We start from the raw sequence: 72,089 nt of genomic DNA, 5'->3' as shown, positions 1-72,089 counted from the left end.
TGCTTGGGATAGGCTGAGGTAGAGGGTATTGGGTCGGGATAGTGGAAGTTGGAGGGGAGAGGCTGGACACAGGGACAATGGCTGCCATCAGTGCTGAGGCCAGAGCCTGAAATACTCTCTATTGGGCCACCACGCCAGAATGAATGCCCTCCTGGTATGCATTTGTTTGCTGCAAATGCCTCTCGACACCCTGGATGGCATTCAGAATGGTTGACTGCCCAACAGTGAGGGATCTCAGGAGATCAATAGCCTCCTCATTGAGGGCAGCAGGTCTGACTGGGGCAGGGCCCGAGGAGCCTGGGGCGAAGGAGATGCCCACCCTCCTGGATGAGCGGGCACGGGAAACACGCTGAGGGGCTGCTGGGAGGGCGGTGCTGGTAGGGGGGGTAGCGGCTGTACCTGTTGTTGGGGTGGGCATTGAGGTGTCCACCACCACCAGGGAGCTTCCATCAGAGGAGGAGTCGCTGTCACTGGTATCCCCTCCTGTCCCCGTCGTGGAGCTCCCCTCGCCTTCCGTCCCACTGGTGCCTTCACCCTCTGTGGATTCACCCTCATGGGCCATGTGGGATGCAGCTCCCTCTGTCGCTGGTGCCTCAGCTCCTCCGCCAGATGATGCTAATGCACACATGGACAGGGTGACAAAACAAGAAGGGGGGGAAAGACAGAGGACACACATGGTCAATGTCAGGAACACCACTACCGTTGGCGGACACAACACACACTGAGCTGCCCTATGCACTAGGCCTTGCCCAACCAGACACTATGGTAGTCACCAGCCCATGGGGTACAAAGCCTAATGCCAGCACATGCACATCTGACTCCCACAGGACCCTGCACACTAGTAGCTGCCCAATTGTACCATTGGGGTAGGGGTGCTTCAGAGCCTGCAAACAAGGGACCTACCCTGGCATGATCGCCCTGGCCTAGGGGCACCCTCAGCCACCCCCCCCACCCAGCTAGTTCCTAAACCGCGCAGAGTCAGCTTTCTGAAACTGTACTCACCCCCTTGTGGCTGCTGTGATGGCCTCAGGCACCCATCCAACTTCGGATAGGCCACGGCCAGGATGCAGAACATCAGGGGGTTCATGGTGCGACGGGCAACCCTTTCACGTTGGGAGGCCAGCCCCAGCTAGGCCTCCGCCATCTTCTTGCTCCAGCGGCACAGGTCTTCCCATCTCTTACGGCAGTGGGTGCTTCGTCTGTGATAGACTCCCAGGGTCCGCACCTCCTTGGTGATGGCACGTCAAATACCCTTCTTCTGGTGGGCACTGACCTAGAGGGTAAACAGTGCGAACAAATTTAATTACTCACCCGTCCGGACCGTCATACTCATTGACCACCAGTTCCCACCCATGCCCTGACGCACATACACTGACCACCTCACATGCAGCACTCAGGCGACCCCCCAACATGTGGCTTACATCCACACCACTCCAAACAGTTGTTGCCCACGCATCATGCTCACAGTGTTCTCACCTGTTTGTCTGGAGGACCGTAGAGTAGCGTGTACTGGGGAAGGACCCCATCCACCAGTTTCTCCAACTCCTCCGCAGTGAAGGCAGGGGCCCTTTCCCCAGACACTGTAGCCATTGTCGCTTCCAGACTCAGGTCACAGCAGCACTTGCAGTGTAGGTCCGCTCCTGTTGATGGTCAGGTATTAAGTGAGTGAAGAGATAGAAAATGGCAGTCATGTCTGTGGCGGTGCATACCGTCACCGCCGGCGTACATCGGCATTGGCTCCTCGGACCCATAGGGCCCAATGATAACCAATGCGGAGTTGCCCGGCGGTCTTCGACCGCATACCGTGATGATGCACAGCACCAGCGCAGTTACCTCATTTCCCCTTGTCCCTCCTCACAAATCAGACAGCCGCCATTTCAGGGGAGCACATGGCATGGCACCTAACTGCATCACAACACATATTGGCACATATATGGACTCAGGAATTCACACACGGATTCTGTAACATTAGTTCAGACACAGTTGTGCTATCTATGTGGTAAATGACCTTCTGCTCACCACTCTCCTCCATAGGCTACAACCGCTAAGGCAGCATATGAGATGGCGGCATCCTCCGATGTACAGACCCCTGGTGGACCTGTCGACAATGGAAGAGAGACACATCATAATCGCATACAGACTTGATCGTATCACAATCCAAGAACTGTGTGCCCAATTGGACCCAGACCTGATGTCAGCTATCTGCCAGCCCACAGGTATACCCCCTCTTGTGCAGGTCCTGTCAGTGCTCCATTTCCTGGCAAATGGCTCCTTCCAAACTACATTGGCCATGGCATCTGGGATGCCTCAGCCAATGTTCTCAAACGTGTTGAGCAGGGTGTTGTCTGTCCTGCTGAAACACATGTGCAGCTACATCGTGTTCCCACAGGTGGAGGATTTGGCCACAGTGAAAGCTGACTTCTATGCCCTGGGACATATCCCCAACATCACTGGTGCCATGGATGGGACATATGTGGCATTTGTCCACCCCCGCAGAAATGAACAAGTGTACAGAAATAGAAAAAGCTACCATTCGATGAATGTGCAACTGGTGTGTTTGGCAGACCAGTACATCTTCCATGTGAGTGCCAAGTATCCTGGCTCTGTGCATGACGCCTATATCTTGAGGAATAGCAGCATCCCTTATGTGAAGGGCCAACTCCAGAGGCACCAGGTGTGGCTAATAGGTGAGCCCAACGTCCCCACCCAGTATAAGTAGGTGTCTGGGTATGGGGTAGTCCCTAAGGGTTAGTGTGTGTCTAACAGGTATCCCTCGAAATTTGCAGGTGACTCTGATTACCCCAACCTCTCATGGCTACTGACCCCAGTGAGGAATGCCAGGACAAGGGCAGAGGAACGCTACAATGAGGCACATGGGCGAACTAGGCGTATTATTGAGAGGGCATTGGGCCTCCTGGAGGCCAGATTCCGATGCCTCCATCTGACAGGTGGCTCCCTGCACTACTCACCCAAGAAGGTATGCCAGATCATCGTGGCATGCTGTATGTTGCACAACCTGGCATTGAGACGCCAGGTGCCGTTTCTGCTGGACGATGAGCCTGGTGATGGTCTTGTGGCAGCAGTGGAGTCTGTGGACAGTGAGGAAGAGGAGGCAGAGGAAGAAGATGTTGACAACAGAACAAACATCATCCTGCAGTACTTCCAGTGACACACAGGTAAGACACTGTAACTCCTCATCACATATCAGTTTACTTTAGGACATTGTACATGGCAGCCTCTTAACCTCTGTCTATGGACACTGACTGTTCCCTTTGGATTTCCTTTTTTTCAGATCTGTGTACCCCATTCTGCCTTCTGCTATGCGTACTGCTGCCCAACAACTGTCATACATTGGTATGAGTAAATGAACATATACCTTGCACTTTTTTGCTAATATTGTTGTCATATATTTGTGAATCATCAGACCGACTCCAGATTGGTATTTGATTAAAGTATGTTTATTTAGGTGCTAATGGGGATAGGGGTATGTGCAAGGGGCTGGGGTGAGGGTGGAGGAAGGTCCATGGTAGAGTCCAGTCTCTTGGTATCACAGGTGCATTGTCCAATGGGACATAGTAAGGGGTGCAATGGCAGTTCAAGGTGGACAGGCTAAAAGAGTGGGACAGAAGGGTGACAATCAGGAGGGTCCTATTTCCTGGCGGGGGTCTTGGCAATGTTCTCTGTCTTCTGCCTGGATCTCAGGGACCGTTCGCGGGGTGGTTCTCCTTCTGCAGGGGTGGGGTGCTGGTGGCCTGTTGTTCCTGTTGCGGTGCCTCCTGTCCACTTGTGCCGGCGAAGGTGGAAGACTGTTCCTCGGTTTGGCTAGTGTCAGGGGCCCTTTGTTGAGCCACTGCCTCCCTCATGGTCTTGCCCAAATCAGCCAGCACCCTTGCTATGGTGACCAGGATGGTGTAGATTTTGGTGAGGTACTCCCTGATCCCCAGGGACTGTCCCTCCTGCAGCCGCTGGGTCTCCTGAAACTTGGCCAGTACCGTGCCCATGGTCTCCTGGGAATGGTGGTATGCTCCCATGATGTTGAAGAGTGCCTCGTGGAGAGTGGGTTCCCTGGGCCTGTCCTCCCCCTGTCGCACAGCAGTCCTCCCAGCTTCCCTGTTGTCCTGTGCCTCTGTCCACTGAACCGTGTGCCGACTGCCACTGTCCCCAGGTCCCTGATCATCCTGGGTTAGTGGGGTTGCCTGGGGTCCCTGTAGTGGTGGACACACTGCTGATTGACGTGTCTTGGGGATAGTGGCATGGGCCCACTGGGTGGGTGCTGTGCTGGTGTTTCCTGAGGAGGGAGGCTCTGTAGTGGTTTAGGACTGTGGCAGGGGAACCGACTGTCCAGAGGTCCCAGATGGGCCAGGCTGGTCATCCTGATCTAGGCGTGCAGAGCTGCTGTCATCACTGTGGGCCTCTTCTGTGGGGGGACTGGATGTAGCTGGCACCTCCTGTCCGGTGACGTTGGGGAGGGGTCCTATTGGGATGCAAATGCATTGTTATTGTATTTGTGTGTGCCATCTTGTGCAATGGGTGTGTTTCCCTAATGGAATTGTGCTTTCCCTGTTGCCTTGGCCTTGTGTGACTGCTGATTGTGTGGGTTGGGTGAGTCTCTATAGTGTGCATGCTGTGATGATGGGTGTCCATGCAGGTCTGTGATGGGTGTCCATGAATTGGTGTTGCATGCAGGGCTTGGTATTGGGATAGGTGGGTTGTGCTAGTGGGGTATATGTGAGGTGGTGGAGTGATGGGGGTGAGGGTAGGAGTTAGTGAGGGCATGCAGGTAGGGTGGGGGGGATATAGTAGTAAAGATTTGACTTACCAGAGTCCAGTCCTGCTACTCCTGCGAGGCACTCAGGATGCATGATCGCCAAGACTTGCTCCTCCCATGTTGTTAGTTGTCAGGAAGGAGATGGGGGTCCACGGCCAGTCCTCTGTACTGCTATCTGGTGTCTTGATACCACGGAAGGCACCTTCCCTTGTAGGTTGTTCCACCTCTTCCTGATGTCATTCTTGGTTCTTGGATGCTGTCCCACGGCATTGACCCTGTCGACGATTCTCCGCCATAGCTCCATCTTCCTTGCAATGGAGGTCTGCTGCACCTGTGATCCGAATAGCTGTGGCTCTACCCGGATGATTTCCTCCACCATGACCCTTAGCTCCTCCTCAGAAAACCTGGCGTGTCTTTGAGGTGCCATGATGTGGTGTGAGTGATATGTGTGAGGTGATGTGTGGGGTGCTGTGTTGTGATGTGCGTGGATGGTGTATGAGTGATGGTGTTCTGTGCCTCTGGGTGAAGGTGTGCTCTTTGCTTTTCCCTCTCTGCTTGTTCTAATTTGTTCGTTGAAAGGGTTGTGGGTAATGTGGGTGGGTGTTTTATAGTGGTATGAATGTGAGGGTGTGGTGTGTGTATGTGTGTCAGGTGTGTGTAGTTTGAATTTTCCAATGTGGTGTAGTTTTGTAAGTGTGTGTGTATGTTGAGCGCAGTGGTGTGTACCGCCAATGGTTTACAGCAGTTGAAAGAACGCTGTGTTGTTTTGTGGGTCGTGGTACTGTGGGTGTATTCCTGTTGGCGTAACTGTGAGGGTTTTGCTATCGCCAGTTTATCACTGACCTCTGGTCTGGCGGACTTGTGTGGGTGTCTGTATTGTGGCGGTATTCCCTGTGTGGGTCATAATACCTGTAGCGGAATACCGCTGCGGTCACGGTATGTTGACGGCCGTCGGCACAGCAGTAAGTGGGATTTACCGCCAGGGTTATAATGAGGGCCTTATTGTCAAAGGTTCAACATTTGAAAGAAATAGATTTATTTTTTTAATTTTGATAAGACATCATAATATTTTAAGTGATGTTTGCAGGATGATTTACACATCACAGCAAACATTTTCAGGGCTTGGGTTGTGCACAGGCTTCAAGAGCAGGGTCAGACAGTTGGCTCAGCTCTCCATTTTAAATTGTTGCCCACCTGTACTTTTTACTTTTAAAATGACTTGCTTCCAAGTGTTCATAGCGGGTCACTGTTGTGAGGCCTGGAGTTCAGGCTGCAGACAGTGCAATTTTTTCATAGTGCCTGTCAGTGGGTCAAAAAGCTGTTTGACTGTATTGTCATCCATTCCTTGGCCTCTCAGTACAGCACACAGAGTAGTGATCACATTAGCAGGCAGAATTCTGCCAAACTGAGAAGCAACCAACTGATGCTTCTGATCCAGTGTGTATGTTCTGTGTCTAGAAAGTAGGTTGCCTAATTAAATGGGAAACTTGCTTTCTAGACATATAACATATGTCTGGGATAAATGTCATCTTAGAAAGTACTACGTTCTATGTCTAGAAAGCAAGGTGACTAATTTAATTTAATTAGGTGACTTGTTTTGTAGACACAGAACCTTCATCCTGGATGAGAGAATTTAAGAAGCATTCTTAGCCTGGCAGAATTTAGAAAGCTTACGCTGCAGAAGACTCACAACTGCTTAATTTATTTCCTATTGTGCTATTTGATCTCCCGCAAATAGAGGGGAAAGGAGAGCAACAGGACAAAGACAGTATCTAAAAGGAAGGAGATGGAAGAGAGGAAGGGGTTAAAGGGAGAGAAAGTGAAGAAGAATTAAGAGAAGATCACTTACCCTAATAGTCTTGTTCAGTTGGTGTTGCAGCATTCTGTAAAACTGCACACTAAGACCACGGTGCTTCTTTTCTACAAGGCCCAGCTGGAGCTCCTGACATCCCATCTCTGCTCGAATGCTCTAAACACATTGCAAGGCACAGAAGCATGCATAGTGTATCTGTTTAGAGCACCAGACCATCACAGAGCAATGTGAGGTCATCTTGCAAATGCTGCAACTCCTCCCTTTCCATGTTGTGACCCTGTGATGACTTGGGAAAGGGAGGAGTGGTGAGAGGCAGCTGATAATTGACAAGGATCCCCGGTAGTACAGGGCTGATTCTGTACATGCCCAGGGTTGCTTCAGAATGCAACGCTTTATCGCGTCATTTGTGGGAGGTCCCAGAGGACCCCATGTATTGCAGAACAGGACTGGCAGCATGTCAGCCCATACAAAGTTTAACATTCACTGCTGCCAACTGGCACGTGCCCACTAGCGCAAGTGCCTATTTAAAACTGCCTGTCGTCCGTTTTGGAGAATGGAATAGGCAGGCTAAGACAGTAAATGCTTTTTGCATAATTTAAATAGAATGGTAATTGCTTTTTGCAATTATCATATAGAATTGTAATTGCTTTTCGCAATTACCATCCATATCATATATAAATGGATGGGCTTAGCCCCTCCACTCACCCCTCAGAAATCAGCTGTATGTTGGAATAATGCTTAGCTTTGCCACGCATGCCGTTACATCACGGGCATTACAATGAATGCATCTTTACCAGGCATTCCTTTATCACACATATCATTAAAACGACATGCCTTAAGGAAAGGGTTTGATTTTGGAGAGGTATAACGTACTAATCGAACTTCAGCCTGCGCATCAGTAGCAAAAGCGTTGGACTTTGAAGTCCAACGCCACTTTCCCTAAGGCATGTCTTTCTGAAGATATGCGTGGTAAAGGAATGCGTGTTAAAGACACATTCGCTGTAACCCTTGCAATGTAACAGCATGCATGATTCGGGCCGTGTTGTGAATGCTGTCTCCCCTAGAAACCACCTCTGCAGAAAGTTATGTCCCAAGGAACAGGACACCAGTACGCCTTGGAGACCACAGGAATGGAGAAACACCTATTTGCCATGCATTCCATCTGTTTGGCTCAGACAGAATGGAGGAGAGAGTTGGATTTGTCCGAACTTGAGGAGGGAATGTCTGTTGTACCTGAGAATGTTGCATCTGCTGGACCTTGCACTTCAGCAGTGGCCACCAAAGTACTACGGCCATCTAGTACTTCTGCACCACCTGAGATTCTACAACCTGGCTTTCAGGTAGCTGTGAACCGCCTTAGGCAAGAGCGCAACATTGTTGAGCTCTATGCCAGGAGTGCGACCTACTGTATTGTCAAACAGTTGTATTTGCAGGGAAGAGTGATCTTAATATCCATCAAGCTTGTCATACCGCACCGTTGTCATCCCCAAAACTTTTTTATACTGTAGCATGTCTTTTGTGCCCTGTTGGGTGCATGGTTTGTTTTGTTTTTATAGCTGGTCCAGTTGACAAATTGTTTGAGAATTAAATAAAATTAGATAAAACAAAAAGAAGAAAATAAAGTTCTTTGTAGAACTGTTTTCAATTTCATTATAATAAAGAGCTGTTTATTATCACAACTTTTTCACTTACATGTACTGGTAGTGATATATACAAAAGAACATTAAAGGAGAAGGTAATTGAAAAGTAGGGGACATTATGTAGGTATGTATCATAAAGGAATAGTATTTTTAGTTTCTCATTTCGTACTTTTTTTTTAAACATATATACATAATAAAAGTAAATGTTTTTCTTTAGTGCTGTTCAGATCGTAGTGAGAGAAAAGTTACTAACATATGCTATCATTTATAACCCAGCAGGGTGCAGATAAACATTATGGGCCTCATTACGAGTTTGGAGGAGGGGATTATTCCATCCCAAATGTACTGGATATCCCGCCCGCCATATTACAAGTTCTATTACATGCTATGGAACCTATAAAACGGCGGACGGGATATCCATCATGTTTGGGACGGAGTAATCCCCTCCGCCAAAGTTGTAATCAGGCCGTATATTTTGTTCATCATCAAACACTGGGGAGAACTAAAAATCAAATGGATTGTGAAAAAAAATCAATATTGCACTTGTTCATCTTTGAGCTATACTTTAACTTCTAAAGCAATTCCTAATAACTAGCTACATTTCTTACCTAAAGCAGCAGATTTCTTCAAAAGTCATCAACCATTCTAGGCCACATAATGGCATGTCTACTGTTGGTACTATGTAGTATATTTAGTCCATATTTCACGTATGTAGACATTTGTGTCTACAAAAAAAAATTAGGAGTTATAATCAGACGGTAAGAGTTGGTTAACTTTTTTGGCAATCTGTGTTTAAGGGTTAGCTTAATGTCATCACATTCAGTATATCCTGTATTGTTTCTTAAATATATGGTGCAATGTACTGAAATAATATTTTGTCCCTGGTGGCAAATAATTGCAGGACAAGTAAAAGTGTGCTCAGAAAAGGAAATGTGTTTAGCTCTGAATTCAGTAATTAAAGAATTATTTGTTATATTATCTGGAGCACTTCTTTGTATCATTACACATAAATACTTATTCACCATAGTCAAACAAAGTGTTGAGACAGCCTTAGATCCACAGATTGTGAGTGTACATCTTTATATATATATTTTTTTAATTATATTGATTTTTAATCAGGAATAGTAAGTTATATAAATCTTTCAAATTCCATAGAAAGCGTTCAAGCAATGGAAACATTTCCAATAGTAGCTTAGAGCAAAACATCAGTATGTGGTAAACTCTCTTTAGCTACAATTTCAAGGGTAGCCATACAAAATTCTCTGGCACCCTGTGGCTCATTTATAGAGAAGCAAACAGTTCCTGTAGTAACATCCACAATATCTGTTATACCACTTGTAGATTGGCAGAATTGTTTGTCCAACTGAAGTAGGGAATACAAATGAGTTACAGTCTTACAAAAAGGCTTAGCTCTATTTCCAGAAGTAAATCTGTGAGTAAAAGTTAATATAAAATCAGATGAAATATCACATTACTATAGCAGTTAATGCGATTTCTATCAGTGAACAGAAAGCCTAAAATGTTAAGGTGGTGGTCTTTATTCTTACAGGGATCAACATTTTCAAAATGCTCATTAGTTCTGAAGCTTTCTTTCCTTTTCATAAATACTTTCAGTTTAGACACCACTGGATATCCACCAAGAGAAGGAGTATATAATTTTCTTAAACAATTACATTCACATAAACAGGATCATCTAGATCTATAATACATAGTCCTTGTACTGTTTTCAAATGGGATTAAGCAACGTATATAGGGGGTTGGAGTTCAAAGAGTTTCACTCCGCAGAATTCCACAGAGTTACATGATAAGTCCACGAGATTCAGCAAAGTTCTACAAATGGGTGGAAATAGCATGTCACGCTGCTCACACCAGGAGCTCGTTCTGTGCTGAAAAATCAGCACGAATTACAGCACGCGGACTGCCAAGGGTGCTGCAGCTTGAGTTGATTTTGGTGGTGTTCCTGTAGATTTTTTACTCAAGCAACAGCTTTTTCAACACAAACAGTTGCAATCGCTTGCACTGGGAAAATCTCCCTGGGTGCCCTCTTAGTGCCTGAAAATCACGTCCAAGGGATGGAAATGTTTGCTTGCACTCGTCAACTTACCATTGGCAAATTGCCTCAAGAAAAGACTCCTCCACACAAGAGTTGGTGGAATTTGACTGGATCTCTGCGTTACAAGCATAATGTCACGTGGCCAAATGTCAGCCAACTCCTTGGGCAGAGCAGAATTTATCACCCACCCCAAAACATGCCATACCCTCTCTAAAAAAAGTTTAGTCAATTTTAATTAATGCATAATCCAAGAGCCTTTAATTAAACTAAACCATGAGCTTTAATTATTGTTATGGCATAAACTAAATATTAAGGAAATTGTTATCTTCTAATATATTATTTCATTAGAAAAATAATGCTGTTGCTCTTGCAATGTGTTTTGGTGTTTCAATATTGTCAAATTTTACCTTAACAAATTCAATGTCAGCATTACTTTTGTATTTTACAAACTGTACTATATGTCCCACAATTCCATTCACAAGTCCATGTTCTGCATACAAATTGTGTTGTGAAATGACACTGCATTTTTTGCAAAGAAATAAGTGCCTGATTTAGTGTTTGGTGCACGGGTTACTCCGCCACAAACATGACGGATATCCCATTGGCTATATTATGATTCCCATATGATATAATGGTATTGTAATCTGGCAGACAGGAATTCCCTCACGTTTGTGATGCAGTAACCCCGTCCGCCAAACTCTAGATCAGGCCCCAAGTCTTTTTCTAATCTGGCAGTTCATGACACAAGTTTCTCCATATCTAATTGTGTAGATAAGGATTTTGTTCCATGAGTTTCAAAACAATCTTTACAAGATAAATGTATACTTTTTCACATTTTCCATTGATAACATTTCTTTCCTTTGCAGACAGTGCTCATTCCGAGGGTGCTGGACGGACCCCTCTGTTCTAAGATATAGGACTCGGCTCCCTTAAGGAAGCCGAGTCCTATATTGTAGCACAGTTCCTGCCGGACTGACCAGCGGGAATGCGTTCAATGTGCCCGCTGGTCAGCCTGGCGGGAACACTGTAATCTACACAGTGGGGACGTCACCACCAAGGTGGTGGCATCCTCTCTGCAAGTTCAGCAGTCCTGCGGAGATACCGCAAAACTTGTAAAGAGCCTACTAGTCTAATATCTTTAAATATTTTTTCCATAGTCTTCATCATTTGGTTGTCTCATATTTTGCATAAGTTAACTGTTTGAGGAATGTAGCCAAATATTAACATTTCCTATACTTCCTAATAGAATATCATGTGATGTCTTCAGTATTTCTGTCACACATAACTTAGAAAAAGCCATCTTTAGGTTGGAAACCATACTAACCGTTTCTATTGTCAAGCACTAACCTATTCGTCCAACGGAGACAAACTCTTTGCCAATTCCCACAAACTAGGTGTACCTGTCAGGGTCTCCTTTCCGCGGGACGCGCTGTTTTGGAGACCAGCAAGAGGCAGAAGCTAAACCCCCTCGAAACTGTGTGCGCGCCCGCTGCCGCGGGTCACGCTGAATGGTGTGGCGGTAGGGGCAGGAAGCGGCCCCCTTTGAAAAGTGAACGCACGCCTGCTTCCGCGGGACACACCCGGGCGAAGCCTGGGCCAAGGGCGGGCCCGTCCTGCGCCCGTCAGGGACCGGAGGAGGCCAGGCTGGGCCATACCTCTTTACTCTTCTCTCTGTGCCCAGCATCGCCAATTTAGCCCGACAGCAGCAGGGTCTGAGGAGCTCCAAGCTTATCCCAGGTGAAGGGTTCCTAGTAGGGTAATAGTTGGTGGGGCCAGAAGGGCCAATTGCATCCTCTACCAAGCGTTCAAGTGAGGAGCCCTGAAACAAGAGGAAAAGATGGGCAGACGGAGGGGGGGGGAGCTGAAGAAAAGCATGGGAACAATAAAACTTTAGATGGATTTCTTCAAAAGGCTGTTGGGGCACTTGAAAAAGAGATAGAACTGGTACAGCGCCGCCTATCTGCCCCCACATCTTCAGCCCATAGTCCAGCCTACAGCTGTCAAGTCCTACAGCCCCCTCTATCAGTAGACTCACAGCCCGCATTGACCACCCCTTCCACTACACCCTCTAGAAACCCTCAGGAGTACCCGGCTGAAACTCCGAATGAGCCTATTGCTCCTCCCGCAATAATCCCGCTAACCCGGGGCCCTTCTAAAGGAGGGTCCCTAATTACTGCTGACTCCAATAATAAAGGGAAAAGGAAACGAAGGGAGCCTATTATAAAAAACAAACGAACCCCCGAGTTCCCCCAACCTGGGCCCGGCCTCTAGTATTGACGCTATTTTAACTCCCTTAGAAAGTGTCAATGGACGACAGGTAACTGATCACATAATGGAACTTATAAAAGAAGAGTTCACCAAGCTGCTCCTCCATATAGCAGCCCGTCTTCAAGCTATTGAGAAGAATCTGGAAGGACTCACCAGCTGCCAATACCTCCTCCTCCTGCAGAAATCCATTCTTATCCTCACCCCTCCCACTTGAGCCAACTCTACGCTAATGGCAGTAGATCCTCTGCTCAAATGAGCAAGGGTCTCCTCCTTCCTGATAATCACGAGGGGGACATATCCGATAGAGCAGTTAACATCTTAAAGAACAAGTACTCTAAGGTCCCAGCCCCTCTTTCAAAACGAACTGGAGGCTCTGCTTCTTCTAACAATACAGCAACTAATATCAGTGCAGCTAATCCCACTTATGAGCATTCTCCAGTAGGCCCCCCGAAGATGGTACAGATCAATGGCAGGACTGGATCGAGAGCGCTGCATCTTCCACCGGAGTCATGCCCATACGTCCTTGTCATCACCAAAGTTTCTGCACTTAAGACCAAAACCTCTGAATCTTTTACCGAACTAAAAAATAAGGTTATACATTGGTTACATGCAAATGCTAGGTTTGCATTTCATATGATACCCTCGATACTGATGGTGAGAAGGGTGGGTGGGATAATTGGAGAAGATTGGTACAGGGGATTGTATTGTTATCAATTTCAATTCACCTGCTCTTGTCCAGCAGCTCTTTTTAAATGTTAAGAGACCCTATCCTTTAGCAGGGGAAGTCTTTCTGTGTAGACTGCAAGTGCTCTACCCTCCACCAGCGGCAGTTGCGAATAGTAAGCTGCTAACGGCGCACAGAGTCTCCCCTGGCATCCAGTTACAGTCTAACCCTTTATTAGGCCCTAGACGTTCCTCTGCTTCTCTCTCTGAGATAGATTGACTAAGTGATGGACCACGGGGAGTAGGCATGAGTTTCCATGAAACTGAGCACACCGTTTACCCTGCTCTTAGTGGTCTTATTCCATCCATATCATTTACCCTGACAGATTCCTGCAATCTGGGAACTACCGAGAATACCATATGTGCAGCCAGTGTGGAGAGGGGATTCCCCGCGACAAGCGCTCATCGCAATTTTGGGTTTATCCCTTCTGTCAACTTACCAGACATGAATAAGCCTGGTCCTGCACCCAGTGGGACGAACAAATTACAGGACAAGAAAGAAAAGGGTCAATGTATGATCGTGGGGGACAACAAGGCTTTTGGCTGCATTTCCTCTCTCAGTGAGCAATCCCCGAGAGAAGTTGGGCATGCTAAAACAAATGTTTTTGACACGGTTCTTAGTTGGAACATAGCAGGGCTGGAGAGTAAATTGCAAAGCCCAGGATGGGGTCAATTTATCGACGAACATCAGATCTGTCTATTCCAAGAAACATGGGCACTGGGACCCAAATATAGACCAGGTTTTAAAAGTTACTGGGTTGCAGCGCGCAAGGTGTCTTCTGGGATACCATCAGGAGGGCTACTTATATGGCTAAGCAGCTCTCTTAGGTGCAAGGTTGAAGTCATAGATATGGACTGCCCTGACTTAAAGGCCTTACTAGTATCGACCCTCAAGGAGAGACCTTTATTAATAATCAATATCTATAATAGGAGTGTGGGCAGTCACTATGATTCTGATGCCCTGACCATATTAGATAGCTTTCTCAATAACAACATCTCATTCCATTTCATCTTAATTGCAGGGGACCTTAATGTTACAGTCAAGCCTAACCCTCTGGCCCAAGAGCTATATAAAGAAGAGGATATCTATTGGGGTATCCCCCAGTTAGTGTCAAGTAAAAGACCTAGATTGAATAGATAGCGTACCAAGTTGCTGATATTACATTAACACATGGTCTCCGAGCTTGCAATGGTCGCTCCCGCTCAGATACTAACTTGCATTCTACTTTTTGGCGTGGAGCCTACACGAGCCAGATTGACTATATTCTACTTGACATCCGACTGTGGGCCACATGCCTGACATGAGGGTACAAGAGCACGATGAGAGTGACCATGATCCACTGATTTTATCGACTAGAGGCCTGCTGCCTTCGCTTGTAGCTCCCCACTCTAAGGCATATGCACAACAGCTCGCCCTGACAAATAACAGACGTAATGATAAATGAGAGTCTGTTATTACCTCCCCTGATTCCCTCTCATCAATATATAACTTATTAGCAGACCAAATGGGGCGTATGCTTTTACACTCAGAGGATGGTGATGGGCTATTAGCAGCCCACACTGAACTGTTTAACTCTTTAAAGCACCTTCTTACAAAAGAGATTACTAGTAAACCTAAGAAAAAGTGCCGTGCAAGGTGGTTTAGCAATGCATGTAGGGAAGCCCAGCATAACCTATTGAGAACATTGAAAGAAGGCCATGCAGAGCTTATAAGAAAAGCAAGGAAGGAGTATAAACAGGAATGCTCTAGGGCGCGCAGAAGCTGGGAGGAGGCCAGATGGGCAGCTATTCTGGAGACTGCTATAACAAACAACACTTCTAGGTTTTGGATACTGATAGCAGACGATAGTAGAGATTCCTCTTCTTTGCCCGGTACCTCAATCCTCTCTGCAGTGTGGGCTGAGCACTTTGGTTGATTATGTGAAGGGTCACCCGAAGTAGCTTTTAGGATCCCTGATGATAGCACAATCCATGGGGCCACCCCGATCAAATTCACTCTAGCTGAAACTAGAGCTGCAATCATTTCATTGAATTGGGGAAAGGCCCCGGGCCCTGATAAGATCCCGGGTGACCTATACAAGACATGACCCGACATATGGGCCCCTTATCTAAACCTAATCTGTAATGCAGTTGCATCAGGAGCTCCTGCCCCATCTTCCTGGAAAGGGGCTGAGATAGTTCCCATCTTCAAAAAAGGTAGTCCTAATGACCCTGCCAATTATCGACCGATATGTCTACTTGATAACTCTAAAAAAATCTATGCAAAGCAACTTCTGTTTCACCTTGATGAATGGATTTCAGCGTCTGAAGCCATATCTGATTTACAGGCAGGGTTTAGACCCGCAGTCAGTACCATAGATCAAGCCCTGAGATTCCTGCCAATTAAATGGAAGAATGTGGACCTGGGGGGGGAATCTGTATGCGGTTTTCATTGACCTTAGAGCCGCATTTGATTTGGTTCCCAGGAACATGCTATGGTTAACATTATCCAATATGGGTGTCCCAACAGGCCTTCTGAAAATCATTGTTTGTCTGCATGAGAATACCTATGCACAAATTAGATGCAGTAAGGATGGCGAGTTGACAGACCCTGTAGCCATCAAAAGAGGAGTCAGACAGGGTTGTGTCCTAGCCCCCACCCTTTTTCTGCTATATATAAAGAACTGTATCCAATATTTAGAGAATTGCATAAATGACTCGCCCAAATTGGCCGGTGAGAAAATACCGTGTCTGCTTTATGCGAACGACACAATCTTGCTAGCCAAATCACCGATGGGAATTCTTTCTTTCTTTAATTTACTTTATTCGGTACAAAAAGACCATAAAAGACATAAAATAAATAAATAACATACAGAATTTCATAGTCATAAAAAAGAATTCTAAAAAACATTGTTAATACATTTTCCGAGCACCAAAAGCATGTATAAAATTTAGCACAGCCTGGATTATGTCCATATTTCCCAAATCGTGTAAGTGGGAGTAAGCAAGTTGGCTAGTTCTAATACTGTTAGACTGGAATAGCGGACGTAAAAACCTTTTTCTTGGAAGAGTATATAAAGTGCAGAAAAGCATAAAGTGTAATGTGCTTTGAGATGTCTTTCCATTGCATCAACAGGGGGGGAGGGTCTTAAACCAGGTTCCAGCAACTGGGAATGCCACAAGATAATGTAGGGTGTTTAGACGTAGTCTTGTGAGTAGAAACCTTTGTCGCTCATGATTAATGATGGTCAAGTACAACTTCGGTTGAGGTTGTTGTGTCTCTAAGTTTGTCCGTTGGCTCATTAAACAGGAGGCTGGGTCCGTATCCTGATTTTTCTGCCAGAATATGTCTTTGGACTTCTTAATGTCCTGTCTTGTTAAGGTATCTGGTTTAAGGAAAAAATCTCCTAGTCCTAATGATAGGAGAGAGAGATAAACATATCTAAGCCAGGGTATATCTAGAAATCGTGACAGAAGAAGACAGTCCTGTATCACCTTTCTACATAGAAGCGTTTCAGGCTTGGTCCAGATTTTTATCCACAATATAAGAGGTTGAAGTTTTATATAGCTGGATATGTATCTTAGACCTACTTCTTTGTGACAGAACTTTGTTGGTGTAGATTGGGGGACTGATAGTAGCCTTCTTAGAATTTTTTTTTCTATAAACTGGAGCCCTGTACAATCTGCAAGCCCCCAGCTCCAAATGTCGCGACGGAAAGGCATTTAGAAGTGAAGACAGTCATCATTTACGTAACAGGTTTATGTCGTAGTCTTCTTGCAAATCTAAAAACAGCTTCAATGGTTTTTTGGAATTGAATTGAGCGTGTATTAACTAAAAACTTCCAGTTAAAATCTACATCAATAGGGACCCCCAGATACGTAAAATGTGGTACCTTTAGTATCTCATGCCCATTTAAAATAAATGTTTTCGTTTTTGCTAATTTAGGACCACAATTCATGACAAATGACTTGGTTCTATTAACTTTAAGACCGATGGGAATTCAAAATCTGGTCAATCAATTCTGTGTCTTTTGCAGTGACTATAGGCTGGACGTCAATGTCAAGAAAACAAAACTTATGATATACAGCGCCTCAAGGAAAAGATCTCGTGCAAGAATAGCAATGAATTCAATCCCGTTGGAAAGAGTGGCAGAGTTTGATTACTTAGGCATCAGGCTAACCGATACAGGTAAATGGGAGGCAGCTATTGATAAAGGGACACTTATCATAAGCCAAAGAAGTGGAGCTCTAGTACGCAAGGCTAGAATGGCAGTGAGTCCCCCCCTGAATCCAATCTCTGAGATCTACAAAGTCCAAATCCATGCGGCTGCCCTGTATGGAGCGCAACTTTGGGGTTCCCACAGAAAATTGGACATTTTACAAACTAAAGAAAACCATTTCCTCAGACATGTTTCCAGGTTAGGGAAGGGCACACCAATGACCCCTCTCAGACTCGACCTAGGACTAAACAGCATTAAAGCCACAGCGGGTCTGAGACCGCTCTCCTACTGGATCCGTCTATGGAAAACTGACGAACTCGAACCATTCAGGGTGGCGGTAAGAGAAACTTACAACATCTCCACAGGGTCTGGAAAAAATCCTTTGGCTGAAGGAGATGAAATCTGCCTGGGATAAGCTAGGTTTTCCCCACTATTGGAAGTACACTGAGCTGATCCCTGCTAATGCTAGGCAACTCGTCAAAGGGAGATATTGGGAGAAAACCAATGAAGATCTCTTCCACCGCAATAGGGTGGGCAGGCTAACAGTAGAATTCCTCCAAGTCAAACATGAACCCCGGCCCGAGAATCTCATGGACCTTCCTATGCCTGCACGTGCCCGCGCCCTACTTCTTCAGCTAAGATACAGCACCTTGCCCGTTAATAGCTACACGGCCCGTTGGTCATCAAGCAACCCCTTGACCGACAGATGATCACTCTGTCACCAATGTAAGGAAACAACTGAGCACGTGCTGTTCTTCTGCCCCCTATACAAGAGCCCTAGAGGGAGGTGGATCATTCCTCTGTGTAAAACTTTATTACTGCAGGAACAAGCTAATGCTATCAGAATATGCAAATATGATACATCTACATTGGTAGTTAGCTCAGTCACCAAATATCTGTCCGAAGCTTGGTCCATCCGTCGTAGGTTCATCTTAGCCACGGGGCCCGAGTTGGCTAAGTGCTCTTTTGCCTATAGATGGAGATTTTAATAAGAAATATTTATTCCTTTTTTTAATTATTAGATGTGTTATGTATTCTGATATTGATGCAAATTTTATTCAATCTTCCTGTGGTTTTTAGGAACTTTTTTAGGAACACTCGGTTCCTTATATGAGAAGTTGAGGACCTATTAGTTTATATAGATTAATTTTTAGCCCAATTGCCATGGCACTTTATAAACATAGACATGACAAGAAATACACCAGCTCATAAATTGGCCATGATACTGGTTATAGTTTCATGGAATGTATTAACTGTATTTATTCGAATGATGTATACAAGTTTTCTATTTATCTTTTCTTATTGCTTCGTATGATTCTTTTATCGTATTTTAAGTATGATCATGGTTTTAGCCTCAAGGAACGCACTAACGGTATTTATTCGAATGCCGGCTATAAGGTTTTATTATTGTTATGTATGATTGTTATTCTGAATTTAATAGTCTAAATTTTTAGATCGAATGAATAAATATTTTTTTTTTAAAAAGATCACTTTCACACTTAATTGTTGTCATCACTGTTAATACACAGTGACAATTAAATATGGGAATAACAGACCTTTGATTCATGTTTTGAAACTAGCATGTGCCAAGCACTGAGTGGTCTTTATCATAGGCAATGATTGGTATCACAAAAATGCTACATAAAACTCAACTATAAGAAACAAGTTCATAGTACATAGTTAAAATATTAATTGTCCAACACATGCTCAAATCTGTACTGTCGTTGCAAGCTAACAACAATGAGTTTTATTATTCGGCAGACAGCAAGTATTGAAGTAACCAAGGACACTAATAACATGCCCTTCTAGTGCGCGCTGCCCGTCTGAACATCCGGCAATCAACTATCAAAGGTAACCGGTAAGAAGCCTTTCAAGGTTGTGCAGCGCGTTACCCCCTTATATGATGCTATTCTTCTTCATCTCTTCTTTTCTAGGATCAGCATCCTCAATGCTAGAGTGTGAAATAGATGATCCATAAACAAGCGGGGAGGAGCAGAGAATCCCACTCTGCATCTGAAGACCTCTGACAGTAAGCAATCACCTCAAAACTGGTGTGGCTTTATATACCTGCTGCACTTGGCCACACCCAGTCTGAGTCACCTGGCCACACCCAGTCTGAGTCATGAGGATCTCACAAACTCAAGTAACAAGTTGACATGTGCCCTAGATTCCTACACAACTTCTAAAAGAAGCATTGGCTCAAGTCAACTTTTCTCAAAGGCAACAATAATCATTGGCCCATGCAAGGGCAGGTGATTTGCTTAGGGGCACACATTACTAAATTCCAGATGTGGGTTCTGGAACATATTTGGGTTTGCAAACCTGACATCTATAATCAACATGTGTAATTTTTTTAGAACTTTACAAAGTTCTTGAGAGGTAACATAATTTAATTTTAAGTGTTCCAGTATATTATTATGTTCCACTGTTAATAGTAATAGTCAGCTAAGTGTAATCCCTTCAATATTATGTACGGCTAATCCAGTTAAAGCTATAGCAAACACAAGATAAGTTTGAATTCGTCACTTGTTGAAGGTAAGCAGTTATAACTTGTAAAAAACACATTACTTGGTACCAGCGTGGCCTAATATATATTTATACATAGGCTGAAAATCTAAATATAAACCATGTTCATATTGAAGTGATCAGCAGTTGTTTTAATTTCCTTAATTATTTGATGTTGATTGCTATAATAGGTTGTCAAAGCTTTCACCATCCTTAGGCATTTTTCACATAGCAAGTGTTGCCTCCCCTGTAGCAATAGGCCCTTCATTAGCAATATTTGGTTCCCCGATTGGGTCTGTAGGTGTTATATTGGAAAAATTATTGGTACTTCAAGTATTACATAATATTTCCAAATGGATTTATTTTCATGTAATATTTCTTGGACCAGCATGCCAAGATAAATCTGGAACTCTGGTATTGTAACATCGGGTTTGCACTCATAAAAAGCTTCCTCTTATGATATTGATGTTCCAATCAATTCTTCCTCTTTTCACCACGGTTTAAAAAGGTGTAACAGGGCCAAGAAATAAAAATCTCCATTAGCAGGATTATTATATCTAAGGCCCTCATTACAACATTGGCGGTAAATGCCGCTTACCGCCATGCAGAAGACCGCCAACACACGGCCGTGGAATTCCACCACAGCTATTACAACCCACAGCCCAGAAACTGCCAAAATCTAGACACCCACACAAGTCTGCCACACCAAAGGTCAGTGATAAACTGGCGATAACAAAACCTCCACCATCACGCCAACAGGAATACGCCCACACTATCATGACCCACGAATCCACGCGGCGGTCTTTCAACTGCGGTATTCCATTGTCAGTACACACCGCTGCGCTCAAAATACAGACACATTTACAAAACACTACCACATTGGACAAATCGAAATACACACACCTGATACACATACACACACCACTCCCACATACCCAATACAATATAAAACACACACCCACATTACCCACAACTCCTTACTACTCAAAAATTTGAAGAAGGCCAGAGAGACAGCAAAACAAAGACAACACCAGCATACTGAGGCACACAACACCATCACACATACACATCCACGGACAAAACACCACACACTCAGGGTCATGGTGGAGGAAATCATCCGGGTAGAGCCACAGCTATTCGGATCACAGGTGCAGCACACCACCATAGCTAGGAAGATGGAGCTATGGCGCAGAATCGTGGACAGGGTTAACGCAGTGGGACAGCACCTAAGAACACGGGATGACATCAGGAAGAGGTGGAACGACCTATGGGGGAAGGTGCGTTCCGTGGTCTAAAGACACCACATTGCGGTTCAGAGGACTGGCGGCGGACCCCCACCTCCTCCCCCACAACTAACAACATGGGAGGAGCAGATCTTGGCTATACTGCATCCTGAGCGCCTTGCAGGAGTAGCTGGAGGAATGGACTCTGGTAAGTTAAAGCTTGAACTACTTCATCCCCCACCCTACCTGCATGCTATCACATACTCCCACCCTCGCCCTCACCCCCATCACTCCAACTCCTCACATATGTCCCACTATCACAAACCACACATCCCAACACCAAGCCCTGCAAGCAAAAACAAAGCATTGGCACCCATCACCAATGCATGTCCACTACACAGACCCACTCAGACCCCTAAACAATTAGCACACAAGGTCCTACACAGGAATGGAAGCACTGGGATACAGGGTCACCCACCCATTGCACACCATGGCACACACAGATGCAATAACCATGCCTTTACACCCCTGCAGGACCCCTACCCAACATCACCGGACAGGAGGTTCCAGACATGTCCACTCCCCCCACAGAAGAGGCCCACAGTGATGACAGCAGCTCTGTCCAACTGGATCTAGATGACCAGCCCGGCCCATCTGGGACCTCGGGACAGTCGGTTCCCCTCACACAGTCACAGGCCACCACAGAGCCTCCCCCCTCAGGAAACACCAGCACAGCACCCAACCAGCGGGCCCATACCTCTGTCCCCAGGATCCGTCAAGCAGCAGTGTGTCCACTACTACAGGGAGCCCAGGCTAACCCACCACCCAAAGAACAGCAGGGACCTGGGGGCAGTGGTAGTGGGCACACGGTTCAGGGGACAGAGGCCCAGGAAAACAGGGGAACTGAGAGGGCTGCTGTGCGATAGGGGGAGGACAGGCCCAGGGAACCCACTCTCCACGAGGCCCTCTCCAACATCATGGGAGCCTACCATCATTCCCAGGAGACAATGGCAACGGTACTGGCCAAGTTTCAGGAGACCCAGCGGCTGCAGGAGGAACAGTATTTGGGGTTCAGGGAGGAACTCAAATCTATCAATACCACCCTGGGCACCATTGTAGGAGTGCTGAAGGATCTCGTGAACACCAGGAGGGACACTGTGGCACAACAAGGGGCCCCTGACACTAGCCTGGATGATGAACTGCCCACCACCTCCCCCGGCACTAGTGGACAGGAGGCACCGCCACAGGACCACGACACCAGCACCCCACCCCCTGCAGATGGGGAGCCACCCCACAAGCGGTCCCTGAGATCCAGGACAAAGACAGAGAACAATGCCAAGACCCCCGCCAAGAAAGGAGACCACCCTGATTGTCATCAGGGTGGTCATCCTGTCCCACTTTGTCACCCTGTCCATCCTTAAACTTCCCTAGCTCTACTTCCTATGCCCCTTTGGACAATGCACCTGTGAGACAAATAGACTGGACTCTGCCATGGACATTCCTTCATCATCACCCCGGACCATTTTCCAACCCCCTCCACTAATTTGCACTTAAATAAACACCCTTGAATCACAAAACAATCTGTCTGTGCTTTCACAAATGTGTATTTGCTATAACTAAGGAAAATACCAATGTCCATTGTATTGTCAACATACCTATGTCACACAGCTCTAGTCCATGAGGTAACATAGCAGAGGACACACAGAGGGACCCACATCTGTGAAATTGAAAGGGAAAGTGACAAATCAGGGTCCATACACTGGGTGAAAGTGACAGACAGATGAGAGGTCAAACAATTTTATCAGATGTAGGAGGCAGTGAGGTCTTCTTACCTGTGTCTCACTGGAAGTATTGATGGATCACAGTGTTTCTGTTGCCTATGTCCTCTTCTTCTGCCTCCTCTTCTTCACTGTCCACAGGCTCCACAGCTGCCACAACACCTCCTTCAGGACCATCCTCCTGCAGAAAAGGCACCTGTAGTCACAAAGCCAAGTTGTGCAGCATACAACAGGCCACGATGATCTGGCACACCTTCTTTGGTGAGTAGTATAGGGAACCACCTGTCATATGGAGGCACCTGAGCCTGACCTTCAGGAGGCCGAAGGTCCTCTCTATAACCCTCCTAGTTCACCCATGTGCCTCATTGTAGCGTTCTTCTGCCCTTGTCCTGGGATTCCTCACTGGGATCAGTAGCCATGACAGGTTGGTGTAGCCAGAGTCACCTGCAAATGTCGAGGGACAACTGTTAGACACACACTAACCCTTAGGGACAACCCTAGACCCAGAAAACTATTCACACTGTATTGGGTCCTTGTCCTCACCTATTAGCCACACACGGTGTCTCTGGAGTTGCCCCACCACATAAGGGATGCTGCTATTCCTTAGAATGTAAGCTTCATACACTGAGCCAGGAAACTTGGCGTTCACATGGGAGATGTACTGGTTGGCCAAACACACCATCTGCACATTCATTGAATGGTAACTCTTCCAGTTTCTGTACACCTGTTCACTCCTGCGGGGGGGTACCAAGGCCACATGTGTCCCATCAATGGCACCTATGATGTTGGGGATATGTCCCAGGGCATAGAAGTCACCTTTCACTGTAGGCAAATCCTCCACCTGAGGGAAAACGATGTAGCTGCGCATGTGTTTCAGCAGGGCAGACAACACTCTGGACAATACTTTAGAGAACATTGGCTGGGACATGCCTGATGCAATGGCCACTGTTGTTTGAAAGGACCCACTTGCCAGGAAATGGAGTACTGACAGGACCTGCACTAGAGGGGGCATTCCTGTAGGATGGCGGATAGCTGTCATCAGGTCTGGCTCCAACTGGGCACACAGTTCATAGATTGTGGCATGATCAAGTCTGTAGGTGACTATTACATGTCGCTCTTCCATTGTCGACAGGTCCACCAGCGGTCTGTACACAGGAGGATGCGCCATCTCCTCACCTGCCCCAGCGGACGTGGCCTATGGAGGAGAACAGCGATCAAAGGGTCATCCAACACTGAGGTACGAAATAAACAACTTTATTGCACACATTTGTCAATCTGCTATGTGTCTGTCTTAGTGTGTATGCAAGGCCTAGATATGTGTGACGCATTTAAAATTAATGCCATGTGGCTCCCTGAAATGGCGGCTGCCTGGCCTGTAATGTGGGACAAGGGGATATGAGGTAACTGCGCTGGCGTTGTACACCGTCGCGGTAGGCGGTCAAAGACCGTGGCGCAATCCTGCATTGGTTAACATTGGATCCTATTGGTCCCAGGAGCCAATGACGATGTATGCCGGCGGTGACGGTACGCACCGCCGCGGACGTGACCGCCATTTTCTGTCTGTTCACTCACTTGATACCTGATCCTCGACAGGAGAGGACCTACACTGCAAGTGCTGCTGTGACCTCCGTCCGGAAGTGACAATGGCTCAAGTGTCTGGGGAAAGGGCCCCTGCCTTCACATCGGAGGATTTGGACAAACTAGTGAATGGGGTCCTCCCCCAGTACACGCTTCTCTACGGTCCTACAGACAAACAGGTGAGTACACTGTGAGCATGCTGTTGGGCAATGCCTGTTTGGTGTGGTGTGGATGGGATATGGGGGGGGGGGAATGAGGCATGCATGAAACAAAGGTGAGTGGATGTGCAAGGGTGGGAACGTGGGCCAATGACTGTGACGGTCCGGACGGTTATAGTTTTTCCTTTTCCCCTGTACTATTCCTGTAGGTCAGCGCCCACCAGAAGAAGGATATTTGACGTGCCATCGCCAAGGACGTCCGGCCCCTGGGGGTCCACCAAAGACAGAGCACCCACTGCCGTAAAAGATGGGAGGACATTCGCCGCTGGAGCAAGAAAGACGGTGGAGGCCCAACTGGGGATGGCCCCCCAACCTGGGAGGGGTGTCCGTTGCACCATGACCCCCTGATGTTCCGGATCCTGGCGGTGGCGTATCCGGAGTTGGATGGGCGCTTGAGGGCATCACAGCAGTCACAAGGGGGTGAGTACCTTCACATCCATCTGATTCAGGGCGCATTGGAGGTGTCTGGGTGGCGGAGGTGGGCTGTGGGTTCCCCTAGGCGAGTTTTGTAGGCAAGGTCCCTTCCTGAGGCAGGCTATGGGGCACCCCACCCCACCAGTGTTAAGAGCCATCTACCCCTAGTCAGGCTCCTGTGACTTCCATGTGTGCAGCAATCGGGCATAGGCCTTGTACCCCATGTCCCTGTTATTAATTAGGGAACTCTAAGTGCATAGCGTAGTGCAGAGGGCTGCTGTGTCTGTAGTGTCCGCCAACCGTAGCGGTATTGCATGCAGTGAACATGTCTTTCTACCTTCTTTCCCCCATTTTTTGTGGTGTCCCTGTTCTTGTGTGCATTAGCATCATCAGGCGGAGGGGCTGTGCCACTGGAGCAGGAGGGAGCTGCATCCCACATGGCCCTGGAGGGCGAGACTACGGACTCACCAGTGGGACGGAGGGCGAGGGGAGCTCCACCGCGGGGACAGGAGCTGAGACCAGCGACACCAACTCCTCCTCTGATGGGAGCTCCCTTGCGGTGGCGGGCCTCTCTGTGCCCACCGCATCTACAGGTACAGCCGCCCCCCCAACAGCACCGCCCTCCCAGCAGCCCCTCATTCAGTTGCCCGTGCATGCTCACCCAGGAGGGTGGGCATCGCCTTCGCTGCAGGTACCTCAGGCCCTGCCCCAGTTAGCCCTGCTGCCCTGAGTGAGGAGGCTATTGACCTCCTGCGATCCATCTCTGTAGGGCAGTCAACCATTGTGAATGCCATGCAGGGGCTGGCAGCCCAAATGCAACAAACTAATGCATTCTTGGAGTGCATTCACACTGGCTTGGCAGCCCAACAGAGATCATCCCAGGCTCTGGCCTCCTCTCTGATGGCAGCCATTGTCCCTGTTTCCACCCTCCCCCCTCCAACTTCCTCTTCCCAAACCCATTCCCCTCAACCCCATCCATGGCTGCAGGGGATGGGCTGGAGCCTCCCCCCACCACCACCAGCAGCAGCAGCACCGCCACCACCACCAGCAGCAGCACTACTACCAGTGAGCAGCAATCTGAGGATGCAGGGGATGGGCTGGAGCCTCCCCCCAACACCACCACCACCAGCAGCAGCACCACCAGTGGGCAGCCGTCCGAGGCTGCAGGGGATGGGCTGGAGCCTCCCCCCACCAGCGGCTGCAGCAGCACCACCACCACTGAGCAGCCGTCACCGCCGGATGGTGGTCTGTAGTCCTGCATCCATGGGCTGCTGTGTGGCCTCCTTCCCCCTGCAAATCCTATGGGAATGACACCCAGCCAAGAGACTGTGACCATGCACTCCCCAGGATCAGAAGCGCAGGGCACGATGCCCCCTCCAGAACCAGTGTGTAAGCCACCCACTCACCCCATCCTCCCCAGGATCAGAAGCACAGGACACCATGCCCCCTCCAGAACCAGTGGGTAAGCCACCCACTCACCCCATCCTCCCCAGGATCAGAAGCACAGGGCACGATGCCCCCTCCAGAGCATGTGGGCAAGTCACCCACTTGAGAGACTGTGGCCTTGCACTCCCCAGGACAGAGCAATGGGCATGTTGCCCCCTCCGGAGCATGTGGCAAGTCACCCACTTGAGAGGCTGTGGCCTTGCACTCCCCAGGACCAAGCACAGGGCATGTTGCCCCCTCCAGGACCAGTGGTGTTGTTCCATCTGCCGGCTGAGGTGCCTCCCTGTTCCCTGTCCCCCTGAGGTGCCTGCCTATTTTCCATCTGATGCCCCTGCAGTGTTCTCTCCGTGTTGAGGCAGGTGACAAGTGGGGCCGTGGACTTTGGCCTGTGGCCCTGTGGCCCACCCACAATATGGACTGGGCAATGTCCCTTGAACTGTACATATGTATATACCATTAGATTTATTTTTTGTATTTCTACTGTATTTATATTATTACACACACTTTTCATCAGTTCCTGTAGTCCTTGTATTATTCCTGAGGGGTACGGGGTATATACATTTTATTACTGCATCTGATTGTGTGTATGGTGTTGGTAGTTTAAAACTTTTGGAACTACTTTTAATTCCAAAGTCGAATTTGCATGTAACTTAAATTTAAAAGCAGCCAGCAAGGCAGGCCTGTCTTTAAAATGACACTGTGCACCTCAGCAGTGCACCTATGGGAGCACCCCCTATGCTGTGGTCCAGACTTATGCAAACACTATTTCCATTAAGTGAATTGCTGTACTACAACTGAAGTTCAAGTAAAGCTTGGAGATACTCCTATTTATTTCATAATGTTCAATTATTATTAAGATAATAACATCAATTACTGATAAATACAAATAACGTTGCATAATTTTTTCATAACCAAACTTGTTATATGTTAATGTGTGAAATACTTTACTGTAATTATCTCGAACAGTGCGGTTGCTTTGTTTTCCTCTTTTGTATTCAGGTTCAGCTACTGTTAGCACAATGCATTTAAAATATTTACTAGAAAAAATGAAAATGTACTCTAAATATATTTTTGATAAAGTACCCAAAAGGACAAAGTGGACTTTAAAAAAGGAAAATGGTAAGGGTATCACTGCATGGTCACAAATTGAGAAAGGAGTTTCTTCTGATGATATGATCATACATGCCAAAATATCCTACAAACGCTAATATGTGTAGGGAAGACACCTACAAAAACATTTATTTTAAGTGTGGATCATATGAAAACACTCACACATTTAATTTTAACATATAAATTATATGTTAGGAAAACAAACCTTGAATCAGTTAAACCTACCTAATATTTTTGGAGACCCACATCCATTAGTGAACCATACTTTCAGGAAGAAGCTTACCATACATACAGTAATTGGGCCCTGTGAACAGTGTAGAACATTGCTATGAAGTTCTGCATGGCTCTATGATTGGTTAGAAAAAAAAGTAGAAATAGAACAGAACACTCAAATCAGGATATTGAGGAGAAAGCTACTAAACATCCCATTTACCAATGGAATTGCACTTCCATATGTAAGATTGAGAAAAAATCCATTGAAAACTATAAACGTTTATGACTTTAAAATAAACAAAAACATTTGCAAAGTAAAGTAAAATAAAACCTTTACAGACATTCAACAACTACCCAATACAACATTTTGCACAGCTACAAGGACATTGTTTCAGCTGCCTTCAAAATGATATGTATAATTAAACTTTTTATTTCATTAACATGCTTTTATCTAACCATTCAAGTATATGGAAAAATGTACGAATGTTATACTTTTAAAGGACCTGCCATAGAATAGGAGGACATAAATTATACTTTGTTACACTGTAATCCTGAGGAGGCCCTTTCAATTACAAAGTACATACAATCAAATAATTTGATGGCGAGTAAGAGGTGCCGGCGTGTCCAAATATTAGATGCCCACAAACTACAATGTGCAATCCAATTATGTACTTTAAACAATATGATTTGTATATTTTGCAACTTCATGAACCATTTCAGAAATTCCAAATTGTGAGAAAACAGGGCTGGTTGCAGAGGCTCGTGACTTTGTGGCCCATTTTTCACTTTTTGCTAGTGTTTTCCTGACTCTGATGGTGCCCTGGGTACTGCTAACCAGTCCCAGGGCCTGTGTTCTGTATAAAATGAGTATGCAAATTAGGATAATTATAATTGGCTAAGTCAACCTACCTTTAAGTCCCTAGTATATGGTAGGGCATGTAAGTTTAGGGACCACAGACAGTTATTGAGGGCTTTTATACTTGTGGGACATGCAAAGCATGCAAGTACAGTACCAATTGTAAGTCAATTCAACTGTCAAAGGATAGTCAGCCATACATAATAAAAAATAATCTCACATGCATACAGAATATTGTATTTATGCATTAGGCTTCCCATACCAGAAATACTGCATTGGGAGTACAATCCACAAAGCCAAGAAAAGAGTAATGGACAATATGAGAACGATAACTAATGAGGACAAACAATACCCTGTCGCTAGGCATTTTAAGTCAAAACATGAGAAAAATACTAACCTCCTAAAGTTCTGTGTATTGAATAGAATTCCCAGTTGGATGAGAGGGGGTAATAGAGTGCAGGAGTTGAGACGACTTGAGTCTAAATTCATCATCAAATACAAGACCTGATATCCAGAAGGATTAAATATGGATGAAGAGTATCAGTTCATTTAGGCTGCTGGGTGTTGCGGAAATCTGAGTTTAGATTTATGATTACATATAATTGAAAGCATTTTGCAATGTATTCTGTATTGTTGTCAGGGAGTTTTCCTTTCTTCGAGTAGTGTTTTAGGTTGATAGGTTGTATCGTTAGTGGTTTTAATAAGAATGTGATTAGTGATGCTGGGTTTTTATATTTTCATAAGAATGATTCGACTGATAAGAAAAAGATAAGGAAAGCGAAAGAACCATACATATCTAATTTGATTGGGCTTAATGAGCCTTAATAAATTGAAAGATAAGACATGAGCTGGTACTGTACAGTTTATAATTTTCTTACAGAGAGTTTGACTTTCTATTTAGCCACTTAGGCGGAATAGTGAGGTTATGCTTAGCACATTGATGAGATATCATTTTTTTAAATTTGCCCACTTGGGCAGAATTATTTCTGGTTATTATTAATAGTAGAATGGAATAGTGCTATTGGAAGATATAGATGAGAAAGTTAACAAATGAGGTGTAAGAGAATTAATTTTGTTGGTACCAAAATAGGCTTAAATAGGCATGAAATATTATTTTCTGTATATTTTTTAGGTAGGGTTAAAACAAAGAATAATGTTACAAAATGGCCACCCATTCCTAAGCACTGTAGTATAGTGTGTATAAGTCCTACTTTACTGTTTAGTTGCACATTGAGATCACAAGTGTCTTTTATATGTGGAAACAGACAGCAGAACTTGACCTGTGAACAAGGAGAGTGGGCTCTGAAACTTGTTGGGCTGTAATTTTCCTGCTTGCACCAAATTAATAGATATGCGATGGTGTATTCAAGCCGTGGCTTGTTTTTTCACTTTGCACATGGAAACGGACACGAACTGCGACACGTCTGATGTTGGATGTTCAGGTTTTTCTACCCTGCCACAGGCACGGCGTGAAAAGAGGAGAGGGAATAGTGATGATTTTTGTGCTATATATATTGTATATATATATATATGTCTATATACACACACACACACACACACACACACACATATATAGATATATACACACATATATACACATATATATACATATATATATACATCCATGTGTGTATATATATATATATCTATATATCTATATATAGATATATATATATATATATCTATATATATATATATATATATAGATATATATATATATATATATCTATAGATATATATATATCTATATATAGATATATAGATATATATATATATATATATATATATATATATATATATATATATATATATATATATATATATATATATATATATATATATATATATATATATATATATATATATATCATGCCACAAGACTACTGGACTTCACCTTGAACTTATGTAACATAAACTTCTAAAGAATTAATTACAAAAGGTTTTCTAGTATTGACTAAACATACAAAATGAAAGTGCACTGGTATATTAGTATATTCAAACATAGATTTCAGTCCCTGGGTAGACAGAGATATTAGTGAGTTTAGAACACTATCTATAGGTAACTCTGTAGTTATCTGCCCTTACAAGACTTAGGGCCTGATTACAACTTTGGAGGAGGTGTTAATCTGTCCCAAATGTGACGGATATACCACCAGTCGTATTACGAGTTCCATAGGATATAATGGACTTGTAATACGGCTGGTGGTATATCCGTCACTTTACCGTCACTTTTGGGACAGATTAACACCTCCTCCAAAGTTGTAATCAGGCCCTTATTCTCCACATAGCATGGAAACATTGGCTATAACATGTAGCAAAATAAATGGGTTTTCAAACAACTGTTATAAACTCAATGCGTAACCTTGACATGGAAATGTGTAATTTAGGGTAACTGGAGGTCAAAAGTTAGTATCCAATTTGGTAAGCCTTTTGTGTTTGCAGGTCTCACAGTTCACTAAGAAATGAGTCACTTCAAAACATCAGTGCTCTAACGGATTGGAAATGCAAAGTCTGTATCAGATAAGTATAGTCTAGTGCGTACGTGCAGTGTTACGGCCTTAAACTTTGCTAATTGGTTCTCTCTTCTCATTCTTAGGGTTTGGCATCAGGACACTGCATTAAGGAAACCGTTGAATGAGAGGAACGGGAGCCACGACCAAGACACTGTAACAATCTGGAAACAGGTGAGTCAGGACTGTAGAAGCTCAGGATCACCGAAAGACTGGAACAACAGGCACTCCTCACTAGTTGGGTGTGGCTTAAATAGCCAGTCACACCTGGCCACACTCAACATGTCTGCCCAATCTTGCGGATTGCTGCTGCAAGGGATTTCAGCTCATATGCTGAAATGGAAATGAGCTCCCTTTTACCTTTGGAATTCTGCGATTGCATGCAATGTGCCTCTGCAATAGTCAGGTCAGTGTTCTCAGTTGGACTCTTTATCAGCTTTTCAACTGCAAGGGCAAGACACGCCTGACAAACAGGATATGATTGGCCAGTGTTGTAGCCCGGTACATCCATGTTTGACTTTCCTACATTCAGTCAGTGTTTCTTAAATGTTTTTGGTAGTCTTCAAAGAAGATGGTTAGTGTGTGGATAAATGGAAACAGTTATATCCTTTGGGCTTGAGAATATGTGAAGATGTGTGGAATCCAGCTTAATTTAGGTTTGGCAAATGTTGACATCACATGGGTGGCTGACAAGAGTTTAAGGTGGAATAACATTCTACCTCTCATTTCATCTCTTAATGCCCCATTTTATAATTATTCATTGTGGAGGCAATGATACAGGTCACCTCACCTGTGTGCGAATTGAAATAGAAATGAAAGCTACTTCCACATCTTTAAATTTTCAAATGTTTGTCAAGGAGAAAATCTGGAAAGTATGAAAAAATGTGCTGACATATAAACAAACTGGTCCCAGGATGCTTGTTTCTGGTCCAGGGAGGACTTGGTCTGGCAGTTCAGGCCTGACTGTTCCCATCGGGAATACGGTCAAGACTAATTTGCATATGGCTGGGTCCAAACTGGGGTGACATGGTGAGCAAAAGAACGTTGGATTAAACCTAGATCTGTGACTGGGGATGAGAGTTTGAAAAGTTTCAGCGCTCCGTCCATCATCCTTTTGTGTTGCTAAAGTCGCCCTAAGTGGTCAGGGTATGCCCAGGCATGGGTCCCCTGCTCACTGTGCCACTGGGTTCAAGCTTGCCTGGCTGATGAGGGGTGATACCTCGAAACCGGTCCCAGGATGCTTGTTTCCAGTCCAGGGAGGACCTGGCCTAGCAGTTTGGGCTGGACTGTCCCCATGGGGAAGAGGGTCAAGACTGATTAGCCTACGGCTGGGTCCAAACTGGGGTGGCAAGGTGAGCAAAAGAACTCTGGGTTAAATCCAGATTCTGTGACTGGGGGTGAGTGTTTGAAATGTTTTGAGCACTCCACCCATCATCTTTTTGTGTATATAAACAAAACAGTGTCTGCCTACCTAAGTGATCACAGCATGTCTTCCATATATCACTTTAACTTTATGTTTTCCAAACCTCAGCTGGTAATAATGTGTTCATTATTAACATCCAGCTATTGCTGCTCAAGCATATCTAAATCCAAAGTACACATATCTAATAAAAGGCTCTTTTAAGAGCCAATGTAGCAGGATGTTCTGTGAAAGCCACTCACTTGAATTCCAGGCGTTCAGATGGGGTGATGACAATTCCCCAATCCCGGTGAGGACTAACATAACCGCAATGAAGACTACATTGCCCTTTCTCAAGTCCTCAAGGGGACGGGGATTTTTTTTTATTTAAAAAAAAGATAAAATACCGGCTTGTGCTCCGTGGACAGAAGAATCTGACCCTGGACCGCGTGTCGTGTTGTGCATAAGGACTTCTGATTTCTTAAAATACTGGCTTCTTGGTTTTTAGGGTTCTGGGCTACAAAAGAATTAATTCATTAATACATTGAACTTGCATAAGCTATTGTCAGGTAAACTATTGCCAGCGTTGTTAAGTTCTTCCCTCAGCAAAAACGATTCCCCTTTTCCTTGTACCCATGTTGGTTGCAGCGGCGTCCTCACTCCCGGTGGCTCTTGCGGAGGCTGTTCTTAGAACTAGCTTCTTCAGGTTTAACTGCCACTCAAGATGGTGGCCGCAAATCCTTGTGAGGTCAGCACTCTAGTGTTTCTACCTTAGTCTTGTGCTGAAGCTTCCCTCCAGCTGTTTCTCTCTGGGAGCTGTGCACTTCAACTGTCACCACGAGGAGAATGAGCAGTGTTCCTGAGGCACTTCATTCATGGAGAATTCTTCCAGTTTTGAGTAATTTATTATTTTCCTTGTTACGGTGTGCACACCAGCTACTTTTTCCCTTTCGAAGAAGCTGAATTTTTTTCTTCTTCCAACAGCTGGCTACCAGCTTTCTGAGGAGAATTTGTTTTGGCTTAATAGAACTTCAAGCAACTGCAGTAAGGAATCCTTTTGCATGATTTCCAGACTTGCTAATATATATATGTACATATATATAAGAATTATTTGCTTTGAAGTCTTGTCAGTCTTAGAGACAAACCTCAGTGCCCAAACTAATTCCTAGAGTTTGTGATTGAGAAAACTGAACCTTAAGAAGGAGTTCTCATTTCCTGTAAAAGACATAAGTAGTTTGTATATTTGTGAACTTTTGAATTGTTCTCAAGAGAACCTTGGAAACCTTTGACTCCTGGAGAAAAGAAGATATTAAGTTAACATTGTTCTCTTAGAGAGAGGCTAGTGTCTCAAAAGATCAAGGTTAGGAGAACGATAGAATTGGGTGAATGTGAATGGCTGAACAGTTGAATGCACTGTAGGAATGTACTTATCTATGCTCTTATCACCCGACTGCAGGTACTTCCTTTAAAAAAATCCTGATAAGAAGAAAGGTGCAGGTTTTCTGAGACACACACTGAATATTCTATCTTCAAGTGGGAAACACAGGCTGGAACTGGATCTCTTTTTCTATTTCCATTCCTCTTTACCCCTAGCGGATGCTGGATTCAGATAATCATTTAAAATCTCAGCACTCATCTGTTGGAGGGAGTTGGGTAAAAGGCATCTGCTCCTGTGGAAGTTTGATTTAATGGGTAATCTTTTGACAGCTATTGTACATAGCATAATATCAGTTATTGTTGACACTTTGTGCATACTTTCTATAAGGATAAAGAAGTCTCTTTCTCTTTTTACAATACTTTCAGAGTTTCTGAAGCAATGTCCAAACTCAAAAACAATCAACTTGACTAAAAGGCTTTTTTGTGTAATGGCATAATCTCTTGCCAATAGTAGTTTTGATAAACTTGCTCTATGTATAATTTATTAATTCTCAGGGGAGTGCTTGTAGGAGGCTGGCCTGGCTTATAGTGGGTACCCTGTGGTACTTACACCCTGTGCCAGGTCCAGTTATCCCTTATTGGTAGAATAGAGGTGTTTCTAGCAACTTAGGCTGATAGAAGGTAGCTATGGCAAAGTTTAGGCTGAACTAGGAGACATGCAAAGCTCCTACTATACCACTTATATCATATAGCACAATATCATAAGAAAACACAATACTCAGAGTTACTAAAAATAAAGGTACTTTATTTTTATGAAAATATGCCAAAAGTATCTCAGTGAGTACCCTCAGTTAGAAGGTAAGTAATATACACAAGTTATATGTACACAAACCCAAAACAGGTAAGTAAGAGTAAGAAAAGTAATGCAAACAGTGTAGAATTACAATAGGATGCAATGGATGAACATAGGTCTAGGGGCAACAAAAACCATATACTCCAAAAGTGGAATGCAAATCACGAATGGACCCCAGACCTATGGGAGCTTGTAGAGGGTCACTGGGACTGTAAGAAAACAGTCAGGGTGTCCAAGATACCCCTGAAAAGTAGGAGTAAAGTACACCTACTACCCCCAAAAGGACACAATAGTCGTGATAGGGGGATTCTGCAAGAACCACAAACACCAGCAAAGCACTGAAGATGGATTCCTGGGCCTGAGGACCTGCAAGGCAAGGGGACCAAGTCCAAGAGTCGCGATAGTGTCCAGGGGGGCAGGAGCCCAGGAAACCCTGGATGAAGGTGCAAGGAAGCTGCCTCTGGATGGAAGAAGCTTAGGATTCTGCAACAACAAAGAGAGCTAGGAACTTCTCCTTTGGATGGAAGATGTCCCACGGCGTGCTGAAGGTTACAGAAGTGTTTCCACACAGAAATACCGCAAACAAGCCTTGCTAGCTGCAAGGGTCACGGTAGAGGTTTTTGGGTGCTGCTGGGGACCAGGAAGGACCAGGATGTCGCCCATTGGAGGAGGAGACAGAGTAGGCGCTCAGCAACTCAGAGAGCCCCCACAGAAGCAGGCAGCACCTGCAGAAGTATTGGAGCAGGCACTTAGAAGATTTGTGAACCGGAGCTGGCTCAGAGTCACAAAGGAGGGTCCCACGACGTCGGAGTCCAACTCAGAGGGTTGAGCACTGCAGGATGGAGTGCTGGGGACCCAGGCTAGGCTGTGCAAGAAGGAATCCTTGGAGGAGTGCACAGAAGCCGGAGCAGCTGCAAATCACGCAGTACACAGGTTTGCAGTCTAGCGTAGGGAGGCAAGGACTTACCTCCACCAAACTTGGACTGAAGGATCACTGGACTGTGGGAGTCACTTGGATAGAGTTCTTGTGTTCCAGGGACCACGCTCGTCAGGATGAGTCTTTTGGTGCCTGCGTTAGCAGGGGGAAGATTCCGTCGACCCACAGGAGATTTCTTCTTGGCTTCCAGTGCAGGGTGAAGGCAGACAGCCCCCAGAGCATGCACCACCAGGAAACAGTCGAGAAAGCCGGCAGGATGAGGCGCTACAATGTTGCTGGTAATCGTCTTGCTACTTTGTTGTGGTTTTGCAGGCGTCCTAGAGCAGTCAGCTGTCGATCCTTGGCAGAAGTCGAAGAGGGAAGTGCAGAGGAACTCTGGTGAGCTCTTGCATTCATTATCTGAAAAATACCCCAGAGGAGAGACACTAAATAGCCAGAAAAGGAGGTTTGGCTACCAAGAAAGGAGGATTGGCTACCAAGAAAGGTAAGAGCCTATCAGCGGGGTCTCTGACGTCACCTGCTGGCACTGGCCACTCAGAGCAGTCCAGTGTGCCCCCAACACATCTGTTTCCAAGATGGCAGAGGTCTGGGACACACTGGAGGAGCTCTGGGCACCTCCCCTGGGAGGTACTGGTCAGGGGAGTGGTCACTCCCCTTTCCTTTGTCCACTTTCGCGCCAGAGCAGGGCTGGGAGATCCCTGAACCGGTGTAGACTGGCTTATGCAGAGATGGGCACCATCTGTGCCCATCAAAGCATTTTCAGAGGCTGGGGGAGGCTACTCCTCCCCAGCCCTTCACACCTATTTCCAAAGGGAGAGGGTGTAACACCCTCTCTCAGAGGAAATCCTTTGTTCTGCCTTCCTGGGCCAGGGCTGCCCAGACCCCAGGAGGGCAGAATCCTGTCTGAGGGGTTGGCAGCAGCAGCAGCTGCAGTGGAAACCCCGGAAAGGCAGTTTGGCAGTACCCGGGTTCTGTGCTAGAGACCCGGGGGATCATGGAATTGTCCCCCCAATACCAGAATGGTATTGGGGTGACAATTCCATGATCTTAGACATGTTACATGGCCATGTTCGGAGTTACCATTGTGAAGCTTCACATAGGTAGTGACCTATGTATAGTGCACGTGTGTAATGGTGTCCCCGCACTCACAAAATCCGGGGAATTTGCCCTGAACGATGTGAGGGCACCTTAGCTAGTGCCAGGGTGCCCACACACTAAGTAACTTGGCACCCAACCTTCACTAAGTGAGGGTTAGACATATAGGTGACTTATAAGTTACTAATGTGCAGTGAAAAATGGCTGTGAAATAACGTGGACGTTATTTCACTCAGGCTGCAGTGGCAGGCCTGTGTAAGAATTGTCTGAGCTCCCTATGGGTGGCAAAAGAAATGCTGCAGCCCGTAGGGATCTCCTGGAACTCCAATACCCTGAGTACCTAAGTACCATATACAAGGGAATTATATGGGTGTACCAGTGTGCCAATGAGAATTGGTAAATTTAGTCACTAGCCTGCAGTGACAAATTTAGAAAGCAGAGAGAGCATAAACACTGAGGTTCTGGTTAGCAGAGCCTCAGTCATACAGTTTGGCACCACGCAGGGAACACATAAAGGGCACATAGTATGAGCACTGGGGTCCTGCCTAGCACGATCCCAGTGACACAAGGGCTAAAACAACATACATACAGTGCGAAATGGGGGTAACATGCCAGGCAAGATGGTACTTTCCTACAGTGCTTGCTATAGGAAATATGTCTTTCCTTAATGTCTGTTTAGCAGTATCTTGAATTCCCTCTCAAACAATAAATCACACTATTTTTTACTGTCATAAATTATTTAAAAGACAGAGCCCTGTTTTGTGTAATTTAAGCGATTAATCTTTCTTTACCTTGAAATGAAGTTACTTGCTTGAAATTTTCAGAAGAACACAACCTGGGTTTTTTCACTTTTCTTATTTTCTCTCTTTTACAGGAAATATGGGATTGCCAGCAGAAAATGGAAATGGAGAGCCGGCACTCCGCAGGAAGCCGACCGGAGGGCGAGGATCACCAGAACTTGACTGGAGGCTGTCCGGAGGACAAGAAATGCTGGAACTCGACTGGAAGCTGGTCCGAGAGTGAGGAACACTGGAACTCAACTGGAGGGAGGCTGGAGAACAAGGAACTTGACTTGACTTGAAACAGGTGAGCAGAGCAATAGGTACGAAGCCAAGCAAGCCCTCAGACTCACAAGCAACCTTTAATAATCAAATGTGCACATGTGCATTTTGGCAGTTGATTATTTGTTAAGGAAATGAATAATTATCCTCCTGATTGTGGCACATGTTCAATACAGATCAATTTGTGAAGAGCACATGTTTTTGCAGTCACAGTTGGCACAAGTTTAGCGGATGGAATGCAATGTGCATAATCAACAAGCATTGGTTTGAGTGTTGTAAGCAACAGCAACTTACTCAATCACGCTCTTGAATGTGCCAGTGTACCCACAACACATGAGAATGAGTAAATATTGAAATATATGTTTTTTCGTTAAGTACTTTTATGGTACTGTGGTACTCTCTAGAGACATATGCATAAGTACTGCAGTACTCTGTATCTAAAAAAAAAACATGTAGCTGTTTTTCAAACAGTATTCCCTACATATCACCACTATACTGAAGTCATAATAACTATAAAGAAGAGAACTCATTTTTAAACTGATTGTTAAGGTGAATTACAAAAGTCAGTCAAACCTCTGTATAAAACATGTTGATGTTTTGGAAAAGAACAAAGTAGCCAGTCAGATAATCCCTTGTCACTCCTATGTACTGAGGTAGTGCCTCAGTACTGCTGTGGCCACAGATGTAACTAAAACTATTACCTTATAATTTAACATTTAGTTCCTCTACTTACTTGCACTACTCCACAGAATCATCTGCATCTCCTCCTGTGTAATGCTTCAAAATTTCTGAAAAATCCAGCTGAAAGTGTTCATGCTTCGCGAACTACTAAAGTGTATGGAAAATGCATTGGATTCAAAGTCCATTTTGGCCCCACTCCCTTTTTTCTTCACACCCCTTCACCAAAAGCCACACAAATTTCAGTCCTCCCAAAATTAATCAGGGACATGAAGTTTGCAAAGATTCATGCAAATTCGTCACATGGGTGAAAAGTTATCAAGGAACAAAAATCCAAAATCACTATCTCTGTTTACCCTAACTATAACTTCCACTGCTCTATTATACATGTGTGTGTGTATAAATATGTGTACATTTATATATATATATATATATATATATATATATATATATATATATATATATATATTCACTTAAAAAAACAAAGGGTACAGGTATTTTGTAGGGTCTGAATTTACTCACACAAAACCATAGAAATTCAGCAGTTTCAATAGAATTATTTCACGTAACTATAATGTGCGCCCTAGGGTACCTATGACTCACGCCCCTGCCATGCACAATTTTCCTTTCAATAACTTGACTGCTAATGTGTAATTGATATTTGTGATGCTAACAGTTGCCATGAGTGCTATACTATCTGTGATAATTAGCAGTTCATGGTGAGGTCACGAGTTATAATTACCTTAGGGTGCAAGTTATAGTTACTTGAAATAACTCTAACTATAACTGCTGAATTTCTATGGTTTGTGGGGGTAAATTCAGAACCTAACTTCAACGTTCCTGTAAACTTTCATTTTTTAGTGAATTTCTATGTTTTTTAAAATTCTATTTCCTAACTATAACGTCCCTGTAACCTTTGTTTCTTCAGTTAATTTTTTTAACATAAAGTAATTTTAATTACTCTACGTTAATCCAACCACTTCGGTCAGGCCTTGCAGCCAACCCCTAAAACTACCCAACCCCGTGACCAGCATTTGCCCATGCATAACCATCCAACACTACAACATGAATGCTTTTGGCCATGCAAAGTGGGGGTTGGCCAAATGGCCCTGGAGCCAACTCCCTATTACCACCCAACCCCACACCATGCACGGCCTTTGGCCATGCGTGTCAGGGTTTGGCTACAGGGCCCGGCCTATGGCCAGGCCTTGCGACCAACCCCATATAACCACCCAACTCTGTGCCACTTACAATGAGTGATGCTCTTACAAATAGAAAAAAAGAATGAATTTGACAAGTAAAAAGAGTGAGAGAGATCACTTTTTTGTATGTACATTAAATTTTTGAAGTTGAAAAAAATTGAAAGCTGAGAAATGATACCCATTGACTACAACCCTCAATTTTCTGTGTAAGGGTCTGAGATCTTACCTACTAGGCTGCAGGTGATTCCTTAGGGTGTAGTCTCCAGACATCCCTATGACATTCAAACCAAATATGGTGATGGTGAAAAAGACGTAAATGTTACATCACTAGGAATGTTGAACATTCTAAACATGAGTAAATAAACAGACACACTATCATAAGTTACCAGGACTTGAACCTTCAACCTACTGAATAAAAATCCATGAGCTTTACCAGTAGGCCAGTGGTGAGTCTGTTCTACTGTGCATCAAAACGTAACTATACCATTCGTAGCAAACATCTTGCTTTTGTGCTGCTTTGAAGCAATTCAATGGAGAACATTGCTATTGTTACTGCAATAGTCTCTCCATAGAATGACTTCAAACGGCACACAAGTAAGATGTTTGTTGACAAGACAAGGCCGTGGGGGAGCTGAAGGCCACCATGGTCCTAGCCGGCTCCCCTTGTCCTGCGGGAGCCGGCATTACTACGGCAAGCAGGGAGCTGCTTAAAATAGTAGCTCCCTGCTTGCGGGAGCACTGTTTTAATCTCTTTCCCTGCTCACATATTTGTGTGTATGGAAAGGGTTTAAAACTCTGCTTTCAGAAAACAGAAGCTGTTTGACAGCTCTCTCTTGCTGAAAGCGGAGATATGTTTGCTTTTGCTTAGTGGGAGCCGTCAGCAGTCCCCGGGGTATGGGAGGTGCATGCCCCCCCTGCAAACTTCACTACATAGCCCCGGGGAGGTGGTGCAGAACCCCTATTTTATTAATGACAGATAAGCCCCAGTGAGGTGGTGTCCCAGATGTACAGGGGGGCCTCTCTAATGCTTATTTTTAGCATATAGCCCTGGGGAGGTAGTGGCCCCCAGGGCATCTCTAAGGCCTGGGGGGGGGGGGGCCTGTGCACTCCTCTCCTGTTTTGCTGGCAATGCCCCAGGACCTAGCTAACCCAGGGGCACAATAAAAAGCAAGCGCAGAAGACCACACTTGTTTTTTTTTAAATCACTGTAAAATTCACAAAGTTTGATGATTTTCTCCCAGATTTTTTACAAAAATGTTTTCTGGCCCTAGAGGGGTCACTGGGGGACCCCTGAACTAGGGCTAGGGGTGTAGGGTACCAGTAACCCGCCAGCTTTTCTTTTTTTTTTTCTTTTTTTTATGCTTGGCTGAAGAAGAGTCTCAAAATGGCTGCCAACACTTCCTGGTTGAAGTGTTGGCAGCCAATCAGATCTCTGCACGAGATTGGAAGGATTTGCGAAGCCTCCGTGCCTCTAGATATACAAATTTCGTTTTCTTTTAATATTTCAAAAACTACTAAATGGATTTACACCAAATAACAAAAAGGCTTCTTTCTGGACCAAAATCTACATTTGTGCCAAGTTTGGTGTAATTCCATCCAGCAGTTCTGGCTATAGTTATGGTCAAAATCCTTGTATGAATTAACATTGCAAACTCACTTTTTTGATCCTTCCTTTTTCTTGCCCCCCCCTTGACAAATAATCCTGACATTCTCCATGCATAACAAGGCCCAATGTGACAGTTTTTCTGGAAACGTTTGTGAAGCCTCGGTAAACAATGTCAAAGGTATAGGCAAGTCAAAAAAACATTTTTTCTGTAGAAACTAGGTCCTAACTATAACTACATACTGGCGACTCAGGTGGTATTGTCAGTAATGTTCAGTCCATCTAGATGCATTTATTTTAAACGGTGCATCCAGAGGTTTTTTCTGGAGTCCAATTGTTCTTCCTTTAAGGCATGTTCCACGGGGAGAATATTCAAATCTGACAGCAAGTAGTCCACAAGGTTAAAATGATTGGCTACCGGCTGGTCAAGTTTCTTATTAATTATTGCTGTTTTGTTTCTCCTGAATCATATTTACGGAGGTCATTCACTGTATGTATGTACATAATGTGGCACCCATTGACCAGAGTAAACTCCCTAAAGTAAGGATTCTTAATTATTTGCACAAATAGGCCCCTTCACATAAACCAGAGCAACCATTCACTCAAATCAATAATTACTTAATAAGTGCATCATGAACATATTGTGAAACTTAACTCCCTATTGTTACAAATATCATTCATTGTATGGCCTACATACTGTTTTTTACAGCTTTGGCGTTGGCCCTGAATCACATAAATAATTCATGTTGAACAACATGTAAGATGCTGTCTTATTTCATAGGTCCTTCCTGTAACAGAGCTAGTTACTGATGATACTTGTGAAAGGTATTCTTAAGTGATGCACCTTTTAGAACCACAGCAATGAACCCCTGCATTTGTTACAGCTTACTAGCTCTCACAATAAGCAATAGTAAATTGGGAGCTCTGCGATAAGCAATGACTGGAGGTTCTGGAAAGACCTTCTGCAATTTTTCACATGTGGATAGTGAGGGAAATGTTTTTTGCAATATATTTCTGTGGTTAGGAGCTGATGGATGATAGTCAAATACAAATGGGATTCTGTCACTTTTGTTTCTGCTGTCGGTATTCCAAATAAGTGATTCCCTGTGTAACTGCAGAAGCTTGTCAATTTGTTGCAGTATGATATGCAGAGGATAGCCTTGCTTTTTCAATAATGTAGCAAGATGGTCTTTACAGGTGTCCTTATTGCTGCAGATGCATCTTAGTGCTTGGCAGTAGATGATGCTGAGTGTAATGTGGTGTGGGTGATATGAAGTCCAGTTTGGATACAAATGAGCATCTGTAGGCTTGCGTAGTACAGATCAGTTATAATTGTTTTGTTCATGAATTGTGAGTAGCACATCCATAAAAGAGAAATGATGCTGTTGATATAAGCTGTAAATGTGTTCCACTTCCTGCATTCCATATCATAAATATGTCATCAATGCATGGTAGCTATACCAGTGGTTTGATGATAAAAGTAGCAAGTATATATATATATATATATATATCTGCAAATACTGCTTCTTTTGCATTGCCATCCCTCCCGATGCAGATGTGGTGTACGCGAAGCAGCAGAATCCACTATGTCAGCAAAACACTCCCCTTGACCGATGAGATAGATGCCGCAGGCTGAAACTGGTGCATGAAAATTCTTCAATCATCCATGGAATGATTTCCAGATCCAGTGAGCTTCAGTTCGGCACCTTGATCCTTGCTCACGGGTGGTTGTAATCAAAAACCCATCAACTTTTAAAGTGAAAGTGTATCATAAAAATAGAAAACAAATTTGACATCATTCTTCTTTACATTTACTTTCTTCTCTCATTTTTGTACTCAATTTTTCTCACCAAATAAATTATCTTAATTTATGTTTACAAGTGCAAAAAAATCAATCATTTTGTGTTTCATAATTTTCTCTCCTTGATGATTGACGCACAATGCAGAGCTTACCTTTCTTAAGCCCTTCATTTCCATTTTAGTCTATGGTGGTATCCACTGTAGGCCAATGATGCTTCTCTTTCGAGCATCTGAGTCTTTGTCCTTGCATGAGGCCAAATGTCCTTCATTTGTAGGCATAAATCCCACCCTTTCCATTCATCACATAGTAGGACTGGATATAAGCATGTGTGATTTGGCACCTTGGTATCGGTAATGGTAAATGTTGCAATGCTAATCTTGTGTTATGTATATTGTACTGAGACTCCTGGTCATGCTAACCTCCTCTGCCGTGACACCCCAGGACCTGGCTGCAGGTTGTTGGCCCCTTTAGAAGTGGAACTGCCATATTTGTTCCCCTGTGAAGTTGATCAAAAGATGAGCCGGGTTTTTGCTCCTTTGCAAAGTTGATCCAAGTCAAGCACAAAGAGAGAAATATGTGCTTATAGTAAATACAGTTATATACTGAATGAGGTTGCATATAGCCTTATCCTCATGCTTTTAATATTCATGCCAATAACAAGGATTGATTTATGAACAATGAATGTTAGAAACCATTAAGGTAACGCATGTCAGCGTCTCTTTGTTTCACATGTTTTACTTAACCTTATATTCGCCAAGAGTGTTAGCTATTTCATCATGTGTTTCTGTATCTTCTTTTTTTTCATATTATTACTCTTGTATAGTGCTTACTTTGTCTGCCAGGTGTTTATGAAGTGCTTTGCGAACTCTGTTGCTGAGACTGAAGGCAAAGCAGATTGTCTGTCAGTGGGTTGGCGTCTCTGCAGAGCACAGAACAATGGTCAAGCATTCCTGTTGCAATTAATATTCTGTGTAAATGTGTGTGAAGGGGGTACTCAAATGTCAAAGTTTTTACAAGGCAAAAGTAAAAGAATATAAAGTGCTTAAATGTGAGTGAGTGCAGTATATGTGGGGGGGTGGTGAAGGGAGGTAGATGCGAGGAAGTGCATTCAAGCTAGAGTGAAAAGAGGGTGCTGAAGTAGAAAGAGATGAGGTTTAAGATGTGCAGATTGCAGACATTCTCTAGGGCAAAGAGTGTGATGCATAAAGGTTCCCTTGTCCATTATTTTATGGTTAAGTCCTCAAATCCCAGTGAACCATATTTGTTGCTTGATATGCTAGCCCACCAAATGTAACCTATTTTTACCTGAATTAGTTTCCACAGTTACTAGTGGTATGGCACAAGCCTTCCAATCATCCATTTTGTACGTGATCCTGCTGCTAAATTTGAAACTTTGCATATTGTTTTTATATGCCCACAATTTTCTACATTTTGTTTTAAGTATATTAGTCCATTGTTTTTAGCCTTGAATTTCACACTTCATCCCTGCTTCATTGTACCTTCAATTTTTAGACTCACCTACTGTTAGTTCTTATAATTCTTATGGGCATATTTATGATCCCCTAGAGCCACTGGAGCGTCACTTTATGTGACGCTCCAGTGGCGCTAACCTCTGCTCCATATTTACAAGGAGGTTTAACGCCACTTTTTGTGGTGTTACTCCTCCTTGTAAATATGGGCCCCTCTGATGCAGTTATCTGCATCAGAGGGGCGTGCAATGGGTGTTGCTGAGGGCATGCCACAGTAACACCCATTGTATTTTGACGCTGCCTCAGATTTACAACATTTCATAAAACTGAGGCAGTGCTAAAATTTAACGCCACCCCCAAGGTTGGTATTAGTAAGGCTCAACGAGGAGGAATACTTTTATTCCTCCTTGTTTTTTAGTTTTTCTATGCGTGCTGCATCTAGCAGCATGCATAGAAAGAGCAAAATGGCAGAAATTATTGTTTATGTGCAGGAAGGTGTCCCTTCCTGAACATAAACAATCATTTGAAAATGACGCTTTGGGACTTCTGTGTGTGCTACATTCTGCAGCACACACAGAAGTGCCAGAGCGCCATTAGTGATTGTTTATTTGCAGGAAAGGACACCTACCCGCACATAAACAATCATACCCCTCAACGCGGACATCCTTGCACGATGGTGCAAAGATGCCTGCGTTGGCCCTGGTAGCTAAATTTAGCGCCAACGCAGGGGGCAACACAGAGGTGCACCGTATTCACTTAAATACGGAGCATCTCTGCGTTGTGAAAATGACGGAGCACGGCGCTGCCAATTTTGGTGCAGTGTCACGCTCTGTCATTTTCACACATATAGGGGCCTTGGTTTCTACAATTGGTGTTTCATTCATTTGTATGAAATGTTCTGAGGCTCCATTGCTTTTCTGGATGGATCGTCGCTTTGTATATCTATATTTGTGTATTTTTATGTGTGTTGATGATTTGTTTATTCAAATTGAAAAAAAGAGTAATTGATGTGCAGATGCGTGCAATGTGTAGAGAAAAAGGGCATGCATATCTAACATAAATCATGTGTAATTGAAGGTCAATACTCCTTCCACAGACCTCACTTTTACACTTTCACTTTTAGAGTCCCAACATTTTGCATCCCATGTAAAGACATGTCTGCCATATTTCTATATGACTGATTGCAGCCAGCAGCTATGGGTGCTTCCCGAATCCTGGTTAGACCATTTTCTTCCAAAGTCGATGCCGCAGGTCATGCTAACGTTTGGGAAAGCACACATTTTAAAGGGCCCTGGTGTTGTCACACTGTACAATTTGCACATTACAGTACCTGTTGTACATGCGAATGCAGTAAGATGCAGGGCAGTTTCTATACGCAAATTATTTTTTTCTTTACATGGAAGTTCTAGTTGATACTGGCTCATGGAGCCTTCACCTTCTACGCTGCTTCGAAGATGCATCTGGGCTTCGTATGAACCCATCCAAATCAGTCCTGGTGCCATAGGAACTATCTCTCGATTATTACACTTGGCAAGATGAAGTGCCTATACGGTGGCTGCATTTTAAGTACCTAGGCGATTGGGTGTCTCTCCTGCCGGAATTGACACGGTCCTTGAATCTTGCACTAATTTGTGTGTAGGGCCAAGGCGGACCTGACGTAATATCAATCCTTGCCCTGGAATGTCCTGGGCTGTGTGGCGCTTTATAAAATGATGATTCTCCCCCAGTTTCTGTATGTATTTCAAAACTTTCTGTTCCCAATTCCACGCTCTTAGCTCTGAGCTCTGGATAGAGTTGCAGCTTAATTTTCTGGCTTGGAACCAGAGAATGGATTGCACAGCAACACTACCAAAGGGGGGCCTATGATGGGGGACTGGGCATGGACAACCCTTACCTATACAGTACTATTTGGTACTCAGCTCGTTGTAGTCCATGACTGGTTTAATGGGGAATGGGCAGACCCAGCCAACCAACTTGAGCTTGCCTCACTTCATTTTTCATGGATTGTGGATCTGCTCTATGACTCCCAGCTCCTCAGCAATATGGAATCAGTTACCAAAGTGGTATTCCTAGCTTGGCAAGTGACCCTGCAACATCCCCCATGGGCGAACACTCTCACCCAGCAAACACCCCTTTGGCAGGGAACTTGGTTGAAGGAATCCGCCAACTTACAAGGGTTTGTGAGGTGGGATTTGCTGGGCATCTCCCAACTTGGGGACAAATGAGATGGAACAGCCATGAAGTCTTTCCAAGATCTGCAAACCTCATATCAACTTGCCCATACCCAGTCCTATAAATATCTTCAGCTCCATCATGCCTTCAAAGTGCATTTGTCCTGCCTTGACACCCTTCCAGAATACAACCCACTCGAGGCAAAACTGCTAATGGGGGCTTTGGGGGGGGGGGGAAGTGCCATAAATCTATAAAATGTTAACTAATAATGCACCAGGTGACCTAACCAACCTCATTGCTGGGTGGGAACAATGGCTGGGTCCTGTTGGAGACACGAATTGGAGGGACATCTTGATGGTTTTGAGAGTAATAACTATGTCATCCAGGCTACGAATGATAGAGCTGTATCTTCTATATGGGTCATATCCTTCACCTACCAGACTACACCAGGCAGGAGGTCTTTCCAACTCTCAGTGCCCTAGGTGTTCTGAGGACTCTGCATTTTTCTTTCATATGACTTGGTTGATGTCCCCACATTGCACAGTATTGGTTGATGCTCCTACAGAAACTATCAGAAGTATTGGGGTGGGCGCTACCGATGTCTCCAATAATGGTCCTGCTGGGTGTGATGGAGGATATGGGTGGTTCACAGGCTGAATGTGCCTTTGTTGGAACCACCTGGATGGTGGCGAAAAGAGACATTGCGACTAATTGGAACTCTTCCACTATGCCTCCTTTATAAAACTTGCTTTCTCACTAAATTAATTTGTTTAAAGAAATGTATCATTTGTCAACCTTTTTTCGATTTGTTCTCAGGAAGAGGACCCGACCCCACGTTACACTTCATTGCTTCGCTCGCTAGACAAAAGTCATACCCAACTTTTACGCCCCACTATTTTCAAATGTCACTAGCCGCCATTGCTGTCAAATCTCTTGTGGTGAAAACATGCTGGATGAAATATTTCAATATAGTTTCCACACTGTCATTAACAACACCATTGCTGACAGATATGCTGAGTTCCTTTTGCTTGCATGCGTTGGATTTCTCAAGAAGACACCTGAGATTCTGCAGGTGGGGAGGGCTTTTAATAGATCCTGCCCTATAGTTATCCCACTATTTCCTCTCCCCTTGGGTGTTAATATACTCTGTGTGATTTTCTAGCCCTGCTCTGTATAGGTCTTCTTTCCCCAAAGATGAATTTGTTGTCACGTCCATGCTTCTTGTTTTTGGCTCTTCTTTGAGATACACTCTTGATATTAAAAACGTTTTGCAAATTTCCTGGTCCATACCAAGATACTTCAGTAAGTCATATTGCCTTATCATACTGAAAGCTGTAGCCTGTAGAGATACATAGTTTAATAAAGGTAAGCCATCTTTTGAGGGCTAAAACATGCAGAGAATGCAAAGCATTCAGGCCGAGAACATAAAATGCAGGTCTTTCAGGAATCATATTTTCTAGGTAAAGAGACAGGTGCTGAAGTGAAGAGCAATAATTCTCAAAAATGGTAGTTGTTGCCAGGTAGTAATAGATCAGTTGATGTAGAGATGCAGTGAGCAACCATCCAAGGCTGGAACAATGACACCTCACAACATGATGTTGGGGCAGGTGAGAATCCCAGATTTTCTTACATTTCCACAACCATTAGGGCCCACAATCGGGGATCTTGAAAATGAGCAGGGAAAGGAAAATTGCAACTTATAACTTCAAAATGTATATTAATCTAATTTTGTCATGAGTCAATAATGAAAGTTGTGGTTAAGTTTTAAAGGTTTTATTAATCATTAGTTCATAGTTTGTGTTTCTTTATTAATCAAGCATAAATTACAGACTATAGCATAAATCATGTCCAATAAATCTGATCCCTATTCTAATTCTCTTCTAAATCAGTGAAAGTGCATTTAGTCAAGTAACCCATAAAAAGTTCTCTCACGAGGCAGCAATAGTGATTCATTCACAGAGCATAAATAAAAAAAGTATAAATTAGCAAAATAGTAACGAGCGTCTGAGAGTCTGCCTAGGCTACCCAGTGAACAGAAAATTTGCCAGGGAATCAGAGAGAGAGAGAGAGAGAGTGTCTGCAGCAAGCTCTGTAGAGATTGTGTGCTGTAGCGTCTACCAAGGTGTGTAAACATGTTCTTTCCCTGGGACACTTTTTATACAAGTTAAAATAGTACAATATTATAAACAATATTGCAGATAAGCTGCGCAAACAACCAATGAGGAAAGAGGACATCGTGAGACAGGGGCAGTTTCTGATGAAATGGTAGATTCTAACAAAGAGCATTCTAAACACATTTTATTTCATTCAGCATTAGTCTTGATACATGAGGGAAATGTCCAATCTGCTTCACTTTCTGAAAAAAACACTTCTATAACTTTTATGATTCTTCTCATTCTGTCATCTCCTTTCTCACACAACTTCACACTAGAAACCTATTCATAAAGAAGCAGGTTTACGATTAGTTTAGCAAGTTTTGAGTTTCCCAAAAGGATCAAGTTGTTAATAATGAATAGAAAATATAACTTTCTTTGTTAACATAGGAGGTTTGTGTCATGAAAAGGCCAAGCAAAAGTCACTATAGAAACATTTCTGCTGAGCTAAAGCATTTTGGAATTCGTTAATGTTAGCAAATCGGGCAAGTCAAGCAAGTGTGGGTCATGCAGAGATTAGAAAGGAAAATGCACATTTTAAATACAGCATTTGGTTAGGCCTACAATTCACTCATACAGGGTATTAATTGAATGGAATTTATTTTTATTGAAATCTCTAGCAATGCTTAACCACCCTGGTACTTGATAGGGGTTGCAGTTGCCATGTGCAACTGCTGTATTATCAAATAATAAGGCAATTCCTCCATGTGAATCACAGAGACAATATTGCAATTATAGCACAAGACTGGTGATGTGGAGATCTATGTGTGAAAGAGGAAAGAAGACTTTGATATCAGGTTGTAAGCACTTTCAACTATTACCACCCTATGGATCCATAGTCATAAATGGAATCCTATAACATGAATTCTGAAATGTATCCTTGTTTAAGGCTGAGTAGTTTAATCCTCACTCTTCTTTTGTTTCCTGTCAACCATTGTCCTCACCCTATGCTGTGCAGGAATACCTGGAGCCATTTGACACATACAGTGGATTTTAGTTGTGTGCGCCAGGAGCACCAGCACCTTTCAAAAGATGTGCCCTGCACAAACAAGGAGAATTTGCCATATTGGCATGAATGCTTTGCCCCCAAGGGCAGCCATGAACTGGTACTGCTCAGGGGGCAGTGCATTCAAGTGAAATACAGAGCAACTTTGCAGCAGCTACTCCGTGTTTTACTGTGCAGGCGGCAACCCGTGTGCACTTTAAAGAAGGGAAAGAGATCCCCTTGTAGGCTGCTGCAGTGAGTGACTGCACCCGCCTGAAAGGGGATGTCTATGGATGCATAAGACCCCTTCACCACCTCCAGAGAGCTGCCATCAGGTGATGCACTGAAGTGTACCACATTTTTGTGGCGCACTGTCAGTGAGCCTCCTGGTAGCTTCTTTTCCTTTGCACCTGCATCTATAATATGGTGTGAGAACAGAGGCAAAGAAATTCCCTAATTTCCCTGGGGCCACACCCCCATGCAAATGAGGGAACATCCTCTGATGACAGTTCTGACACTATGGGGGTCATTCTGACCCTGGCGGTAATTACCGCCATGGCGGAGGTTGGCGGTAGCACCGCCAACAGGCTGGCGGTGCTCCGCCGGGCATTCTGACGGTGTACCGACGACTTTCCGCTGCCCATGGGAATCCGCCATGGCGGCGCAGCTTGCTGCGCCGCCATGGGGATTCTGACAGCCCATACCGCCATCCTGTTCCTGGCGGTTCACCCGCCATGAACAGGATGGCGGTGAGGGGTGTCGTGGGGCCCCTGGGGGCCCCTGCAGTGCCCATGCCAATGGCATGGGCACTGCAGGGGCCCCCGTAACAGGGCCCCACAAAGAATTTCAGTGTCTGCTTTGCAGACACTGAAATTCGCGACGGGTGCAACTGCACCCGTCGCACCTTCCCACTCCGCCGGCTCCATTCTGAGCCGGCTTCCTCGTGGGAAGGGTGTTTCCCGCTGGGCTGGCGGGCGGACTTTCGGCGGTCGCCCGCCAGCCCAGTGGGAAAGCCAGAATGACCGCCGCGGTCTTTCGGCGGGAACCGCTTGGCGGGCGGCGACCGCCGTGGTCAGAATCACCCCCTATATGTGCACCAGCGTTATCTGTATTAGAGAAGAAGCTGCACAAGAGTTTGCGGCCCCTTCAGTAATACGAAAGTGCCCTTGGGGTGCTCAAAGCTGGCGCAAACGTCTGTTGTGCCCCCGAACACTTTGTATAATACAGCTCCAGAAAGTCAAACATCTTGTGGAAATACTGGTTTTTACTTACACATTCTTAGCTCCTTAAGGAAAATTAAGGGGTAACATGCAATTTTAGTTTGACTGTGTGGTAAAACTGCATATTTTCAATGGCCCAGGCTTCAAAAACTGGAAAACAGAACCATGCTCTGCACACAAACTCCTTCAGGTAAAACCCAATATATTTTGAAGGAATGTAGGGTTGGTAAATGACTGATTAAGTACAAATCAATCTGAAATCTAAGCAAAACATATGTGTGCATGATTTTAGACTCCACCTTCTCATTGGTCTAAGGGGCTTAGCTGGAAAATCCAATCTAGAACAACAACTTTGCTAAAATTGAAAGAGTATCAGGTCATAAGATCAGTAATAAACAATAACACAATTATGTCCTGCCATAATGAAAAGGAGGTTCAACATAAGATTCTTGGAGACCACATAAATTCAAATCACTAGAGAACTGGATGCAATCCTTAAAGCACAATGAAATACATTATTATCAAGTACTGTAAATGACATTCAGGAATGGTGCAAAGGTGTCATTTTCACCTACTGGTGGAGTTTAATTACTAAAGATGATAAAGTTGATCTTAACAAAAGTCCACTTTTAATTTCAGTGCATACCCACTCTCCTGGTGGATACTTAACTAACATGCTGTCCCAGACTTACTGACATTAAAGAATGCTTGGGTGTAGCCAAATAGGAGTATTAAAGCAAAATGTGGAATGCATAGCATGACATATATCAATAATAACTAAAGTGGCATTACATAATAACACAACTTACTAGGAGGCAGCAATACTAAATACTTATGACTTTGTAATGTAGCATGTTGCCCTGGGCCATGGTGCAAACAAGGTAAATGGGACCCCACCCACTAGCTGGACAGTAAAGTACAACCATAATTTGGGTTCATTGGACTTCTAAGACCACTGGGTCTCAGTGCCTCTTCAGCCGCTGCACTATTGATAGCTACACCCCCGTAATATGAATACTAATTGAGCCACTAAACGAAAGATCATATCCGGCTAGCATTTGTGTACATGTTATGGCAGAAGCCTACCACCACTTTTGTTTGTCCAGGTTCACATTTGGGGGGGGATAAGGGAGTTTTACAGAAAATCCATGCAGCTACAATTGCAGGAAAGTAAACTTTCATCAGCATAACATAATGCTGACTGCTGAATTTATCATGGTTGGACTAGCTGGTGGTGTAATAAGATTGCTTACTTGTTATTCCTTTACCAGTGCTTAATTTGTAAAAGAATGAGTGTTGGTGTCCAAAGCTCCGCGCTCATTTTATGAAAATACACTATTATTTTCTTTATCAGTTTTACCAGACACCCTCCAAACCTCAATGAGCATTGACAAAGCCAATTGAGCTGGGTAAATGTGCTAACACATATAAAGATAGGCATGCAAAAATGTGCATGTGTGCATGTGTTAGCTAGGGGAAGCCAACAAAGGGAGAGGAAGGGAGATGTAAAATCATTCTTTAAGTATTTCAATGCATGCATTCTACTGGAGGCGAAAAAGATACACCGAAACAGCCAGAATAATTAGGTGGGAGAGCAATAAATACTCTTCTGGGCTGCACCTGGACGTGATAGACTGAGTCTCAAGCCAATGGCTCAAAGAGTCTGCTCAAAAATGACCAATGGGTGAAATGGGCAGGCCCGAAGTAGACTGTATGTAGTAGTAGTAGTAGTACAAAATCTTTATTCGACTTTCACCAAGTCATAAAAGACATAACAGTCATAAAAAGATCTCTGGTTATGATACATGTGTTTCAATAAAGAATAAAAGTCAAATAGGTAAAACGATAAAAATGTAGTAAAAAACACACAACAATGAAAGAAACCTATCACAGTAGATTATATTTTGAACACCTCCCCCATGGATTTCCTTATCTTTAATACCGAACATAAAAAATTAGCTAAAATTCCACACATCTCTAAGGAAGATAGTGACTGGAGACAGGCGTAGGCTGTGCGACATTGGGGGAGATAAATTTTCCTTAAAAGTGGAACAACTAGGCGTTTCCTCTGGTAGGCGTAAAAATTACAAAATAAAACCACATGAATTGTGGATTGCGGTGTTTTTGCATCACAGGGGCATGGTTTTAACAAGATGGACCAATCATTCATAGTTGGAAATGAAACTAGGCGATGAAACGTATCTAGCCTAAGTCTAGTAAGGACATAACGGTGGCGAGGGAGTACCATATTTGCCAAGTAAGGCTGCATGCCCTCCGTTGTCAAAATTATTTGGTTATGAATGACTGAAGTTTTTTTTGATTCCACACCCCAGCGTATGTCTTCTAGATATTTTAATGCCAGTTTACTCAGGTCCTTCCTAGATATCTTCTGCAACGAGGCTGGATTTGAGTAGTAGTCTTTGTTGCCCAATTTTTCAAAAAAGGTTGTGATGTATTTTAACCATGGTACCCTTGATGTGTATAATGACTTCGTACAGTCGGTAAGAATGGCCTTATTAAAACTGGTGTGTTCCGAGGTCCAGACTTTATGCCATAATAGCAATGGCTGTATCTTTATCAGGTCTGAAATAAAAGGAACCCCAAGTTCCGAGTCTGTGACGTACGATGAAGTGCCTTTTGGTACCCTCAACAGATGTCGTAGGAAATCATTCTCCACAGTCTGAACTAGATCGCAGTTTGTATGCCCCCAAATTCCTGCCCCGTACGTAACAGCTGGAATACACTTGGCTTTGTAGATCTTTACCATGTTAGGTGGTGTAATCCCCCCAAGCCTTTTGGAGAAGAGTCGTAGTGCCATCGTTGTTTTGATCAAGTGCACTCTCTTCATCTTCCTGCAGTTGGCCCAGGAACCCAATTTATCAAGTGTTATGCCCAGGTATGAAAAGGATTGCGTGGTTTCGAACTTACTATCTGCAATAGTGATGTTATAAGACTTGCCGCGCTTCCCACCGCAGTTCATGATAAAAGTTTTGGAGCGGTTGACAGTAAGACCCAGCTGTGTCATGTATGTAATGCAGGTTGTTAAGAGTTTCTGGAGGGCTATTGGGGTCCTGGCCATTAGTACTGCGTCGTCTGCATAAAGTAATGCCGGAACAGGTCGGTTATCTATTTGGGGTAGATCTTTACATTTAGTGGCCAGTTCTTTGTCTAAGTTGTTTATGTACATTGAGAACAGGAACGGAGCAAGAACGCAGCCTTGGCGCACTCCTCTGTATAGACCAAAGGGGCGAGTGCATTCCCCTTTTAGGCCGTACCTCACTCTTGTTCTGCTCCCTGTGTACATTTCACAAATAAATTGAATTATGGCCGGTTCCACCCCCATGCTGTTTAAAATATCCCATAATTTATCATGGATTACACAGTCGAAGGCTGATGATAAGTCAATAAAGGCCAGGTACAGGTTGCCTGCTCTGATCTTAGTATACTTTGCAATAATAAGACTTAGATTTAGACTTTGTTCCACTGTTCCGATTCCTTTTCGGAATTCATACTAGACCGGGGTTAAAACATTATTTTCCTCTGCCCATGTTTGTAGCCTGTTCAGAATTATTCTCCCTGCTATTTTAGCTGTTGTGTCCAGCAGGGAGATTGGCCTGTAACAGGCTGGATTGAGGCGGTCACCCTTTTTATATATTGGGATTATGTTAGAGTCTCTCCCAGATGGTAGGGGTCCGCATGTAGACTGTATGTATATTTTGAAACAGTAATCAAACCCAGGCCTAAAATTTTTGTCGTGTATCAAACGGAGCTTGTTTTCGATGTAATTGGGAGGGACCACTGACATACATTTGCAGTCCTACAAGAGTGGTAGTCAAAGGTCAGTTACAGGTTCTCAAAGGGCCAGCTGCTTGTCTGAATACAACATTGTGAATGTATATTACTGCTATTAAAGCCAGAGGAGGCACAGGTAGATTTTATTGTGACTGTACGACACGCACTGTAGCTTGATTGAAATTGGAGAAATCCCCTGCACTTTGCTTTTCAGAATTAGAGGTTGCTGAATATGCTAAATTATAATAACGATTTATGATGTCCAAAAGTGAGCTAAGAAAAATGTATAATTTAGAGAATTACTTCAATAGAGAAAAGGCACAAGTCAATGACCTTTAGTTATTAGGTAGTAAAGATAAATTACAATTATTAGAATTATGATTTGATAAGCAATCTTGTTTTGTATGCAATGTGGGCATTGTGTCATTTATTGGGGTTCAGGCACTCGAGGCTCTTTATTAAGTTTATCTGCGAGAGTGTGTGTGTGTGTGTGTGTGTGTGTGTGTGTGTCTGTCCCCGTCCGTCCCCTTCAAGTTCACTTCAGGCCAAGGCTCCTCAGACCAGTAGAGTGTAAAAAGGAGAAAATGTGCAGCTCGTTTGACAAGCACAAGGATATCTGGCCAAGTTGCATATGGAACACAGAAGCGATGCCTTCCTCCTTGACAAAACGTCAGAGAGAATAATGGAGCAGGAGAGGCAATCTCTCACTGGGAAGCTATCAAAAGTTTGTAGGCCCAGAGTTCAAGGTGCAACCGCTAGCCAGGCAATTAGCCATCAAACGCGCTGGTTCCCATCACATCATGGAGCGGAGGCATGCAGATGACTGTACTTAATTATTGGCAGTCACCAGCTGTGCTTTTCAATATAATGGATGAGGTCCCTGCGAAGTGTCTCCTGCAAGAGCTAACTATGTAATCCACCTGGGACGGTGTTTTTCAATTAATTTTATCTTCAATAATTTGATGAGAAAAAAGAGTTGTATCGGTCATTTCTCTTGTGTACGGACCGTGTCATATTTCAGGGCAGGGAACATTTATTGTTGTGATTAATACCTGAGAGCTCTGTGGCCTAATGAGAAAGTGCCAGACGCGTCTCAAATGAAATCGCGCTTTTTCCCGCCCTCCCGCTGAAACCAAGTAAACATTTGATTACTTGCAGTTCCAGTTCGCGGGCTCATCAGGCCAGGGTTTGAATTGTTATGGCTCCATATCTGACCCTGGTTGGACACTGGATATCCTATTTTGATTGGTTTTCCTATTAGAATTTTCCTGATTATAAAAAAACATAAATTGAATCCTTCAGTGTGCAGCAGTAAAATCAAAATCGAGCGCAGACGGGTTTTCGGCGCAATTTTAAATCACAGGTTTTGCAAATTGCTACACAGGTAATACAAAGTAATAATGGTTGCCGAGTCCATTACTGCACGTTATTCCCTATTGCATATGGGAAAACCCAGAGTAAGACTCAAAAATCGAGCTGGTACCCTGCAGTAGAGCTACTTTCCCTGAGCTTTTTTAAGCTAGTTTTTTTTTCCAGTAACTTGGAAAGGGGTGCGAAGTGCAGCACTTACCTTTACATTCTGATTAAATAGGAAGTCTGCCTTTCTGTCACCTTTCTAACCTCTATCTTGTGTCTTCCACACCTGAAACACAGAAATTAAGAAACGATAGGATTTCAGACTCCTGCTGTTTGAGACTTTCTACTTCCTGCAAAGAAGCACTAGTGCATTGACCCCTCACCTTTGGCACCAAGGGGCATATTTACAAGAAGGTGGTGCATCATGGATGATGCACCACTTTTCTTGGACCTCCCCTACCGGCACTTAACGACACCATGGTTGCGCCATATTTACAATACTGTGCACCATGTCGGTCGTTAGCAAAATAGTGTCAAAATGTTTTACACTATTATGGAGCTTTGCTACACCAGCGGTAAAAAATGTTATGCTAGTGCAACAAAGCACAGGGAGGCCGATTGAATATAGTGGGTGTGTCATTTTCACGCCTGCACTGAGTAGGTGTTAAAAATGATGGAAAAAATGGCGCAGTGCAATCTTGTAAATTTCACTGCACCATTCTTTAGGGCCTCCCAGTGCTGGAATGCCCCTCTTGCATACATTATGCCTGGCACAGGCATAATGTGGCACAAAGGGTTACAAAGTGGCACAATGCAAGCGTTGCGCCACTTTGTAGATATGGTGCGTCAAAACTGCCTACCTAATGCCACATTAGTGTATGACGTTAATGTGGTGGAAGGAGGCGCAAGGGGCTTGTAAATCTGCCCCCCCCGAATGTGTTACACTGATCTTTTCCTTTTTAACCAATCTCTATTTAAATTCCGACTCTGTAGCAAGATTATAAACAGTATTTGTTAATAGGAATATACATTGGTTACTAAAATAACAAAAGTTAAGGTTTACTCATTTAAAAATTATATTAGATTGATTAAATTATAGGGATTTAATGACACATGACTCAAGTAGCAACAAAAGGTGTGTCCCTACCGCTAGTTACTCCCCTACATAGATTCCCAGAAACATCCCAAAATATTTCCGGCATTTGCTGAAAGGCAGAAGAAGGGAGCTAATGAAAACCTCCACCGCCATACGTACCACACATAAATACTTATTTTGATGTTATACAAGTGTTCATTGCTAATTAAAAGGTAAAAGTTGACATGATTATGTCCATGTTAAAAAAATATATCTACAGTAATCTGCCAAATTAAAAGAAGCGCTTTACATTTTAAAATTCATGAGAAATGTTAGTACTGATTTGCACTGGGAAGTCTGACTTTCACTACTTAACCATTTTTGCGATCTCTCTATAGACTGCTTCAGCTGAATATCACAGACAGCATTATAGCTACAACTTTAAATAATATTTAGAGTAGGCTTTGGGTCGGCACCTTGCTCATGAATGGATAGGTTTCTTGCAGCCACGGCCCATCCTAATAGGTAAGGGGCCACACCCCCTCACTTTTTGCCTGAAAAGAAGAGTGTCTGTCAGGCTGAACAAAGGTCAGCCTGACAGGCACTCTTCATTTTTAGGTCAGGCAGCAGGAGCTAGAAATGCGCTAAATGCACCGGCTCATAGCTGCCTGAGCTGAACTTTGCCTGGTTGAAGATGTCACTGATCCTATGGGTGTGGCGTCTTCAGCCTGGCAAACCACCTTGAGGCCCTCCTTCTCGTGACGAAGGGGAGCATCACTGATTGCCTCAGACCTCAGCGCTTCTGTTCTACGCCCTGAAGCGCCGTTGCCCAAGTTTCAATTACTGACACCTTGTCACAGAGTGAGGTGGGTCAGCTACTCTCACTGACCTCATCCCACTCTTTGACGAGTAGGGACTGCTTCCTTAACCTCATTGGCTGAACCAAGGTCAGCCAATGAGGGAAGGAAGCAGTCCCAACCCTCCTGGGACCTCAGAGGCAGAGGTGCACAGGTAAGTATGATTTATGTTTTTTTAATGTTTGGTGCACACATTTGTGCATGAATATGTGGGAGTGAGTGTTGTGAATGGATATATGTGTGTGTGCACACATGTATGAATGCATGGGTGCGAGTCTGTGTTTATGTGTGCGTTTGTGTCCCGTCCGTCCCCCCTCCCTGCCGTTAGTTCTGGCCACCACTGGTCTATTTCAATCCTCTGCTTCTGATTTAATGGCTTTCCTGCCTACTCTTGTGTTTGTCCTACTCCTTGAGCATTGAGGGTTCACCCATGCTTTGAAGTTTATTCTGTTCTTACATCAGAGAACTACGTCTGTTTGTTTTTTATTGTCATTTGAGCCTTAGCACTCAATGACAGTTCATGTTCTGCTCCTTCTTCTCTGTCTCTCTTTCTCTCACTCCCTTTTCTGTCTCGCTCTTATGCTTTCTCTCATGTTTTGTTTCTCTTTCCCTTTCTTACTCTGTCCACCCACCCGCCTCCCAGTGATCAAAAATTTCTCCACCCCATTACCTCCTATTGCTCTCTCCCATCTTTCTGAAGGAAACATTGAGCACTGCTGCAGGTCTCCCTCTCTCCCTTCCTCCACCTCTCTCTCCATATCATTTGCACGCTACTCATCACTGCCAAAAATGCTTGTAGAATTACACTAGCATTGGCAAAGCCAACAGTGGGGACGGCCATCTTGAAATGTTAATGTCTATGCTCCCGACATGGCAGTGATGCTTCATGTAGGCACAGCATTATAACCATCTTGGAACAGTATGATAATAAGTATACAATTGCAAGAAGGCTATCACATTGTTACTAGACACAAAATGATGGCCATCTAGCAAGTTATTTTTTATACTTTTTCATATACCGTTGCAGCTCCATCATATTGCTTCTATTTGCAAAGTGACAGTCATCTTCTAAATATGAAAAATGTCATCCTAAGGTAGCAGAATGCTGCAACTGTCTTTGCCAATGCGTTTGCCACATTGGCAAGGTCAACATGTACTACCAACAAGCATTGACAAAGCAAGCCCGATTGGATTTGCCAATGCTTGCTTAACTGTGTGTGCATAGAAACAGCTGATATGATTAACAATACTGGGTATTGCACATTTGTACTCAATAAACAGCTAATAATTTGGAATCAATTTTGACAAACAACTGTTCTGTAGGTAAAGTCTTGGCTATATGAGACTGTAGGAGTATTTATTGTGCCATTACTAATGCAGTCACTGTTGAAATCCATCCTTATATTCAGTTTTGCCATTTGTAAGAAAAAATGACCAATGAATAAGGTGTAGTGTCCAAACATAGCAACTTATGCAATGCAACCACAAAAGAAACATGTATACTATAAAAAGTATACAGTACACTACACAGCGAAAATATACATGTAACAAAAAATGAGTCAGAAACAAATATATTTTTTAGGAAAAGGCCCGGAGAGAGGACAAAGTGTCGAAAGGTCTACAGAAAGGGTTATTGTTTGTGATGAAGGTCCATATCTATATACTCACCACAAAACTTTGCTGGGCAGTTAATTGTTACCTAATTGGAAAGACAAGTTTATTTAAACCAAGAAAGTAATGGGATTCACTAATTCTAAACAAAGCAATATTTATTCAGGTAGTATAAAGGACCTATAAAAATATCTTTCAAGCACACATTTAATTTCCAAAGGGTCAAATGTGAAAGGTATTAAAGAATTGAAGAAAAACACCTGTTTCATTACAAAGGCTGCAGATAACAGGTATGCAATAGTCAATGATAGAAAGAGCACTGTAGCAGCCAAAAGCAAAGATTTTACTGAGAAAACAAATATGTAGAACTAAGCACATACCGAAAATTCGAGATACAGAAACCCCTTTCTGAAAAGCATGGATTGATGAAAATGAAAAAAGTTTATTCAACAAATGGACATTTTAACTCCAGTTGCCACTGGTTGCCGAAGATATTTATAAGTGTATTGGACCGTACACTAAGGGCCTGATTATGAGTTTGGCGGACAGAAACATCCGTCTGCCAAACTCCCAATTGCAAGGTTGCTCAGGTGCTGGCGACCTCCCCAACTGCCCCATTACGACTTTCCCGCTGGGCTGACCCGTAGAAACCAAGGTGTCCCAGTGGGAAAGGTGCAGCAGCACTGTCGCAGGGTCATAATATAGCCAGCTGCAATGCTGCCGCACGCAGGGGGCACCAGCACCTTTGAAATGTGCACTGTCTGCACTGCACTGGGCAGGGCAGGGGGACCCTTGTGGCACCCTGCCCGCCAACCTCGCAATGTGGTGGCCGGACCACCCCAGTCGCAGCAGTCTGAACGCCACCCCGTAACAAGGCCCAAAGTCTGATATTTTCAGTCCAAGAATTAGTTCTTGCGCCATTAGCAATCTACTTTGATTTCCATTTCCAACAACTGTTGAAGTTTAAGCCCACAATAAGAAAGGATACTACAGGGTTCATACTAAAATTACAGACACGAAGCAGCAAATTTACCTACACAGACAGTATGGAAAGTTGATCCGCTGTGTTGCGCAAACAGAAGAGAGTTGAAACATGCCATATATACTCAGAAGTCGTACTCTTCAGCTGTTTCCCTGTACTGGTGCACTTATAGCTGCCTAATGCCAACTCCAGCACCCTTGCCCAATAGTGCAAAGGTGCTTGCATTGCGGGCAGGATTGTTTCTGTGCAAGAAGGGATACTTTCTTGCTCAAAAATAATCCAAAGAAGCATATTCCTCTTTCAGTGAATGATACAGAATACTTTTCTGTGGTAGGCATACTGATTTCACTCTATACCACCTTTACAAACTTTAGTAAATATGGAATTGCATGGAATCCATAGGTGGATGTACAGGAACATTCATGCTCCACACATGGAACGCCTACCACTAAGAAATGTAATGTAACACTGTGCAAGCTGCTGTGTTGTCTTACATTTCTTATAGAGCCACACAAAGACATTCAAAACAAGCCTTTATGTTGCCCTGCACTGCCAAGTGCAATGCAAAGGTGACACAAATACTATGTAGGCCATAGTCTATTTACGAGTGACATTAAAAATCTATATGGGTGTTGGGCCTGGTCCTATTTTGCAGTGTCATCTCCAAACATTTTGCCTCCTTCCTTCTATGTTTCTGACCAGTTTTTGTTGGCTTTAGGACTTTGGGCACTTTACCACTGCTAACCAGTGCTAAAGTGCATATGCTCTGTGTCTAAATTGTATTGGTGATTGGTTTATCCATGACTGGCATATTTGTTTTACTAGTAAGTCCCTAGTAAAGTGCACTAGAGGTGGCTAGGGCCTGTAAACCAAATGCCACTAGTAGGCCTGCAGCACTGATTGTGCCACCCACATGAGTAGCCCTGTAAACATGGCTCAAACCTGCCACTGCAGTGTCTGTGTGTGCAATTTTAAACTGCCAATTCAACCTGGCAAGTGTACCACTTGCCAAGCCCAAGGCTTCTCTTTTTATACATGTAAGGCACCCCTAAGGTAGGACCTAGGTAGCCCCATGGACAGGGGCAGTGTATGTTAAAGGTAGGACATGTAGTGATGAGTTTTACATGTTCTAATAGTGAACTACTGTCAAATTTGGTTTCCACTGTTGCAAGGCCTATCTCTCTTATAAGTTAACATGGGGACTGCCTTTGAATATTTTTTAAGTTTAGTTTCCCATTGGGAGAAAATAGAGTTATGGAGTTTGGGGTCTCTGAACTCACAATTTTAAAATACATCTTTTGGTAAAGTTGGTTTTTAGATTGTCTGTTTGGAAATGGCAGTTTTAGAAAGTGGGCATTTTTTTGCTTAAATCATTATGTGACTCTGCCTGCTTATGTATTCCCTGTCTGGGTCCGACTGACAGTTGACCTGTTTTTGAATATCTACTAGACAGTGACACAAAGTGAGCTGGGGTGTAGCCTGCATAGCCTGATGGGCCATCTGGGCTAGAGTGGAGGGAGGAGCTCACACTTACACCTGAATGGGCGGTGCCTGCACTCACACAATGTAGTCTTCAACCCCCAACCCCCTGGTGTGTGTCTGGGGCCAGGCCTGGGCAAGGCAGGATCTTGTGAACAACAGAGACTTTCCTTTGAAGTTTGCTTACTTCAAAGGCAGAAAGGGGTATAAGTAGTGGACTCAAAACCCCAGATTTTCAGATGACTTCTGGAACCAAGAGGAATCTCTGCCAGGGAGAGGAGCTGAAGAGCTGGAGGAGGAGTACTGCCCCTTTGCCTCTGACTGTGCTTTGCTGGGTTGGTCTGCAGTTGCTGCTTCTACCTGAAAGAGGACAAAGACAGGACTTTGTGGTATAGTCCTGCTTGTGAAGTGTCTCCAAGAGCTTGGACTGAGCTTGCCTCCTGTTTTGAAGTCTCAGGGCCATCAAAGACTTCCTCTGGAAGCACCTGGCTTCTCTGCTAAGACTCCTACCATGCCAAGTGGTGCCCTATCCAGTCCCCGGGCCCTGAAATGTGAAGGTGGTAGAACAAGGGTGGAAATCCACACCCAGGAGCTGTACAGGGAAAAGGTTGATGCACCACCTGCAACCCGGCTGTAATAACGACACATCACCTGCATTGCAGCTGAAATCGACGCACCACCTGCACTGCAGCTGGGAAATTGGCGCATCTCCTGCATCGCGGCTGGAGAAATGACGGACCACCTGCTTGCGGCTGCTGAAATCAACGCAAACCCCGCGCAGCATGGATTCTCATCCTCATGCGGCAGGATTTCGCACACAACATCGCTGGGTATCAAAATCGACGTGAACCTGCCCAGGCCCGAGGTGCCCATCCGGAAATCGACACATCGCTCTTTTGCAGGAGAGAAAAACGATGCATGGCCTACCCGACCGGAGAAGAAACAACGCATGGTCTTATTTGCGAATAAGGAATTGACGCATTAATGACTTTTCTGATGCACACTCACCCGTGCTGCTTTATTTTTGATGCAAAGCAGGTACTATGTGTACAATCAAGGGATCCATTGTTTTTTGAGGTAGGACTCTTTTTAATTGAAAAATTCATAGCTTAACTTGTGTATGTTGGCTTTTTTGTTGTTTTGTCTAGTTTGATTTAGATAAATATTGACTTTTTTTTTAACTGGTGTGGTATTCATTTTGTAGTATTTTCTCTGTATTACTGTGTGTGTTGGTAAAAATACTTTACACATTGCCTTTGAGATAAGCCTGACTGCTTGTGCCAAACTACCAAGGGGGTGAGCAGGGGTTGTCTTAGGAGGGTGACTAAAGTGGGTGGGATCTGCTTGGCTTAGGTGCATACCCCAGCCAACCAGAAACCACATTTCTAACAATGGGAAAAGCCCACACAAAGAAGTCTTAGAAGCTATGGAAGATATCATATTGAAACATGACATGTTTGCAGGAAAAAAGAGTTTAGCTAATGAAGGGCTTACATTTATTTTTAACGAAAGCAATTTTTGTCATGAGAGTACATAATATGCACAAATCATTGATACTTCAATAGGCATCAACATGTCGCCAGCCCACGCCAATATTTATATGCATGAAATTGGGCAACATTTCACATTGACAGGACATCATTGGATACCGACAAATCAAAACCCTGAGCCATAACATTGATGCATCTTTGGGGACCGAAGTGACATAGTGAGTTGAAAAGCTCAGTAATTACTTGAGAAATATTAATTTTACAATACAATTGACATTAAAATAAGGCAATGAGAAGTAACATTTTTGGCCACAAATTTGTTTAACAAGTCTCAGACACATAGAAATGGTGTCTGTCTCGCTAGTAACCTTTATCCAAAGAGATGAAGGAGAAAATTCACTTTTAATCAATGTATATGGTTGAAAAGCATTGTTTCTGAGAGCAACGCCTATACAAAATGGGAAACAGAAATGTACTGTAAAAATTGAAGACATGGACATGATAGAACAATGTTGGTTAAGACAAAGAGAAAGCTCTAATTAATTACAACAACCTGAGGCAATAAAGTCAAACATCCAATGGGATATGCCTTATCAAATGAACCTGATGGCAGCATATACACTGCAGACAAACAGGGTAATAAAAGCCACCAAAAAGCAGTATTACAGAAAATGGCATATATTTCAATGAAATGAACGAGAAGCTGATCTTAACTTTATTTATGGGAAAACAGGATCTGAGAAACCTATTAAGAGCAAAGTAAACTATCGACATCAAAGAGACAAATGGGAGAACGGCACATATCCTTGTTTGCAAAGAAACAATTGTAGCAATGCTACTAGAACATCCCAAAGAGGCAAAAACTTAAAATTACAAAAATATGCAATATGTCAATTGGAAAGTTTAATACATGCAATGAGCAGTGGATTTTTTTTAAATAAACCATGACACCAAAAGGCCTTACTGTATCATTAATGTCTACTTAATTTATAAAATACAAAGGAGCAAAAGACTGCATAGATCATATAACAACAGGGAAGTGATGTCATAATAATGGCTGTAAGTACTGTAAGAGAACATCATTATGTAGTACACCAGTTTGGCTGGTTTCTTCTTCAATCTGAAGCTCTAAAAGGGCATTAGAGAGGAGGAAAAAAAGCAACATTATGCCAAATTGCAAATAATTCTGATTTGTTGATAATGTAAGAAATGTTTTGCTCCTGAAGAAAGGAACGTAAGATTTTATTAATGGGTTCAGTGAATAAGAGGGTTAATTCATTGTTACTCGTAATGCTTGATGTTGAAACAAATGCATGAAAAAGAGATTAATGAGTGATAGGTGTCACCGTTTTGCTAAGGCAGATTAGTGAGAGGTTCTAAAGGTGCACTGATAGACTAGAGAACTCTATAGCGAAACAAAAGAGCAAGAATGACATACCTATACTAATTTGAATTCTCCTGTAGTGAGCTCAGAATACCGATTGGTTAAGGAGGAAGACAACAATGATTATGGTCCATCTATTTTAGTGATGCAGGTCCAAACATCTCAGTGGCCTCTGGTGTAGAACGTGACAGGTTTATCCATTAGCACTAGCGTTTTAAAGGCACCCTCGTCGGTGATTGACAGCAGCCTGTCCTTTCTAACATGCACGCTGGTTCTGTGCCCTGACGAATTATGAAGTCACATGTAAAGAGCTAATTGCTTCTGTATTATTGATAAGTAGCTGGAATCTAGAATTAGTTTGTTGCAAAGGGATGCTTAACAATAGCATGCAGTAATCATACGAGATAAAGGTTGCAATTTGTCAAGATTGCGGTGAACCTCTCTTTTTTAGTTTGGGTGGAATGGCTTGACTGGAGAAACCTCTTCATAAGACCACAATCATGTGTCATTATTATTTGTTCCAATTGTGTCATCAATGTTCCATCAGAAACAGTTCGTCTGTGACATGTTATCTGGAGAAGGAGGTAGGCCATATTAGGGAGGGGCAAAATAAAGGAAGTTTTGAGAGTAATTGTATAAAGAAAGACATAAGGAGGAGGGAAGACAGTTGAAGCAAAAATATTTACCAAAGAATGGAAATTGGATAAGCACCCTATATGTCTTTTGGTAGATGGAAACAACATAATATGAAAAGGGAGTCACCAAAAACATAATCCAGAAAATTGCTATGGTAGAAGTGTTTAATAGGCAGGTATGATTCCATATGACCCAACAACAAAACAACATGCATGATGACTGCCACAACAAAATGAATGTAAGTGGGTTCTGGTGTCAAATGATTCCACGGGAGTATCTAGCAAACAAGAACTCGTTGATGTTCCATTCCCACAGCAGGTGAACTAGGTAGACCAAATTTGAACACGTCCGTCAAAGGGATGCTGAGCTAGAGAGGTGCTACAGGCAGAATCACATAGGTAAAGATGGATCTACTGGATTCTTCAACTACACCGGCTCGTTTAACCATAAAACAGCCTGGCAGGAGACCTGGAGAATGGAACTTGTGGTAGTAGTTCAAAAACGATCGGGTGCTTATAAGAGCCAAAAGAGAATATTAGTAATAGGAAAAACACTGCAGGTAAACCGCTCTACAAAACACCAAATCCTAAGGCTGCATGGCCATGGTAAAATTTTGCTATGTGAAGGTTTCATTAAGAGTTATTAGATGCACATGTAGATGCATGTATAGCTACGTAAGCTAAGAAAAACAGACACACATATGATGTGCATACATAATGGCAGGTACATGCATGAACGTTATGCTTCCTGTCCATCTATAGCTTGGGTTCGCTAAATTACCAGGGATTCCTTTATACAGCGATGGCACATACGTTTATGGGTGGCTGTTTAATAATGAAGCCCCCCTGGGAGAGGCTGGGCAAGATAAAGTGGCAGCAGCAGATATAAAGCTGTGAGCACAGCTCCTGCTGCCAATTTACAGGATGCGTTTGCTGCACTTATACAGCGTTATTAGCGAAACAAAAGGCATAGTCCTCGGTCCTTACGTCCGGCCTCCTTTGCAATCTTCGCCCATGAATGTTCCCGAGTAGATGTCAGATGTGAAAAGCAACTGTGGGACATTCGCAGTTTGCCAGCAGGAAGAGCAATTCATCGGGTGAAACTCGAATTATTCCCAAACGTATTCCAGTGAAAGGTAAGGCAGGAGTGGGCAGTATTTGTGTCTGATTGTCTATCTTTATAGGTACATATGTGTATGCAAGTGTAACTTTACTTAAGTTAAGATGGTTGCAAGATGGTTCTGTGAGTTCAAAGGTTAATGCTAAGACATGCAGAGATTTGAAAGACACAGGTTTATATCCTAGCAATGCTAACTCAGGCTTCTATCCTCCAAGGGCAGTAGATTGAGTACAATTTAAGTGGGTAATGTTAACATCTTGTATATACAGTTTTTAGAAACTGCAGACTCTGGCATAACATGCTAGTAATAAATTGGGTTGGTAGTCAAGTGGGGTAACTACCCATCTTGAGTAATATTCACAGCCCTTGTCCGGGTGAATCTTCAATATCATGAAATAAACCGGAGCTCAGACCTCTGGTAAGTCTGGCAAGGAGCAGATAGGATTAACCTAGGGCAATGGGAAAAGCATTTATGCAGTAGCAAAACAGTAATAACCTCAAAACACACCATAATAAAAATCCAAAACTTAATTAAAAAACGAAAGTACATTTTAATAAGTTAAATAACACCAAAACAATGGAAATTTAATAAGGGTAACCAGAGATATACATGTTCTAGTTTCAAATAAAAATAGCACCAAAAGGCGTTAAGCACCAACTAAGGTCAACTGCTCACTGGGATGTAGGCACGATTTGAGGCCAACTGCATTGGAGAGTGGGTCAGATACAGAAATCAGGTTTGTCCTGCTCAGAGGTTTTACCTTGGGACTTTATCTCAAAACTCGAAGTGCAAAATTATCAGTGGAGCAAGGCAGTAGGCTGTAGCTAGAGCTGCTTGATGCAGTCCAGGTAAAGCCATTGTTTTTTAGCTGGAAAACTCAGAGTGGAAAAAATTAGAATTTCGTGACCTGGAAAGGTCCCTCGCTTCTGAATACATTTGGTGCTTTTGGCTGAAAATTGTTTTTTTATGTTCAATCTTTTTTGCAGCTCGAAATTCTTCAGCATGACAAGGCTGCAGTCTGTAGCCAAAGAGGGCTCTATTAGGCAGGATACCTTCTCTATGAGGTCCTCCTGATTCAGATTTGCTGCTGACGAGAAGCTCTGGATGACAGAATCTGAGGGCCTGATTTAAGAAAAGTGGCGCTGCACGCAGTGCTGTGTGACTTTTCTTGCATCCCTTAGCGCCCCCTAATGCCACCATGTGTGCGTAGTATTAATGATATGGCGCACCCTGGAGGTAGTTAGGGGAACTAGCGTCAACATTTTTGATGCTATTTCAGAGCTTTGTAAGATGAGTGTCAATTTTTTTTACACTAATCCTGCACAGCCCATTGAAACCCATTGTAAACAATGGTGTGCCTCCTTTTAACACCTGCTCTGAGCAGGCATTAAAAATGCCCCAAAAAATGATGCAAATAAATCTTTTATTTCTTTGCGCCATTTTTTTAGCCCCCTAATGGGAGAATGCCCTCTTTGCATACATTATGCCTGGCGTAGGCATAAGGTAGCACAAAGGGTTACTAAGTGGCTCAGTGCATGCATTGGGCCACTTTGTAAATTTGGCGTGGCGATTTTGGCCTCGTTGGGCCACATTAGCGTAACAAAAAATGATGCTAATTTGGCACTAAGAGGCGCTAAGAACTCTTAAATCTTCCCCTGAATCTTTAGCCCAGTGGTAATGCACTTTGGTTGGATCAGCTTGATAGGTTTTTGCCTGTCTTCCAGAGGTCTTGAAGTTAAAAAAGTTTGTAGGCACTGGGTTTTCAGGGGTAGTTGGAGAAAATTAGCCAGATACAGCCAAGGTTTTCAAGAGCTCAGGAACAGCACTGGGGGTCAGGACTCAATTCAGAACAGGCCAACAACAGGCTTGAGGGTAGGTCTAGTTGGAAGCGGTGAGCTGGATAGTTGTAGGAAAGGCCTCTTGTAGCTTGTTGAATCCCTGTAGCTTGAAACAGGAAGTCAGTAGTGTGACCCTTGGGGTCCACTTCTTTGTCCCGGTACAAAAAGGAATAAGTCCAGTCCTTCAGTGCTCCTCTTAGGTCACAGGCTGCAGGTCTAGTCTTCTTCTGTTCTTCCTCAGGTCCCAAAAGTGTTCGGAAGAGGGTGCCAAGGAATACACATTTATGCATGGAACTAGCTTGTGGGTGGGAGTGACACCTGGCTCCTTCCTAACCAATGGCTCAATAGTTTGCAGGGCAACCCTACTCTTTTTTGTCAACCCTACTGAAGACAACCCCACAGTGTCCCTCTTTGCCTAAATCCAAGATGATGAAACCCTTCTCCCTTGTGCACAGCTTGTACGGCCACCTTAAGGTGTGGCCAGGGTAATGACCAGGGCCTCCTCTGTGTCCACTCCAAACCAATTCTGGGGACAGCTCCCAACCCATTGAAGTGTTGCCTGTCTGACTGGGGAACATAGAAGGGACCTGGCCAGGTGTCATCTGAAATCTGTCTATAACAGGGGAGTCCCCTTTAAAGTATCTTACTTTCCTAGACATAACCCAAATGGTCATTGTGCCAGAGGAACTGTAGAAGTGCCTTCTTAAACCTAGGCCAGACCAAAAACAGAAATTACACACCGGTAGTAAGAGAGAGAATTTAGAAACGTGACACAGGAACAGTTGACTCTCAAATCCAACTGTTCGAATAGCAGAAGTACAACATGATCTTTTATTCCTGCAAACCACAAAGGGTGGTCTTATTAATTGTCCAATGAGAATTTCACACATAGCCAGTTCTCTGCAATTAAACAGATACAAATCACATGTCCAGCTACCTCCAAGCAAGATGTCATAACATTTATATATAATATCCGAACAAATTATAGTATTTTTTGAATTGTAAGCAAGTATATAGAAATAATCATATTTTCCCCATAATACCAGTTAGGGACTTTTTGAGATTGAGAAATATGTCAGGCAATGACAGGTGTCTTGGTAAAATAATAAAACATTAATGCTGGGCTAGCATGTTGTGGTATATCATGAGTGCTGTCTCGTGAGCAAGCCTTACATCAAATTGCGTTCCAAGCATAAAGTCAGAAAAACAATGGTTCATAATGGTCATGTGCTTTAACAGCAGGCAGTATATTATCATTGAGTTTCACTAGACTGGTCAGATAACAATATGGATTCCTCGCCACATAAAAATTGGGATTCCACATTCCACCCTCAGATACTCAATGATGTCCTATACTATCTCTTTCAATGGTATTACTTCGTATTTGCCCTTCAACTTGTCATTGTTATCCATTGTATGGTGGTCCCCTTGCCTATGAGGCCTAGTTTTATTGCAGCAATCAGTGACAAGACTACTAATGCAGGTAGGGCATATCTGTAAGAGCAAGCACATTGTTGTCAGTATTGCAACTCCTATTATTACAACTTCTAACATCCAGGATCCTGAGTTGCTAAGCCACGTCTCTACCATTTCTCAGATGACATCCATGTGTATTCCCTCCGCTTCCTTCTTGACCTTTTTTATATTATCTATGGCCTTATTTATTTTTCCATTGTTGTCCAGTATATACGCACAACAGGTCTGGTGAATGACTTGACAGACCCTATCCTCTTTTGCTAGGAGGATGTCTAGTGTAATATGATTTTGGATCACCACGGCCCTTATAGCAGCTAGTTCTTCCCATATGTTTCCTAATGCTGCTGCTGGAGAATTTGCCAATTTTTCTATCAGCTGTGCAAGTTCATATGTTCTAAATTGTTGAATAGGCTTTCCCTGCAGGGGCAATATCACACACATATAGTTGTGAAAATTATGATCCAACCACGCGGGTGTCCTTTTCCTACAGGCTCTTGGGATAGCTAAATGACCTATCAAGGAAATATTGGCAACATGGGTCATTCAGGGTAGTACCATTGAAGGATAACAACTGCAATACCAGCCAGTAGGCAATAACAAATTTGAAACCACACAGCTGTAGTGAGAGAGAGAATTTAATAACGTGACACAGGAACAATTGGCCCTTAAATTAAACTTTTTGAATAGCAGAAGTACAACATGATCTTTTATTCCTGCAAACCACAAAGGGTGGTCTTATTAAATGTCCAATGAGAATTTTTCATGGAGCAATTTCTCTGCAATAACACAGATACAAATCACATGTCCAGCTATCTCCAAGCAAGATTTCATAATATTCATATTAATTATCCCATCAAATGATAGTATTTTTTGTATTGTAAGCAAGTATATAGAAATAATCATGTGTTCCCCATAATACCCGTTGGGGACTTTCGGAGATTGAGAAATATGTTAGTCGCTGTAGGCACATTCATTTTTTACATGTCCTACTTTTAAATATCATGCACCATGGCTTGTGGGCTACAAGGACTACTTAGGGTTAACTTATTCATATTTAAAAGGAAGGCTTGGACCTGTCAAAAAGGGATTATTTTCACAGTCAAATTGCTGTGTTTGCACTGCTTCAGGAAGGCTACAATAGTAGGTCTGAAACCATGTTTGCAGTGCCACTGTAGCGGATGGCAAAATATGTGTTGCAGTCCACTAATGTAATTTAACTTATAAGCCCTGCATACACCTGGTACCTTATACTAAAGACTTATAGGTATGTCAAATATGGTAATTTGGAGTATACCAATTCAACCCTATTACATGGGGGAATACAGCCACTTTATTACTGGTTAGCAGGGTAAAGTACACAGAGTTCTACAGCCAGCCAAAGCAGATAGGGTGAAAATCTTGGGGTACACCACATAAAAGATGGTCATTTCCTACAGAGCTGTGTTAACAAACAAGTAACTATTATTTACATAACACATATTATCATGGCCCTCATTAGGTATGGTCAGTAGGTTATGGCTGCTAATAGCTGTTGAAATCTCTGTGAGAAACTCAAGGGGAAACATGTGAAAATTGGTATGAAACACTTGTGTTTGTTTTTCTGAAACCATGTAATACCTTTAAGCACCCCTACCCTGGAGTTATTCGGATCCCTGAAAATTATAGTTCTGCGG

The sequence above is a fragment of the Pleurodeles waltl genome, chromosome 5, assembly GCF_031143425.1.
Source record: "Pleurodeles waltl isolate 20211129_DDA chromosome 5, aPleWal1.hap1.20221129, whole genome shotgun sequence".
Taxonomy (NCBI): domain Eukaryota; kingdom Metazoa; phylum Chordata; class Amphibia; order Caudata; family Salamandridae; genus Pleurodeles; species Pleurodeles waltl.
This window is presented reverse-complemented; position numbering follows the sequence as displayed.